Here is a 54,305-nt window from a genome sequence, read left to right as displayed (position 1 = left end):
GTGATAAAATATCCAAGTGGCATTAAAAGTAAATAAAAAATAAGAAAACATGACAAGTAGCATGTTACATCATAAAAATATACAGTTATATGCCAATATGTGTGATTATGAGTTAAAAATAGTAAATCTTTAAATTACAAGGGTAAAGCAAAAAAAAAATTACAGGAGGTAAAAGCAAAACTCGTCCAAATGATAGGAGGCAAAACACATATTAAGTAAACAATTATTTCGTTCCTTTCAAATAATTGCAGTCCTTGATGCATAGCCTTTCGAAACATAAAAGGAGCACCAAACTGAGCAGCAAGAGAGGTTATAGAGTTTGAGATAGCATCAGAAACTCCTAACCAATTGAACACCCTATACAAAGTAATGCCAAAAACTTTACATAGTAAAAACAAATGATTACCACTTTCATGGGCCCCACACCCTCCCGGACATAAAGAGAGATCCGAAGAAAGAACATCTCGCCGAACTAAGTTGTCCTTCATCGGTAACCTATTGTTGAGAAGCCGTCAAAGAAAAACAGAGACCTTTAGAAGAAAAAGAAAGCATACGTCATTTTATAGAATAACCTTCAAAAGGATCAAACTCTCTTCTCCACTTGTCTTTCTTAGTAACCTGCAAATTAAAACGCTGTTAGTCAAAAGCCCACGACAACCCTCGACATCCTCCTCCTCCTACCAAGCTAACAACCATATATGCCATCGCCATCCTCCCCCACTCATCCATCCCAACCTACTCATCTCCGCTACCGAAATATCTTTATCTACCACAAGATCAAACAAACTCTGAAATCTAAATTTTAGCGCTCCTCTTGACAACCATTTATCTTTCCAAAATAAAGAGTTTTCGCCATCGCCCACCTCCATACGTACTAACATTATTATCAAACCAACGATCGACCTCTTCTCCACCTCCCTCACGAACACTCCAAAGATCCTTCCACCATACCGAAGCTAACCCACCGCCATTCTTATAGCCCGTACCTAGCTACTAATGTCTTATACCACAACCCCACTCTGTCCATAAGCGACCTCAACCATCATTTCCCTAGCAAAAAAAACATTAAACTTCTTCACCCTCCTGAACCCCAAACCACCTCTATCACGATCAAGATACACTCTATTCGGGGTAAGCAACAAAGAAAAATTGAGTAGCGTTGTTACAATAACATCTTAATCAAGATTTTAATTTAAAATTCAAATTTAAACGTGCAACAACATTAAAAACCGGCTTATATAGCCTAAAAATAAGCATAAATTAGGTAAAAAATTATCATAGGCATTTTAGTTTTTAACCATGAGAAATCTATTTCTACCACTAGTTGGGAGGAGAATATAACTTGTGTGTGTCCAACACGATGAAAAATTAAGATAAAATATTCACATAAGTTGAAGCACCATTGTTCTCTCTTCAATCTCAATTATACACAAATATTTATTTTTGATTTATTGAATAGTTGTGGTCTATATTAAAGATGTTGTTCAATAATTTTTTTTAGTTAAATAGTCTAGTAATTAAAAGTTTATATTTTAAAATGAATAAATGAGAAATTTTAAAATTTAACTTTAACCTATACACATATAGTATATTTATTGCATGGGCCTGTTATTTAAGCAAAATGTGATTTTGGATTGTGGTGGGAATAATGTGTATGTAAACGTCACCTGCACATGGCTCATAAAAGCTGTCATATAATATGGAAAATGCTTTGATTAAATTTCAAGGTTAAAAAAATCACTCCCATATTCATGTGCTGATGACCTTTTATTTCAATTGATTAAGTATACTTCCAGCAATGTATTCAGATTCCAGAGCATAATGCTCCATAACATCCAATTGCTTGATGTTGTGTACCAATGTACCTCTACAATATTATAATTTAATCAAAATGTTACTTCTAATAATCTCTCTAATCTAAAATACGTAAAGTTTTGCTTTTTATTTTGACTAAATACATTAAAGTTTTGCTAAGAAGTATATTAACAGTTCCTTAGAGAAAAGAAGGACGTTATTGTTGTTGCTTCTACTTTTTTATTGCAAAATTAAAAGTATTTGCCAAGAAACTAAAAGCTAAAGAATATCAATGAAAATATAATGTTGATAACTTTAAGTTTTTTTTTTTTTATAAGCAAATTTGAATTATAAAGGAGTATAAGGGGTACTCAATCCCTTAGAATTCAATATGAAACGTTTATATACTTTGTAAACATGCAATAGGATTAGAACATGCACCAATCCGAAAAGGAATAGATGGACTTGTGCCCTGCTCTTCCACTGAACCATATCCATGATATCGCCGTAATATTATCAACCAACTTAGGAACACCCGCCACCTCCCCTCAAAATATAATATTGTTCCTTAATTTCCATATGCACCAAGTAGTAGTCAACCAAATCAAATGTCAAAATCGCTCACCTTTGTTTGACTTGATAAAGTCACCAAACTTAAAGAAATGGTTCAGCCCTTCCTCACCAACAGGGACACCACACCCCATCCATATAAAAATTGCATTCCACACCATTTGAGTGAAATTGCAACTATAGAAAAGGTGAGAGCAATTCTCTACAAACCGAAAACAAAACACGCATGTAAATTCATGACGATTTGTAATAATACCTTAAAAGCTAAAGCAGCCCGTGTTGGTAATTTCTCCAATAATAATCTCCATCCAAAGACACTCACTTTCGAGGGCACATTATTATTCCACACCATTTGAATGCCCTCTAGCAGCCTTGGATTAATTGTTTCAGCCGACCCAATTTGTGCGACAAAATTATAACAAGAATTGACCGAAAACAACTCTGCGTGGCCAACAATCCACCGCCATCTATCAGCACATAAAGGATTAAGAGAAACATCCATAAGCAGCTCCTTTAACGAAAACAAATCTTGTTCTTCCGACTGTGTTAAGACATCACGCCATTCCCATCACCAATTCAGTCCCTCCCTGCCACTGAGCAACATGTCTGCAACCATAGAATGCTGCTACAATTCTTTTGCATAAAGATTAGGAAATAAATCTCCAAACGGAATATCACCACACCACTTTACATTCCAGAAACTGATTTCAGTACCATTACCTACTACACAGCTAATATTTGAGCGAAACCAACCAGGCATGATGGTCTCTCCCACACTTATCACATCCCTCCACCATGACGAGTCCCTTGGACCATGAGAAATTGATTCTCTGCTCAATAAAACAGAAGACAAAGAGCCGTATCTATGATGCAATAAATCAGACCAAATTGCCTCTTTTTCGTTGATACCCCTCCATTTCCACTTGCTCAGTAGCGCTATGTTGAAAAGTCCCAAGTTTTTTACCCCTAAACCACCTTGCTCGGTAACTTTAAGTGCTTTAAAACTTGCTGTTATTAAAAAGTGCTTTAAAACTTTAATTGTAATTTAATTTTTTTTGGTGAAAGTAATTTAATTTTTATTTCTTAAATTAAATACTTTTCAAAACACATTACACACTTTATCATAATAAATATTACATACATGCATATCACGTGTTTGGAAAATGATTGCATGCCACACATATGCATATTGAATATTAATTGCTGAATAGATTTTATTATATTTTTAGGCAAATTTTAGCTTGATCACTTGATTACTGTATATCATGGCCGATACATCAAAATTATTTGAAACTCTAATCATAATTAGATATATGTCTCTTTCTTACCACATGATTGAGGCCTTCACTTCATTGATGTTGGTTCGATAAAAATAATAAGGTTTAATTATGTGTTAATATTTATGTCTTTAAAATAAGCCATTATTTATGAATATCTATAAATATCCGCGGATAAATTAAAATTTGTGGATAACTAGCTTAGCGGATATCTGCACGTACGGACATGATAGAAACGGACAAAGATATCATATATTTATCTAACAGATTGAACACCAATATCATATTATCCGTCCCCATGAATATCCATTTACATCTTTGTCATCCGAAACATGAGTTTGTACCTAATTTGACTTTAATGCTAGCGCATTAAGTGAAATTATGAAAGTTCTCCCACTTAAAATACAAGATACAATCTAATGTAAAAATCTCAACAAATGTGATAAGCTATACTGTATAATACAATCCAAGAATGATACACGCTACTATTTTTATAGAATATTGCATGATTATATAGTATATTTAAGAAATATATTTGACTAATTGACAAACATTGTCCACCAAAAATCATTTTAATATAAAAAACCTCCTCTACCTGACTTTTGATTAAGAAGCCATCACTAAAACAATGTGCGGAGGTACAAGATCCAGCTAGGTGATGTCAAACCATAAGAAAATGAGCATTTATGACTACGACCTTATGATACTTGGAATATGCCATACCTTTTATTGACCTTGAATGAATATAAAGTGGAGCAATCATATAATATTCATGCCAATTTATGTGGAGATCTTTCTTAATATTTTTGTTTTGTTTGTTTATTGTTTACACATTATTGATACGAAGTTTCCACCACCGTTAGCGATGATTAATCTTCGTTGGGGAACCTGTGGAGTACACAAGGTGAGTTCTCCAATTCCAATCAAATTTTCTCCATACATATGAGTCAAGAATCAAACCTCTAACCACATGTTTAAGGGTACCAAAACCCTTATCATTTTGACCAATTCATTGTTATTACACGACCTTAGTTTTATCACACACTAAATATGGAGAAACAATGAATTGAAAATTCATATGCATGACCATTTAAACTCTTTGCAGAAGGTTTACATCCTATATTGTTAGAAATGTTTAGCAGCGCAATTTATTGTCAGTCCATTTTTTGTTCATGAGTAATTATCTTATATAATAAAAGTCTTGATATATATAGTTCATATCATATCAAATATGTCTTTCATTTTTTGTTATCTGGGTTGTATTTATAAGACCATCATCATCTGTTATTTTTATTTTTTTTGTCAAGTAGTCAGTGTAGTGTTTTTATAATAATTATATTATTAATAATGAACTTATGTGGGTCGTTGGCTTCAGCAACAAATTGGAATGGAACTACTTTATATAAGAAAAAAAGTTTAATAACACATTATATTGATAAGGAAAGATCAAATGATGGCCTACAATAGCCTAGTTGAAGCCATGAACCGTATAAAGATGGAAAAGTACCAGAAAATACAGATCTTAAAGCATTTTCCCTTACAATTTAATTGACTGTTAGGTCCGGCCTTTCTTTCATGGATTGTTTCCTACTTGTCATGTTTCATTTAGTTTGTATTAGAATGCAAAGAGTGATTAACACATATATACTCAAATAAATAAACACGAAAGAGGGAAGTGTGAAAACCTGAGATTGAACGCAGACACCCACATCCACATCACATGTATAGACTGTAACAATAGCTAGGAACTGTGTGTGTGTGTAATGAGCAAAAAATAATATAATTGGATGTGTTTATTATTATATATAAAGTTTTATCAAGTAGCAAAATAATATACCAATGACACCGAGTCTATGGAAGGAGTTGACGTGCAGAATTAATACTTGAATTCTGATTGATAGAACTATTCATATTTAATGTTTCACATGTTTCAAATAAAATTATCTCTAATAGAATATTGAACCTGTGAAGGAAAAACAAATTATCCAAGGTTGCCAAATTCAGGAAATATATCATAATATTTATTAGGCATAATTAATAAAATGGTCCCTTAAAGACATTTTTGGTTTTAGATTGGTCCCTTAAAGAAAAAAAAGTCCAAATAGGTCCCTTAAAGAAAAAAAAAGTCTGAATAGGTCCCTTAAAGACATCTCCGTTAATCAGTTTGGTCCCTAAAAAGAGGTCTAAATAAGATCAAACTGATTAACGGATATGTCTTTAAGGGACCTATTCAGACCTTTTTTTCTTTAAGGGACCTATTTAGACCTTTTTTTCTTTAAGGGACCAATATGAAACCAAAAATGTCTTTAAGGGACCATTTTATTAATTAAGCCTATTTATTAAATAAATTAATAACCGATAAAATTGCTTATAAAAAAAGTGATAAAATAATATCATTATTCCGAAGAAAAAAAAATAATGTCATTATCGTTAACCAAGAATGAGATACTACAAAAACTATATATAATTGTATATATATGTAAGAAAATTAAGACATTTTTGATCGAGCTAAAATGATTAATTAGCTCCCCATACATACGAATTGTTGGAAAGAATCTATCTTCCATTTTTAAAAAGATTTTTTTGGTAAATTTTATTTATCTCCCGGTCAAATTCTACTTGATCAAGACATCTTCCCCTAAAAACTAAAGGGTTAACCCAAAAAATTGAAGACACACAAATTATAATCATTTTCTACTAATTTTAATATTTTTAAAGGGATGCTGGAATTTTTTCTATATTTTTAACACTAAAGTATATGTGTGTAAGCTAGATAGTCATTTAAATTATAATATTGAAATGCAATATTTTATTTGAATTTGATTGTTCACAAAAAATTATAGGCAAAAACTCTTAACTTAGTCTGACGTTATATTTAATGTGGGGGCAAAGAAGATTTTTTATGTGAAAAACTACAAAGTTAAAGTATCAAATTATAAGTAAAACAAATTATTTGTAAGAGAAGAGTGGGGGCAGCTGCACCAAATTACTTTATCCGTGCCTGGCCAAATTTAACCTTTGTTTAAAATGATACTATTTTTTGTTGGATATTTCAAAAGTAATTTATTATAAAAACAATTCAAGGATTTATGCAGAGACCGATTATTACTTTCAATTTGATTTCCCGATCTCTGTTCGTGTGCAGAGACCGATTATTATTAATAATATCTTTTCCGATTATTATTAATATATATATTAGCCATATATTGCTGCATATCATGTTATTAGGTTTTCCTTAAACACAATTTAATAAAAAGTTCTGCCTATTTAACAAGTTTAAGATATGGTTCACAAGTTTAAGATGAGGTTCACAAGTTTAACAAAATTCGTCCTCTATTTTATAAGGTTCATATTTTAATTATAATGTAAACTGTCGTCGTATTCTAAGAAGTGAACTATTTTTTTTTTCTTCAGGTTTGTGCCCCTTGAGCTCGCTACTTAAGTAGTGAGGGAGTATTTTTAAAATTTATGGGGGCGAATGAAGACTTCAAAAAAACGCGAGAAGTAAATCCCACTTCCAAAAAGAGGTCAGAAGAAAAAAACAAGATAGGCTTATGCAGTCCATATATATCTTTAGGCCCAATAAATGAAATTTAGTCCAAGTTGAAAACATAACTTTTTTTTGTTAGACTCACATTTTTAAACATGAAGAAGAGTGAATCCTTGTTAATTAGAACCCGATTCATTGTATATTAGCATCACTGAGCTTATCAATTGAGTTAAACTTATAGAATACAAAATTCTTGATATTATAGTTGAATGTTTGAATTTAATTCTATGAATGCAGTTGAAAAATATAATCAAAAACAAAATTATTTTGAGATTGAATTCAATAATCAACTGATTGAACTTGCATCTTAGGACAGAAAAAGAGAGTAGAGAAAACAACATAATTGAATTGTGGGCTTTAAGGACATAGCCCAAGATATTCTTCTCCGATGATTTCTTTTAAATGAATTCTAACATCATCGTTAATGTGGTTACTTCACGTCATACTAGATTTAACAAAGAAAAAGAATCTCATATACCTATCTCTTTTGTAACAACTTTTTTATTTTTTAAAAACTAACTACACATATAAATTGTGAGAAAAAAGTTCTAGCTTTATGTCACTCTAGCTTTACTAATGAGGCAAAAACCATGGCCATAAGGTTGACTAATCATATATACCACGTCAGCATATATCATGTGAGTTACTGTCAACGTGTGCATTAACTTGGTCAAAATCAGCAAGGAATCCGCCTTTTCCAAAATAGGTTGAAGTCAATGCACCGAAATCGTAAATTTGTGAAAATTAAAGGATAAAAGTGCAATTTAGTCTTTAAAATATTTCTAGGTGTAAACAAATACACATGCACAACAAAACATATACTATGAATCACTCACCCAAGTCACCAAATGCGTGAGAGAAGGTACACCAACCCATTCATGTGATACCTCTCAATTCATGCCAATAGAGCCTTGCATCAACTTATAATATTAACACTCTAAATATATATATACTTAATTATCTCTCCTTCAAAGCATTGAATACAACAATTTATTTTTGAAGTAACAACATATATAATTAAGTAGTAATATTCCTAAAAAGTTATGGAGAGTCCTAAACAAAGTAATGTTAGCTTCTTTCAGATGCCTCTTCACTATCCAAGATACACAGAGAAAGACTACCAAGAAATGCCTGAATGGAAGCTTGATGGACTCCTTAAGGAATATGGGTTGCCTACAAATGGTGATTTGGCTTACAAAAGAGAGTTTGCTATGGGTGCTTTTCTTTGGCCTAAGTTCCCTATTAACTCAAAATCTTCAGCCTAATTATTTTACCAGCTATATATAATGCAATAAAATGTATGAATTCAATACTTATGCAAAAACAAGAACAATATTAGTGTATGTATGAATCCAACAGGAACTGCTCAAACACAGGGAAAAAAAACGATTTTACGTTAAAAATTATATTCAATTTAGGAAACTTTCTTATATTTTGTTTAATTCATTTAAATATTTTTTAATTTACTATATAAATAATATATAAATAAACCAGGGGTGTCTCCGGGTTTTAGGAGACCCTGCGCAAAATATAAAAGTGGTCCCTTAATAGAATTTTATTTTTTATAAAAAAAAATTGTCGATTTAAATTGCGTATAATATAAAAAAATCATTTTTATTCTTGTAAACATATAGATTATCAATATTAAACCAATTGCATCAAATCAAATGGGATAAGAAATACAAAATAATTATTTTTGTATATAACGTCAAAAAGGAACCTCCTAATATAAGTTTAAATTTTATGGAAAGATTAAAATGGACTAAAACAATATTTCCGAGTATAGATAACTAATCTATTGATACTCATATGATATTATATGAACATTAACAATATATAACTATTAGTTTAGGGCCTAAAAATTAATCTATTAATATACATCTGATATTTTATAGGTATAAATAATATATAAGTAATATTATAGGACCTCAAAATTTTGAACCGAGGCCCTCAAATTTTTGAGGCCCGATACCGTCGCACACCTTGCAGGTATGTGCAAGCCGCCACTGAAATAAACATAAGTTTAGTTGAGAGAAATTGATTCTGAAATAGGTTGATGTGTCACTTAAGTATTGGGCTGAGCGATGCGGGACGACAAATTTTGTAACTTAGGCAAAAAAAAAAAATACAATAAATCTTTTTTTTTCACCCCACCAACTTCTATAGCGCCCTTCTAATTTTCTATTTTACTATTCCGTTACTTAAATAGTGGACGTTATGAAAATTTGAAATTTGAAGGAAAAAACATTCTCTACCATGAAAATGTAAGATTTTACACTTCACTACTTGAGTTGTTGAGTAGTAGTAAACATGACTTGTATTTTTGTAATTTTGTAGAGCCCGTAGACGTGTAAATAAATTCAATACGAGTAGATTTAGTATTTATAAATTATAAGTCATTTTATGATTCAATAACCATTTTGTCTCCGTGAGTTTAGTTCAGTTGGTAGGAACATCGTACTATATGTGCAGAGCCGGGATTCGAACCGGGACACTCCACTTATTCACCTTTAGGGTCCGTTTGGTTCCATGGAAAGAAAGTGGGAGGAAAGAAAATTACGGAAACTAATGCATGAACTTGGACTAAAGTTAGTCTAAATTCATTCATCGATTTCCGTAATTTTCTTTGTTCCCTCTTTTTTTCCAGTCATCCAAACGGATCATTAAGGTGGATTTTTTATCCACTAGACTACTTGAAAAATAAATAATCATTCTCTTTTCTCTATATTTTGAAATAGAGAGGCAAAATCGTAACTTTCTGAAACTTTTTTTTTTGACACGTAACTTTCTGAAACTTAGAGGGCAAAAACTGTAATTTAGAAAAAGAAAAAAAAGAAAAAAAAAAAGAAGCATAACTGTTTAAGTTAGTTATTAAATTCTGTTATTATTAATCACCCACTGACTCACTCACTCACTCAGTTCTTCTTCTTCTTCTTCATTCCCATAATCCAACCGCCATGATACCCTCCATCAACGGCGATTCTTTCGCAACCACCGTTATAATCAAGATCGCCGCACTCTTCACCGTCGCCATCACTTTCTTCTGCCTCGGTAAAAACTGGTCCATCAACAATCAACAACTCATCTTCTTCACCGCCACCACAACAACAATATCCGATCAAGTCACCACATCCCCTAATTTCAACAAATTCTCCAACATCTCCGCCATAATCAATCATAACCAAACCCTAAAAACACCAGAAGAACCACTGAAAATCAAGAAATTAGGAGTCCTCAATGAGGACGGAACAATGTCGAATGAATTCGAGATTGGGGAATTTGATCCGGATTTTGTGGATGATTCGGTTAACACGACACGAGTTGATGATTCAAATGATGAATTGAAATTTACGGTGAAGAAGTTTACGTTGTGTTCAAGTAACATGAGTGATTATATACCGTGTTTGGATAATGTAGAGGCGATTGGGAAGCTGAAATCGGTGGAGAAAGGGGAAAGGTTTGAGAGGCATTGTCCTGTTGCTGAGAAACGGTTTAATTGCTTGGTTCCGCCACCTAAAGGTTACCGTTCTCCGATTCCATGGCCCAAAAGCCGCGACTTGGTACATTGTTAATTCACTCATACTAGTTATATAGTTATTATGCTAGGATTTAATTGATGTGCATTAACGCAGAAAATATGATTTTACACTGTCAATCAATCATAATCGTATTGTTGTATGCTAAAATTATTTTACTTAAATGGTTTCTACGTTAAACGAGTCATACAAACAGTGGCGGAACCAGAAAAAATAGTTTAGGGGGGCCACAATTTTTTTTAATATACAAATTAAATACGAAAAATATATTACATATAATAATATACGGTGTAAGAATATATGTTGGTCAAATTGTGTTCAAATAAGATTTTTTTTTTAGCAAATAAGATGTTCTGTTGATATTTATTTATGTTAGTTCAGTTAATTTTTTTAATTTTACTCAATATTATAAATTCAATTAGGTATACGTTATTTTTGGACGAACAAAGTCAAAGTTCATTAATATAAAATTAAACTATATAACTTAAAATAATACTCTACGTACATATACAGAGTGAAATGAAATCATCAATAATAGAATATAAACTAATATTTGCACTAATACTTGAACTAATATATATTATGAGTTTCTTATAATTATTAAAAATAAACTCTAAACAAATATTTACATTAATATTTGTACAAATACGTGTACAGAATTTCTTAAAATCATCAATAATATATTTGAATTAATATTATACCTATAAAAAAAATTATTTTTTTGGGGTGGGGAGGGCCGTGGCCACCCTCAGCCCCACCCTGGTACCGCCGCTGCATACAAATGATGAATTGTGATCGGATGACAGTATAAAAGTGTATCAAAATTATCTCTTTTTATCATACTTATATGTTATATAGTTATGCAATATAATTATACTCTTATATATGAATTTTCTTTGGTGAATAATTGAAAATGCTATGTGAGAAACTCTAGCAACATACTACCATGCTGTTTCAATACTCGATTTATGTTGGTTTTATTCCCTATATTGGGCTGGACTTATTCTCAAAAGTGGTGAGGTTCATGTGAATTTTATGAGTCCTATAGAATTAAAAGAGTGTTACTTAATGTTTGGCTAGCATTTCCCAAGTTTTTTTTATATATAAAATTTCGGTCCCTGTGGTTGTTAACTTCCTAATAAGTTTCTACATTTGGAGAAAATTTGCATTGGCAGAAGCTATAAAAGTAAAACTAACATTTTTTTTTCTAGAGACTAAATTGTACTAGTATAGGGTAAATTTCATTCTCCTCTCGTGTGATAAGCTTAGAGTACACTTTGGTTTCATCTTATTTTAAAATCTACACCCCTTATTGTATCCTATTTTAACTTAAATGAACCTTTTAATGATGGTGAACGAGTCTGAATGAATCTTCCAGCAACATTTTTCCTTTCTCCACAACTTTCAGTATCAGTGTCAATTAATTTTGCACATTTTATTATTGATTTTAGGATTTGAGAAGAAAAAAAATGAAGTTTTAATATTCACATATCAGTTTTGGAATTGGAACTTTGTCCAGAATATTTGTTTTTGTCTTTCATTATCTTATAATCGATAACGGGGGGGATCCAGAACTATATGTCAATGATGCTGAAAATCACAGATGGATAAAAAAATGTCTTGTTAGAGGTTGTAATTTAAGTTTCTCTGTGAAGTGATTATAATTTTCTCAATAGTATATTCACTCAAGTTTCTATTTCTGTGGGGTGGAGGTAGCTGTTCATTGGTTTTTTAATGTAATATTATGTTTTTTATTCTTGTAGGTGTGGTATAATAATGTTCCCCACAATCGTCTTGTGGAAGATAAAGGAGGTCAAAATTGGATTACCAGAGACCAGGATAAGTTCAAGTTTCCAGGAGGTGGCACCCAATTCATACATGGAGCAGATCAATACTTGGACCATATTTCTAAGGTCATTATGTACTTTGGTTTAACATTTTAAGACAGTATATGTGCATCTGTGATCATTCTGATGTTTATCATCCACATGTTGTAGATGGTTCCTAACATCACATTTGGTCAGAATATAAGAGTTGCACTTGATGTTGGCTGTGGTGTAGCTAGTTTTGGGGCATACTTATTGTCAAGAAATGTCATAACCATGTCCGTTGCTCCCAAGGATGTTCATGAGAATCAGATCCAATTTGCTCTTGAGCGTGGTGTCCCAGCAATGGTGGCAGCGTTTGCAACTAGACGTTTATTATATCCAAGTCAAGCTTTTGATTTGATACATTGTTCGCGCTGCAGAATTAATTGGACTCGAGATGGTATGAGTTTTCTTTTATCATGTGCATGGTTCTTAACAGCCAATTGACCATAGTTGCATGTTGTAATTGCAAGTTTCTCTAACTAGTCACAGTTTTATGTAAATGTCAATATTAGCATTTCAATTCATATCCACTCTCATGTTTAAGCTAGTTTTTATGGTATGAATGTATTTAGATGTCGTAAATTTCAACATATGTACTTTTTTATTCTTGAAAATCAATACAGATCCCTTGGTTTCCATTTTCTATTTAAACCTCTCTTCTTTGATCCTGATTTTTTCCCTATGAGATTCTTCATTTCTTCTTCTTGGGAAAATTAATACAACTGTAAAACTAAAAGAAGAGAGCTATTTCAACGTGCCCTTCACGTCTTTGTTTCAGTTGCTCGCTTTGAGTTTCGTCCAACACCACATTTTAACTTGTGATGCAGATGGTATTTTGCTGCTTGAAATTAATAGGATGCTAAGGGCAGGAGGGTACTTTGTCTGGGCTGCCCAACCAGTTTATAAACACGAGCAAAATTTAGAAGAACAATGGCAAGGTATGATTCAAATTGGTTACCATTTAGATTTAGTTATTGAAGCTTTTCAGCTATAGATTATGGCATTTGTGTGGATTGCTTAATTTTGTACCTTTATATTAATATTAGCATTTTCTGATATGATGTATTCACCAATTCTTACCATGTTTCCTTTTTAATGAAATTGTTCACTAATTCCAAAACAAAAGTTTAACTATTTAAACCTTCTTACTATGTTTCTATATTTATATGATATTACTTGCATGATGTTGAAGGAAAAATTTCTGAATACTATATGTCGTGAAATACCTGCTCAACTGCTCCAATTTTTGTACTTCTTCTATATTTACTACTCTAGTTGAATATTTAGTAATCTATTAGGGTTGGTCCAAATCTGTATTCCTAATATTGCAGCCTGCATCCGTTGTGAGTGTAACATTGGATTTTGTTATCTTCAGAGATGCTTAATCTTACTACCCGTCTTTGCTGGAAGTTTTTGAAAAAAGATGGCTATGTTGCAATATGGCAGAAACCCTCCGACAATAGCTGCTATCTAAACCGTGAGGCAAAAACTAACCCTCCACTCTGTGACCCAAGTGATGATCCAGACAATATCTGGTATAGTGTTCTTCCCTTCCTGATAATTTTTGCCACAAACAATATGTAAATTTACTATCATTGTCTTACGTGATAGAGCTTTTGAGAATAGAATCAAGGTCTAAGAAATAGGTCCATTTTACTAATATGTAGGTTGAAACGGTCGGGAAATGTAGAATTAAATAGTTCCTTCATTGATATTAAATGCTAGACTACTATATTTTTCATCCAAGGAAAAGCAAGGGAAACTAAATAGTTCTTCATCTAACCTTCCTGGAAGAAAAAAAAGAAACAAAATAAGATAAATAATTTGGAAGCTAAATGATGAGTATTTAAGACTGCGGAAGCAGTATATGTGAAATAACCTGGTTAGTGGTTATACACATTTGTATAGGGTTTCTACCTGCAGTCTTATAGAATTTTATATTTAGAAATAACCTTGACCCTATGCAGCCATGGGGAAAAACCTGATAAGTTTACCCTTTTTGGTAATTAAACAATCTGAGTAAAGTGTTTTTTGGTGTAAACCAGGTATCCTCCATGCACAACTGCAGAGACTAATCTGATTAAAGCTTTATAATAGGTTTTCATGCTATGTTTTATTACATTTTACAGGCCTTTAATTGGGTATTTAATTATTTTATTTATCAATTTAGGTATGTTAATTTAAAAGCATGCATCTCCCCATTGCCTGAGAATGGATATGGAGCAAATCTTACCAAATGGCCTGCACGTTTGCAAACTTCACCTGACAGGCTTCAAAGCATAAAACTCGATGCTTTCAAATCCAGAAACGAGCTTTTTAAGGCCGAATCAAAATATTGGAATGAGATAATAGAATATTATGTACGTTGTTTACATTGGAAGACAACGAGATTAAGAAACGTTATGGACATGAGAGCTGGTTTTGGAGGGTATTGTTTTATCCTATTTCCTTTGTTGTGTAAAATGCTAAAATATGACAGGATTTTTTTTAGTATGTACAATAATTTTGAGTATTTTGCAGATTTGCAGCTGCATTGATTAATCAAAATCTTGACAGCTGGGTTATGAATGTTGTTCCTGTTAGTGGCCCAAACACCTTGCCTGTGATATATGACCGAGGCCTGATTGGAGTTATGCATGACTGGTACTTTGTTGATCTTATTTAATGTTATATTAAAAACATACTAAAAGCTTGTACCAATATTTTGTGAACTTCTCAGCATGTAGTAATATTTCTCTATTTATGATTTCTATTTCAGGTGTGAGCCATTTGATACTTATCCAAGAACCTACGATCTTCTGCATGCTTCAAACCTGCTTTCTGTTGAGAAGAAAAGGTACTCTTTTTGTTGAGAGTTAAAAACTGAGTATTGTATTGAAAATATGTCAGGTTGTCCTTAAATGTGGGATAGACAAAATAAGTTTGTATATTCTCTCCTTAGGAATTTATATTTCAATATTTGTCCATCTTGGAATAAATTATATTGTAATTTTCATTTTAAATTGTCCATTTTGGGAGAACATATCTGTGTCCATCTTGTACCAATATTTTGTATAGGTTTACTGTATTTTTATTTGCGTTTGTTGGGAGTTCTTCTGCAGTGGTTCTTTACTCTGTTGCATTTCTCTCTTATCAGATGCAATGTCTCATCAATCATGCTTGAGATGGATCGGATACTTAGACCTGGTGGAGTAGTATACATCGATGATACTCTTTCTATCATGGATGAGCTTGTGAAGATTGCCAAAGCTCTCGGCTGGCGAGCTGCATTGCGAGAAACAATTGAGGGTCCACATACAAGTTACAGACTCTTGGTTTGTAACAAGGACCTACCACATGGTTGATCAGTCAGGGTTATAAAACTCATACTCTTAATTTTTACTGCAGCTGCAATGGGGAATTCAACACTCGACACAAGTTTAGGACGATGCAAGTGTAAATATCTCACTTCCTTCCTTGTAACTGTCTAGATTTTAGAGGCAATGAATGCTATTGATTCTTAACACCAGATTGCAAAAGCTGATTAGGTATAGATTCATTTGACTTTTGTAAAATTTAATGTGTATTACAAAGTTTAAGCGGGCATCTATTAATGTCTAGATTCATTGTAGAATTGATGTATCTAGACTATAATATAGTCTAGATACATAAATTCTACGATGAATCGAAAAAGTAATCTTTTTCTTATATATAGAACCGGAGGTTGTATTTTTTAGATTCATTGTAAAATTGATGTATCTAGACTATAATATAGTCTAGATACATAAATTCTACAATGAATCGAAAAAATAATCTTTTTCTTATATATAGGACCAGAGGTAGTATTTGATACTCCAACTGCACAGTTCTTAGATCAAAATTTTCTCGTCCATTCACTTCAGATCAAAATTTCCTGATGAAATTTTCTCATCTTCATTATTGCTTTGTACAACATCATTGTCTTCATCTCTCACTTTGCATTTTCCGATCCAAAATTTTCGCACGCTTTCCTTTTTCACCGACCTTCCGCATATCATCACTCTTGATCGAACGCTTTTGAAATCAATTTGTCTGAAGTTCGATGATGTCGTTGGTTTCAGCACCTTCTACCTTCTTTTCCACGACCTCTAATTGTTCTCCACCATATGGAACCTTGCATTTCCAATTGACGCTATAATTCTCTCGCCGATACAATCAATTTTCTATCATGTATCTCTTCATTAAGAACCGTAATCTTTTTACGCTCACTCTCTATTACCTCCATTTAATCTTCTAAATAACTTTATATGTATCCCTATAACCTAGCTTATAGTCAAATTAATTTTTTTTCTTCTTTTCAATTTGCTTTTATGATATGTTTATTTGAAATTATCAAAGCATTGTAGTCAATTTGCTTTTGATGATCTCTTAGCCTATACTTGCAAATCTATTTGTGAGGCACGACCAAGGCAGCAGGTTTTAACAGAGAAAGGTCAAAACTAGAAGAAGATTAAAGAGGGGTTTTAGTTCTGGCAATCGACACGGTGAAGATCGAGTTGAGTGGAGTTGGAGGAAATCATCACATTCTAATGATGGTTGTTTAGAAAGGTTTGTATTCAATCAGATTTTTATGATTTTCATCATATACTCAGAATTTTCATGATATACATTCAACCATTGTTGATATTGAGTTCTATATATACATGTTCATTTTTTATTTCAATTTTCTTTTTATTTTGAGAACAGAAGAAAAAAAAAGTGAACATAAATAACAAGCTTAAACAAAACTAGAACTTTGACCCATGCGGTGCATGGGTCTAATTAGGTGTAATATGTAACAATAAAAAATAAAATACAAAAATTCTAAGAGCATTTTCAATAAGAGTAGTATAGGAAATTTCATGGACTAATTATTCTATATTTGTTTATGTGCTTATTTTATATTTTATATATTTTTAAATAATTTTGGAACCCTTGTTTACTTATTAAAAAAAATTTGCTGATAACTAAAGGTTAAAAAATTGATAATAATTAAAGGTTAAAAAAAAATTAAAGACATAATCAAGAACATAAACTTAAGTAGACATCCATAAATAAATAAAAATTGTGATTAATTCCGCCGTTCAAATTTATTGAAAATCGGGTTAACATATTAGGATTCCTAAATTTTTTCATAATTGAAGCACATGTTTTAGCGGTTGAAAGGTTTTATTGTAAGTAAGGGATGCAGGTTCGATGACAATCTGTATTTTTTTAATATAAAGCTGCAATAAAAAGAAAGAGAAAATGAGAGGGGAAAAAATTTGGTTTAGGGTTAGCTTATGTTGGCAAGCTTATAATATAAGAGATTATCGGTTTTTAATTATTTAAATTGTGCAATGAAAATTGATGGTGCTTAATTGTCGTATGAAATCTTTCATATGAAAGTTGATGGAGCTTAACACTTTGTGGACATAATTTAAATCACAATTGGTCTGCTAGTGCATATTGTATCAATTGATCATCAGTTAATATTAAATCTACAATGTTAAAATCAAAATAATGAATGTGATTAGTGACATGACTATGGTTGTGTTTGGTTGTATTGCAAAAAAAAAAATGATTTAGCAGAATTGAGTTTGATAATAACTTTCTAAATTACACGTGATAATAACTTTCCAAATCTCACATGATAATTATTCTTTAAATTTATGATCCGGTAGAAAAAAAATATTGATCAGGAAAGACATAAAAATATTTCGTGATGAATAATATAGTCAACAATAATTTTGATATGATATACTTTTAAAATTGATGGTGCTTATCAATTATTGCACATAATTTTAATCACAATTATATATTTGCCATAATGGTTGGAAATATTGTCTTGCACTGAAGGGTTGCGGGTTCGAATAAACAAATAAGGGTTTAGAATTTGTTTGTGTATACAAACTTATAATATAAAAGATGAGACAACTGATACTCTTTTATTGCAACTAAACCGAAAAATTTCATAGGTTTCTATGTCTATAAGAAATATAATGGAGCAAGATATTTGAGAACTGTTTAATTTTACAATCGAAAAAGGAAGTTATTGAAAGTAAATGTTCTTTGGTTTACAAAATTATTTATTGGAGTTCAACACATTAGTTAATGTGTATCCTGCTTTATATTACTTATCACATGAAGCATTTTTATTATATTAATATAAGAATAAATATCACAAATTAATTGATATTCATTATATATTGTGACCTTATTATTTATTTATATATTATAAAATACTTACGATATGTTACACTTATTAAAAAGTATTAGTGTTAAGAAGTCTCACATCGGTTGAGAGATGGCCTGACTAAGTGTTTATAAACTAGAGGCAATCCTCACCTTACAAGCCGGTTTTGTAAGGATGAGTTAGGCCCAATACTCAATTCTAATATGGTATCAGAGCCTCTCCAAGATCCGTTGGGCCACCCGATATCGGGCCACCTACCATTTATATCCGCGTACCAAGCCCAATAGCGCTGGACGCGAGGGGGTGTGTTAAGAAGTCCCACATCGGTTGAGAGATGGCATGACTAAGTGTTTATAAACTAGAGGCAATCCTCACCTTACAAGCCGGTTTTGTAAGGATGAGTTAGGCCCAATACTCAATTCTAATAAGGGTAATGTTAACTTGTGCCCTAAGGGTATATGTTAAGCTACCTAAAAATAGAAATATAGCATTTAATGATACAAAGAATTTAATGTTTAGATAATTGAATACACCACAAGTACAATAAATTTTTTCCATATTTATCTTCTTAACATGTGCCCTTAAGGGCACAAGTTAACATTCTCCTTCTAATAATTAGCTTGTCCATTAACATATGTTTAGATGCAGATTGGGTATGATGAATTTAGAACTGAATATTTAGACCTAAGTGAGGTTAAGGAATATAAGGCCAACAAGGAGAATATTGAGGAAGCTCGACGAGAATATCAACTAAGGTATGATAAAAATATTTTAAATAAAATTTGTGACAATCTATCGTAACATGTTCATTGTAAAAATCCAATTATGATTGATGTTAATAGTATTCTTAAAGGGTATAATTTTAATAAAAGGATATAAAAGGATACAATTGTTAACTTGTGGTTTGGAAAGCAAGGAAAAATGAGTATTGACCGTTTAGTTAACAATTGTATCCTTTTAATAAAATTGGTATACACTTTAATAATACTATTGACATCAATCACATTTGGGTTTTTAATGCGAACACGTTAGAGTAAATTATCACAATTTTTATTTAAAATATATTTTTATCATACCTTAGTTGATACTCTCGTCGAGCCTTCTCAATATCCTCCTTGCTAGCCTTATATTTCCTAACCTCACTTAGGTCTAAATATTCAGTTCTATAATCATCATACTCAACCTGTATCTAAACATATTTTTAATAAACAAGCTAATATTCTCTAATAAGTGTAACACATCGTAAGTATTTTATAATATATTAATAAATAATACGATCACAATTTATAATGAATATTGATTAATTTGTGATATTTATTCTTATATTAATATAATAAAAATGCTTCATGTGATAAGTAATAAGTTGATAAAGAAATATAAAGCAGATACACATTAACTAATGTGTTGAACTCCAATAAATAATTGTGTAAACTAAAGAACAATTACTTTTAATATCTTCTTTTTTTTTATGGTAAAATTGAACAGTTACTAAATATCTTGCTCATCCATTATTTTTCTTAAAGAAATAGAAACTTATGAAATCTTTTGGCTTAATTGGAACAAAAGAGTATGAGTTGTCTCTTTTTGTTTAAGCTTGTTATTTTTGTTCACTTTTTTTCTTCTCTTCACTTCACTTCACTTCATGTGTTTATACTAAAATTAATTTTATGGATTAATAGATCGATACTGATGGAGAGTGAAAAAATGAGGATGAAGAATCTGGAGTCTGGAGCATAGCTGCTATCTATTCGATTTAATTAGTCGACTCAAAACATATTATACAATTATCATATGTCACGTTAGTTCAATTTACATGGTCAACAATACCACATCATCTTACATTGACCACATTTGCTTAAAAGTTACTTCAGAGATTTGTTTAAAACTTTTATAATTTTGTAGAAATATAAATCAAAATTTTATTTTATAATCACTAAAATTAAAACGAACCATATTTACGAGAACCAAAATTATAATTAAACCAAAAGTTGCATCACTTCTTTTAATCTATAATTTATATCTATAATACTCTCTTCGTCCTAAAATAAATGACATATTTTGACTTTGTGTACTATCCATATGATGTACTTTGACCTTATTTTTCTACTAATATATAAATGCATTTATTAGCATATGAGATGTTTAATTTGTCTCGATGAGTATTGTCGAAATATATAATTTTTAATAAAATATAATTTAAGATATTAACGATTAAAGTTGTATATTGGCAAACATGACAGTGGTCAACTAGGTCATTTATTTTGGGACGGAGGGAGTACTAATAAATATGATGCTAACTATGTTGCATGGGTACTCCATTTTAGACCGAGTATCGGTATCGGGTACGTACCGGGTACCGGTACACGTATGGTACTCCCCGGTACGCACCGACGCCATACCTATTTTTTTTTTTATTTTTTTTGCAATGGGTACACACGTGGTACACATGTGGTACGCGCGTGGTACACCAATCCAAAAAAACATGATTTTTTATTTCTCTTTTTTCTTTTATTATTATTATTATTTTTATAGGAAGATTTACGTTATAAAAGTAGCAACTATTGCTAAAAAACAATAACAAAATAGCCGCCAGAATTATTCACTCATTCATTGAAAAGGAATAGACTCAATTCAAAGAGAGATGAAGATCTAGTTTTTATTCATACCAATCTTCGTCTTCTCTCAAGAAAGAGAAATATTAATACTTATAATTATAGTACAACAAAAATGTGGGATATTCGTAGAGATGAATGAGATTTATTTAATATATAGTTGATATTTTTGAAATTGCTAGTCTTTCTCATGGTGAACCTAACTAAAGGTAACTTTTTTTAGTGATGATGAAGAGATAAATAATTGACTCTTTTTGAGCTAATTGATTTTAATTGCATATTTTGATGTTTCGAACAATTTAAATTACATTTAAAGTGTGGTGTGATATTTTTTATGTTTAATTATTTGTTTTAAGAATATAACTCTATTATTTGATATATATAATTATATTTTTTTAAAAAAATTTATAAGAACGTACCCGTACGTTAATTTTTCTAAAAATAACGTACCTCGTACCGGTACCGTACCCGGGAAACATAGCTAATAACTAATGTCATTGAGATATTAATTAAGAAAATATAAAAAGTTAATTATATTAAAAATAATCTTTTTTATACTTTAAGCTTAACCGTGGTGTGACGCATTAGTTACCATTTTTGTATTTTTTTTTTACAAACATTACCATTTTTTCTACTTAAAATGGATATATTTGTATTTTTTTAGTTAGTACGATGTTTCCACCATCGTTAACGATGACTAATCTCTTTCGAAAAATTTGTGCGACACATAAAGTAAATTTTTCCTTCGCAATCAAATCACCAGCTTCCTTGACCACATACTCCTCTTAGAACCAAACTTTTACCACTTAACCAATTTTTTTTTTTTTTTTGACACAAACCAATTAATTAAATGTTAGAACATTTGTAATTTTTTTATTTGTTTGGGGATAAACCTCCATCAAATCGAATATAAGAAAAACAAAAGGCTGCCGCTACCCTTTTCCCTCCTAGTATCACAGACAAGCTCCAGTCTCCTTCAATTCAACTAACTGCCCGGAGATACCAGCCGGAGTCCGTCGTCAGCCGCCACCAACAGTAAGAACTTCGCCAAAAGTTTCTTTCTTTTTATTTTTTTATTCTTTTAAATTATTTGGTTCCAATTTTTTTTTTTCATTTTTTATTATATTGGTTCATTTTGGCTTATTTTTTCTGTTTCACAATTATCTAACGATTCTTTGTTACTTAAATTTTTGATTATTTTCTCTGTTTGGTTCCAAATTTTTTTTTCAATTTTTATTATAATAAAAAACTGAGTTTGTGATTTTTGTTTTGTTTGGAAGGTTGTGTTTGTTTGGGTTTATATTTGAAGACCTAATGCTGGTGAATGCTTTGTGTTGAGATGGATTCAACCCATTTTACAACTGAATTCTTGCCTAGAACATTGAACCCTTTTTCACCTTACAACAAATTTTCATTTCTTAAACCTTTCAATAAACCCCCAAACCTAAAACTTAAACCCCACAAAGGATTTCGAGTTGTTTCGTTTTCGCAAAATCCGAAACCGAGTAGTGAATTGGCAATTTCTGGAAATAATGATAATGTGTGTAGCATAAGAGATGTTCGATCTTATGCGGGTCGTAGTAAGAAGATTGGTGGTGCATCGTCTTCTGGTGGTCGACTTGAAGGCAATGCTGAGTTTCGGAGACGGGTGAAGCGTAATGCTAGAACGAAAAGTAAGAAGCTTGCTGAGTCTTTATTCTATAGGTTGAAAAACCCTAGAGGGCGTGGGAATTATCCGGATAATTTCTCTGAGGATTTGTTACAGCAAATTGGTCTTGGATATGATCGGCTGGTTCGGTTCATGGCGAAGGATGATCCGAATTTGCGGCATCCTTATGATTGGTATAAATATGGTGAGTATGGACCGTATTCTTGGCGTGGAATTGTTGTTGGTGAGCCGGTTAGTGGTGGGATTACGGATGAGTGTGTGACGATAATTAATGAAGTTAAGGATCATGAAGAGTGGGAGGAGATTGAGAAGTCGGATATGGCTGCAGATTATGGGAAAAAAGTGAAGCAGTTGGATCAAACTAAATTAAGGTATTTTTGGGTTTTCATTAGGCACCCAAAGTGGAGAGTTTCAGAACTTCCTTGGCAGCAATGGACATTAGTTAGTGAAGTAGTGCTTGAAGCTGGTAAGCAGAGATTAGATAAGTGGACTTTGATGGGTAGACTTGGGAACAAGGCGAGGTCGTTGGTAGCGCAATGTGCAGCATGGATGAGACCTGATATTGTGTATGTCAAGAAGCCAGTGTTCCAGTGTAGGTTTGAGCCACAAGATAACTTTTTTAATGCGATAATTCCGTTTCTTGATCCTAGGACTGAAAATGATTACCTTTGTGAGTTGCAAAATGATGATGGAACTGTTGAGACGTGTACTTATTATGGTGGATTGTGTAAGATCGTGAAGGTGAATCAAAAGGCTTTTGTTGATGATGTTGTTAATGCATATCAGAAATTAAGTGACGAAAAAAAGTCAAAATGTTTGGAGTTTCTTTTGGGCCATCATCCGGTGGAAATTCTACATCCGTATACTAAAGAGTGGAAGGTTAAGTTAGAAGAGATGGAGCTTGGCTGTGACGCTCCTGATGAAGAAGATGAGGATATTGTTGGTGATAATGATACTGAGATTTTAGATTGGATTGAGGATGAAGGTAGTGATGGAGATGGTGATGATGAAGAAGAGGAAGAGGAAGAGACTGACAATTTTGATGTTAATGAAGACCAAGATCTAGTTACGGACATGGAAGAAACTGAAGATGGTAAATTTCATGCCTTGGAAGAAGATGTAAAGGGCTGGAATGAGTTTCGAAAAGCAACAAATAGTGCAGAGGCAATGGAAAATATGGTAAGGAAGAGTGTTGAACTTTCTACAAAATTATATAAGAAGCAAATGATGACAGCGGAGGAAACGGAGGAAGCAGAGGAAAAAAGGATGCATTCAGCAGATGGAGACGAAACTGTCTTGAGAGGAAAGAGAGCAAAGGTTAGTCCTGAAGAGTGGAAGTACATTGGGCTCGGTCCATGGAGAAAAAAGATTAAGAAGAGCAAACTTCCTCCAGACCTATTTCTGCGAGCGGCTGTTCGACCGTTCACTTACAGAAATCTTGTTAAAGAGATTGTTTTAACTAGGCATGCAATTTTGGATGGTGATATTGGTAGGAAAGAATAAGGATATAGTTGTGTAGGAGTGATGTCGAAAAATCTTCATGTGGCTCAGCAGCTTTCATTGCTCATCATGTAAGTTGAGAGTAGAAATGTAGAATGAATTATTTGCATTGCTTTGTAAAGACTTTTTCATGGTTACCTAGTTTCTGAAAAAGATTATGACAGCTTGGGAAATCAATTTAATCATACTTGTTCTTCTTTGTCTTTTCAAATTTTTTGATGTAAAATTTCTTTCTGGAGCATGTTTGTTATTAAGGTAAGATGTAAGTAGAGATAGGTCCACATAAAAATTATAAAAAAAATAGACATGCGAATTAATATATGAGTAGAGATATAGATCCACGCATAAATTATAAAAAATAGCCCTGCGTATTATTATATGAGATATTCCTACAAAAAATATTCAGACAATGTTAATTACTTATTCTATAGGGATAATAAATATATTTAACCCTTCTAATAAAGATGCTTGATTACCAACAATTAGTCCTCTTTGACGAGCAAATTATAAAATTAGTCGATGTATTGCAATCCGTTCTTAAATAGGTCTATGATTTTTTTAATATCTCAAATTAGTCTCTGTCAAATGTTTTTAGATGTTTTTAGATATGGTCCCTCTGTTCTCATCAATTCCTATAAAGTCAAACTTTACTTTTATTTGATCAAATTATTATGATGCTTTCCTTTTCTATTGAATCTCCTTAAAAAAGCATGAAACTTCAAATCTAACCATTTCCATGCAACGTTAACACACATACATATGATTATGAGGGAATCCTATGCATAAATACAAAGGAAACCAATCCGGATCATTTATATGAGAAGTAATTAACTACAATAACAAATGGTAATTAATTTCATGATAATTATTAATTATGAAAATTAAACTATATCAAAGAATTCTTATATGAAAACAATGTGTAATAGAGTATAATGATTATAATAATATTATTTTGTTATAATTTAGTATGAAAAGACAAAAATAACCATTAATTTAGTGATGTGGCAATATGTGAAAAAACAAGGCAAGGGTAATTTTGAAATTTAATTAGTATCTACTTTTATTAGATTTATATGAATGATTATAATAATATTATTTTGTTATAATTTAGTATGAAAAGACAAAAATAACCATTAATTTAGCGATGTGGCAATATGTGAAGAAGGCAAAGTAAGGGTAATTTTGGAATTTCATTAGTATCTTCTTTTCTTATATAGGATAGATAGGATTGGCAAAAGATATCTGTGAAATAATTTATGATGAAAGTATGAACCTATATATTCATTCGGAAGGTTCTATAGCCATGTATAATTTAGTGGTTCTATCTTATTTTTGATACATGTTAAAAAGAAATAAATTAAACATACACAACATAGCAAACCACAGTTGTATGAAATTCATTCGTTAAGATTAACTCCTGGATCCTACTTGGTCTTCAATGTGTGGAACCAATGGCAGCAAAACTTTTTGGTTTAGTTCTTTGGAATTTATGGGGTGCTATAGAAATAAGTGTCTTTGAAAATAAACAAGCAGACCCCATATAAGTTATGTATGGGATATCTCCCACGTCAGGTGCAAGTTGCTCACTGTAACAATGTTGTTCAATTTCAATGAAACGTAGCGTTTACCATAAAAAAATTGAGGTTGTTAATAAATTTCTGGTCTAACAGAAAATATTACTCTATACTCTTCAAATTTACTCAAAATTTGCCTATGACATTTTCTCAAAATTTGACTTTGTAGGAACCAATTCCTATTCCGGCAAATTCGAAGTTTGAGTTTGTTGAAACAAATTTGTGTTCGGTTTGTGTTCCGACAAAGTTAAAGCTTAGTTTCTCATTTCTATTTTGACAAACTCAATTTGTCTCAATCGAAATACAAATTCAAAGCTTGAGTTTGTCGGAACACAATGTGTTGTTGATGCATTGTGAATATGGTGCTTGGCCAGTTTTGGCTTTTATGTTGGCTGCATTGTTGATTTATCGGAAGGTTTATACTTGGGAGGATAGGACTTTTAGATATGGTTTATCCCTTCACAATTGAGGTATCTGCAGTATATTTCCCGGAGGAATGTGGCCTTAGATTGGCCTCCGCTTGCCAGGGCATTCACGTTAGACTGTATCATTCACTCTCGTCATAAGAAACAAGATTTTACCCTCTTTTTTTCGATTTGGAAATAGATAAATATCCATCTCTTTTCTTCATAAAAGGAGTATTTGTCTATTTCCAAAGTTCAGGGAGATATTTGACATATTCACTTTCTATTTGATGCAGAAAACTGAACCATTTTTTTATTATAGTTTACTATCATGAATTACTACCTACTACTATTTTGCATTGTCAAAAAGAGGAATGATGTAATGGTATAGAAAAAAAAAGTGGAATAATAAATAAATAAAAAACATGTGTAAATATATCCTTTGCTAATTACTGAAACCACACCATAATAAAAAAAATAATTTAAGGACCACACCATAATAATTATAATTAATTAATCACAACCATCAATTAAGGCTAAAATTTGAAGTAAGTATATCCTTATTTATATATAACATAATACCTATAATAAAGGCAAAACATTGTACTATATAGAAAATAAGTTCTTTGATATTGATTTATTACAAAACTAACTCCCACAGACAATGTGTTGCCAATATTGCTTGCTCTGCGTACGCAAAAAGAACAAATGGATGCTATCTTCATTACCTTCGTCACAACTAGCACAATTAATCAGACACTTTGCACACTGCGATTAGCTAGCCTTAATCGCAATGGCAAGCAGTTCTGACCAATACGCCATATAAGCTTTTTAACTTTAGGAGGGATTTTCGCACGCCAGAGAATGCTCCAATTTCTTTCAACGCTGTGTCGGTTTGTTGTACCTGCAACATCCACACACAACCTGTACACCATGCGTACTGAAAAAATAACACCGCACTCTAATTTCTATTAAATAGCATCATCTTGGACAGAATTAAAAAGAGGAGTTTGCATGATGTGTCTTGCACTTCTGCTATCAAACAGTTCGTGAATTATGTCTTAGTTCCAACATTTATCATTTGCAACATGAGATCCTTGACCTTTAAATTAGCATGCATAGGTTGTAAGTTATGAGGTTTAAGAATGGAAACACTTCCCCTAAGTTAGCAACTGTCTCATTCATCAATACATTCTCTGGAGCCAATGTTCCATTTGCATCTTTCTTTGACAACGAACTTTGCACTCCAAATACTCCGCCAGACATAACTTGCTCTAGCATAAAAAAAAACTTAGGAAAATATTTAGCTTTGAGTAACGTAGTGATTAAACTGCCCGAATTTTGTAATAAATTCCAAGTTTGCTTTCCTAGCATGGCAAAGTTAAATGCCTGGAGGCTTTTGAAGCCTATTCCACCTTGATTTTTATGCAGAGTCTCTCCCAAGAAAGCCAATGTAATCCTTTAGAACTAAAATTACTATGAGTCATAAAAATTAGGAATATCTAATGTAAACAAGTCTGAAAAATTAAGCAAGCTAGGTATCAAGAAAATACTCGTCACATAGGACAAAATAGATTGAAGTACCGATCTAATCATAACCTCTCTATCAGCTTGAGAAAGGAGCCTACTACTCCAAGAATTTACTTTTTTTCCTATCCTTAATGAACTTAAAGGGGTTTCCTACTTCTACTTATCATTGAAGGTAAGCCTAGGTACTTACTTGTGCGAAATTCTTGTCGCACACCTTAGGTATTTGCAATAGAATCACACACCTCATATATGACATTTCTACTACAGAAGAATTCAGATTTTTGCATATTAAGAGCTTAACCTTGTTAAACCAAAATGGATTTTATGACAATACCTTTGAGGTTTTAATGATAACAATGTATAAGAAAACAGTTGGGTACTCTAACATATGTTCAAGTGTAGAGGACAGTAGATTAGAAACCTACTTTTGATAGTAGAAATATGCATCTGAAGGACATGAGGGACGCGCAACAAAAGTCAATTCTAAAAGGCAAAAGTCAAATCTAATTCTCCCAATTTTTAGCGTACGGAAATCAGTTCAGAAGTTGGCTTTATCGAAACCATAAGATCACTTTTAATTCTCCCAATTTTTTCGTTTTTTTAAAAAAAAAACTCCTAATTTTAAAAGGGTCATGCTAAACAGTGCCCCGGACATTTGTTAAGCATACTAAAAAAGGTAATTAAAGATAAAGTTAATGCTAGAAAGATAGTAATTGTTTATGCTTTTAATGTGTTAAACTAGTGTGTTTTGACACGGTTGCTCTTTTTTTATTTAAAAAAAAACAGAATTAGTTCATACAACCTTCGGTCAAATACATCTCAATCTTTCCTGCCTTCCCCTTCCTATGGTAAGTCTGGATAGAACATTTGGTTCCATCCAATTTGTGTTGAGTTCTAATGACAATACTCTCCCGGCCTCTGAGTACACCCGCAGCCATACGTGGCGGAACGTGCTAGCATATTATACCCATGACAAAATTAAACAATGTTTTAAAATAGAACAAACGCAAGAAAGAAAATTTAGGGAACTAACCAAAACTTATTGTTTTGAATCACTTGCATAAGCTTCGCTTACTATCATTTCCCAACCAAACACACAATCACTTTCAAATTGATGTAGGATATATGTATCATCGTGAGATACATCACCCACAGCAGCATTAACTGATTCATCCTCTACTTGCTCAGATGAAAGATCAATCATGTCTTCATCTTCATTATCACTTGAGAGATCAACAACAACTTTTTCTTTGATATTTTTAAATTTAAAACAGTTGTCATTGTCACTGAAATCATAGTTAACCATGACTTGAATTGGTTCTTTAAAACCATATAAAACTGATGCCACCTTTCCGGATGTCATGTAACAGTTACTTCCATCCAAGTGTAATTGAAGCATAGCCATATTTCCACTTGGATGTAGCAAGTATCCATAGGGTGATTCTCTAACTCACCGCTCCAATCAACTCTAAATTTCGGACAAATTTCGATTTTATCCTATAATCATATAGATATAAACTTAGCCTAAGTTACAATTCAAATATGACTTATCACATTATATATATCAAACATATAGAAATATGTCTACACGAATGATATTAATGAAATCTATAGACATATTTTAATAGAATTAACTCATGTGCTATTTTGATACAATTGAAATATGGTTGAATAAAAAAATAACTGTCATACCTTCTTGTGAACCTATAAAAATATCAGATAAAGATCAATTGGCCGAAATATACACAGTATTTGGGAATTATTCAACTGGTTTAAAGGAAACAATTGCATCTGAGAATATTAAGTAAGAAAGAAAAGTACTCAGGATCAAGAATATAAACACTAAAAATAGACATAAATGTCCAAATGAGTTATTTGCATTTTCCTGAGACTAAGGTTGGATGAAACATAAATAATAGCAAACCACACAATTCAACAATTTCCAATTGAAGTAGATACTGGTACATGCAATTACTTAAAAAGAATTAAATATAGTGCTAAAAATACCTCCTTGAAGATGAAGCCAATTGATGAATTGGAATTGGACAGTTTCTGATTTTGGAATTAGGGCTTTGTTAAACTACTGCAGCAAGAAATGATTGTTAGGAAATCAGATTGTTAAACGTTTTCAAGGCAAAGCGATGGAAACATGCAACAAAGTAAACCCATAAACAAACTGCCTGCAACTGCGATTCTAAACGCACATTGAAACATCGAACTAGTACTAAAATGTAAAAAGATACAAACAAACCTGTTCTTTGAAGAAGCCGATGAACGAAGTTGGCCGTGCTTCACTGAGATGTACACTCGAGGGTTTGTACGCAGAAACGACACCGCTACTTTTGACTTGATAAGAGAAATCGTTACTTTCCCTTTTCATTCATATAAATATCATTATTCATATAAATAACATCTTTTTACCAACCAGTGCCTCAAACTCAGCAGGGTATGACCCATCATCAGTGGCAGCCTATGGAATAAAAAGTATCGCAAAAAACTCAAGTACAAATTCATTGCCATTAATTGGAAAACTAAAAAACATGAAACAAACCTTTGATTTTCCAACGAAATGAGCACAGGAACAACAAAAAAGAATGACACCTGATACACTTGTCCTTCTTCAATTTTAGACTCAAACATGTAAATAACTGCTTCCTAATAGAAGCATGAATCTTTCCACCCTATTGTTAAAAAATAACAGTAATTAATAAAACGTAGATTACAACTTATCAATTGAGTTCTTGAGGCAGTAAATTAGGAAACACATAGAAGCACTAGCACTAACCTTTTCATCAACCAAAACCATCTCAATGGAATTGGTTTCAGAAGGATTGTGGAACGAAGAGACCTTCCAGAGACGAAGAACACCCACCTTGACTCGAACACCCACCAGCGACACTGTCAAACTTCTTACAAACTTTGGCCATTTCAACCATTCTCTCCACAAAACCAGAGTATATTTGAGGTGAGATTGAGATTTTGATACAATGTAGTCTACACAAATCCAATATTTATACCCAAACAATGGCCAGGTTTGAAATTCAAAAACCTCACGAAAAATCTCGTGGAGAAAATAATTGAACTCATCAATAATTGAAGTGAAAAATCGAAGCCTCCCGCCCACCAAAAACGCACATACGACAACGATCAACTTACCTTTCCCGGTTAAACACTAACCTGAATTAGAATTTGGACGGCAGCAGAGTCTCTGACAGTGTCAGAGAATTTTTCCTCCACCTCAGCAACGAAAAAAACAACCAAATTCTGGAACAAACACTACCCACTATTTTCGCAATTCTACATTAGCAAATTTTCGTAACTTGTTGTCAAGATTATAGATGCACAAATTTCAAGATAAAACTTCTATAGTACTACTGCTATTATGCAAAATATTCTTCATCCAACTTATTCCTTAATGACAACTTGGGAATTTTCCATCTATGGTATGTGCATAAAGACGCAAAAAACCATCACCATTGACTTTTGACCGGTACAACACAAATACTAGTCAAAGATCAAAAAGTCCAAGACAGAAACAACCACTTATTTTCCAGACAGTTTCGAGGCCAATATCCTTTTGCCCACACCAAATTTAATTTATTATTATCCCACAATAATACATTCAATATTACAATCATTAGTACCACCACCATTCACCAAATATTATTAATATTTACAACAAATCACTACAACACAACACAACACAACAAAAATGGAGTATTTCAACAAATCAAAGGCCATAAAGCTACGAAGCCATTTAGGAAAGTATCTAGTAGCAGACGAAGAAAACACTAACCTCCGACAAAGCCGAAACGGAACAACAAAAAAATCACTATGGTTAATCGAAATCGACAAAACAAAACCAAACCTCGTACGTCTGAGATCACACCACGGCCGTTACTTAACCGCAACAGACACACCTTTCCTCCTCGGCATGACCGGAAATAAAGTGGTTCAAGCTGATTACGACGCAGGTTTAAGCTGGAAATATGAATGGGAACCAATAAAAGAAGGAATGAGCAGCGTGAAATTGAAGAGTTGGTGTGGGAAGTTTTTGAGAGGTAATGGTGGAACACCACCGTGGAGAAATTCTGTTACACATGATGATCCTAGCTCTGCTACATATAATTGGATTCTTTGGGGTGTCGAGTTTGTGGAGTTATCATTGCATAATAATCAGAATAATGAATTGTTCAATCAAACTAGTTTTGCTTCAAATTCTTCGTTTGATTCTTGTGAAGATATTCATGATTCTCAATCGGTTTCTACTACTTCTATCAACAAGACTTGGTCTTTGTCAAAGACTCGCCACAATTCTAAATTGCAGGTGCGTTTTAATCATGTTTATTAGTAGTATTACATTGTTTGGGGTTTTTTTTTATTTTCTATTTTACCATTAATAACATTTTTTGGTGCACTATCAACCAATCACAATTTTTTTTTATTTTATGAAATTTAAGATAAATATAATTATGATTTATTGACGGTGTAAAATTTACGCTCGATGCATATAAATTATAAATTAAAAAAGTGGTATGGTTTAAAAGTTTAATTGTTAAGCAATGTCAGTGTAAATTTTTTTTACACATTCATCCAATGATGCGTTGTCACATTATTTAATGAATGTGGTACATCATTTGTTTTTAAATATCATACATGATGTGTAGGTATATTATTAGATGTATGTGTAAAATAACTTTACACTGACGGTGCATATAAATTAAATTCATGGTTTAAATGCTATGTGAAAAATTATAGGTTCAACTCGTTAAGTTAAATTACTTGATTTTAAAGTCAATTTGTTTGTCAAAATTTCAAAATTTGATCTTTAATCGTTTAAACTATTTTTTTAAAAGAAATAACAAATATTAAATTAAAATAAAAGTCATCTCAAGTGTATAATGAAAAGAATTTTGAGAAAGAGAGAGTTTAAAGGAGTAAACTTGTTTTCTGGCCAAGGTAGAGTGGGTAATATCCGTACATGGGAACCGGAAAGTTCATTGAGTCAAACGATTCGAACTATATATAGTTTATGTTTAACTCATTTATTTAACGAACTTAATTTTTAACTCAAGTTCAGCTCATTTGATTGATGAATAAGTTCACGAGTCAATTATCAAATCGAGCTTTGAACTATTTACGAGTTGGCTCGGGTTATTGTCAGCCTATTATCTTTTTTTCTTTAATTTAATTTTCATAATAGCTTAATTAATAAGTTACTTTTATATTTATGAATTCTATAAAATCACAATGAAAATGATTTCGTTTTTTATTTATTTATAATAAAAAAAAAAGTGGTCAAACCTTTTTTTCTTCTTCTTTCTTTTCTTACATAAAAACTCGAAACATCATCAAAAGACAAAGTCACTTCAATTCATCTATGTTTCCGAACACACACCAATCAAAATCAAAATCAAAATTACCCACCCAGTCTCTTTGTTGAATCCAAACATTTACTAACTAACCTCAATCCAAAATCAAAATTAATCTCATCACTTTCACCATAAAGAAATCAGAAATCTGAACTGTGCAGAAAAGTTGGAACAAGAAGTCAACAGCTTCAGGTGATTCATCAATGGAACTTTTCCAAAGAGCAAAAGCAGTTAGACTGAGAAGCCACCACGACAAGTATCTACACGCAGAAGAAGACGAAGAATCAATCAACCAAGACAGAAACGGATCATCAAAAAACGCTAAATGGACAGTCGAACACATCCCTGAATACGATAACATCATCCGTCTTAAAAGTTGTTACGGAAAATACTTAACAGCATCAAATCAGCCTTTACTTCTCGGCGTCACTGGTCGAAAAGTCGTTCAAACTTTGCCAAGGAGACTTGATTCGTCTGTTGAATGGGAGCCTGTTAGAGATGGTGCTCAGGTTAAGCTGAAAACTAGATATGGTAATTTTCTTAGAGCTAATGGTGGATTACCACCTTGGAGAAATTCTGTTACTCATGATATTCCTCATAGAAGTTCCACTCAGGATTGGATTCTTTGGGATGTTGATGTTCTTGAGATTCATGTTGGAAATCCTCCTCCTCCTCCTATTCCTCATTCTGATTCTCTTGATTTTGGATCTTCTACTTCTTTCAAATCTGATCGCTTTGCTAGACAAGAGGTATATCTATCTATCTATCAATTTTGAGTCAAATTTTCATTTTTTTTTTATATTTTATTTTATTTAAATTTGTTTTTGAATGTGTTGTTTATTTAGATCTAATTAGGCTCTACTTGGTAAAAAATAGCGGATAGTTGATAAGCTAGCTTATAGCAGATTAGCTTATAGTGGATGAGCTTATAGCGGATAGCTTATAAGCTAGCTGATTGAATTTGTAGTGTTCGGTAAAATTAGGGGTTGAACTATGAAATGACATAAAAAAAATATGTTTAATTTATATTTAATTTATTCAAGTAAGATGATAGGGGTAAAATTGAAAGAAAATATGATAATAAGTTATAAGCTCAAAAGCTACTTGAAATAGCATTTGAAAAATAAGCTATAAGCTAGTAAAATAAGCTATAAGCTCTTTTTAAAAAAGTGTTACCAATCAGAGCTTATAAGCTATAAGCTCAATATTTGGCATTATCAAACAGAGCCTTAGACCCTTAAATATTTGACTCGAGGACTGATTTCACTTTCAAATTTTGACTTCACTTGATAACTAGTACAATTCAATTTGAGTCAAAATACTCATTTAGGATTACGACTTTGAACATGATTTTGATTGTTGAGGGATTTGGATTCTCTACTACTGCCAATTTTACTCTTTTAAAGCGAGTAAAGTGTAAAATGAGAAAATTAATGGTTGTTATTTCATCAAACTCATGATTTGTTAAGATATATTTGCAATATCCATCCACATTTGGTTAGTTAATCAATGGTCCATAATAGACACTGTACTTTCTAACGTGAATTTTTCATTTTAGAGGAGCTGAATCCGTCTATTGCTTTTGCAACTCTCCAATCACACTTTTTTAATCGGATAAATCTTATGATTGGGAGTTGTATATTGTCTCAGTTGTTAAATTAATCCGATGGCTGAAATGCGGCTAGAGCTGCAGAGACAGCCGAGGATCATATATGATTGACTTGATGTCTTTGAATTGACTGACTACTTGCTTTCTAAAGTTACTTTAAATTGATCGAAAATGACTCGTATAGTTATCAAGAAAATGAAACTGGCTGCATTGACTGATTGTTGTTTGTTGTGGACTAGTATGATTGTTTAATGACATTGGTTTGTGATGATTTTGCAGTCAACAGATAGTGTTGGTTCGCCGCCGAAGATGGAGGGGAGAACTATATACTACCATGTTGCTGAGGATAATGGAGATGTGGATGATGAGAACGTGCAGGGCTATTCCTTGGTCTTCAATGGGAATGATGTTGAGCAGTTGACTCGTAAGTTTTCGGAAGAGACGGGACTTGATGGAGTTATTGTGTGTAGTCGAAGTCCTTTGAATGGAAAACTTTACCCACTTCGTTTGCATCTTCCTCCAAACAATGTTACCATGCAGGTTGTTTTGGTCCTTCCCAACTCAAAAGGTGACTTTCCTTTTCCCTAGATTTGTGCCTTTTATGTCACATGTGGGATGTTTTAGAAAATTCTCTTATTAAATGAAACATGTGCAGTGCTTGTTTACCTAAAATACATTACATATTAACTTGTAAACCACATAGAGAAACATATATACTAGACACGACACTAACGTTGTCAAGAATAGAATCATATTAACTTACCAATTTGAGTTTGAATTACAATTATTCTCAACATTTATCATGTGCAAATTACAACCTGAAAAATAGAAAGAATATAGTGCAAGCATTGTATGGTACAAAATGACAGTAAAATACTACAAGCTATAACACTAAGACTCAAGAGATTCATGCTTCAAAAAAAAGCTCAAGAGATTTCCAACAGAATCAGGAATCTCTGATCCTATTGGAATGCAAGTCCAATTTGGTCAATGATGAAAGTCCTCCAATTGTGGAAGGTATAGCCAAAAATCCTATTCTCTGATAAACCAAGAGTGACCAAACTAGATAACTTTCCCAACGAATCAGGTAGCCAATCAACTTGCCCTGCAGCTTTAGATCACGAGTTCCCTTCTTTGCAGAAACCTCAATTATGCTAGCAAGTTTAATCAAACTCAATTTATCAGCCTGTCGACCCGTTAGGATAGAATGGGGACTTGGACTTACTCTTGCTCATAACTATCATCTCTTGTGAACAATTCAGAAGCCTTAGCAGAAACATCTTTATCTACATGAACCAAACTTGAAGAAGCAGCAATTGAAACAGAAAAGTGAAATGCGTGTACACGGTGGAGCACGGTGATATCGATGTACATGAGAGTTCCGCCGGGATCAAACGTCTTCCTCCCTCTATCCCAAGGCATCCACCGGAGACGAAACAAAGTTTTGCAAAGGACTCTGCAGATCACGTAACCAAGAATCACAAATGTTGCTCCGCCGGGATCAAAGACAGTTTCGACAGCGAGAACGGCGATGCTGTATTTATTGTTGGGGATTAATCAAACCAATATTTATCGCGGCGAGGATCATACATTATATGCGTTGATTCTGGAAAAGGTTCCTTCAATTTCATGATTGCTTCGGAATGGTGAATTTTGAGCGCAGAAATGAGATGTTGAATGTCCAGATCTTGCGTTTTCCCTTTGCACGCCGATTCAGTTTCATAGACCGAAAGAAAACAATCGAGTTCTCTGATTTTGACAGATCCTCCTCCTTCAACTAAAGGCTTGATGGTGATCTCTGAAGTTGTTAACAAAGATGATGATGCAGAATCAAGATTCTTCGATTTCATGTGTTCTTCCGAAGCGGCAAACTCAGATTCCTGGAACGCAGATTCCTCGACAATGCTGCAACATGAATCCACAAGAATACATGTTATCTCGCCAATCTTGATGGTGAAACCATCAATTGTTGGCTTGATTGGAGTGATCAAAGGAAATTGAATGGTACTAAGATTTGAATTCCCGAAATTGCCGAAATGAATGTGATTGCAGAGGCTTGAAGAATGAACCTCTGGTGCAGAAATCGCCGTGTCTTCATCATGAGAAAGATCTTCATCTTCAGCAATGGCTGAATTAGAATAAGCAGCGGAATCTTCAACGGAAGCGTAGGCATCCTCATCTCTAGGGTATCGCTCTGATACCATGTCAAGAATCATAGGATCATAGTGCCATAGATCATACACATAGGATAGAAAGAGAGCATAGTCATGCTCATGAGGTAAAAGTTCATTAGAGTTCATATTTGATTGATAAAAGATGGTAAAATGTGTACATTAGTGTTCTATTTATAGGACTCAATTAACTAACTAATTGAGTAACCAACTATAACTAATTTCTAACTAATTAACTAACACCAACAAACTCTAACTATCTTAACAAACGTAGATATCAATAATAATTTTGAAAATTACAAGGGATTTAATATAACCACATATGTTGGTGACTTGGTGTCGTGTTGGTGTTTAACACTATTGACATGTGTTAGACACTGGACACATTCAATTCAACGTGTTAGTGCTACATACTAGTGTGTTATAATATATGAAATTCAAAAATATAATTGGTTGAACTACAGTTCTAGTTAAGCTGGTTTTTTCTACTACAAAACATACTAATTTAGCTATGGTTCCTTAAATGTGATGAAAATCAACGAATATTGGTAATTCTTGTTTTTCTATTAACAATTCATGGTTAAGAAATATGCAAAATTCTAAGAAAAAATTATCAAAATCTGGTGATGCTGGTTTGGTTGCTTAGATTGCACACAAGACTTTAAATACTTTCGCTCCCTTATCATTCTTCTTTCTCTCACTTTCAACCGGTATATATATCTTGTGCATTATTCTAACATTTGCTTTCGGTTCTGGTGTTTCAGCTGCAAAAGAATTTGAAGAACAAGGTTTACTGTGACAAGCTAGATCAAGTGCAAGGCAAATGTACATTGTGACCCAACTGGGTTTGAAATTCTATTTTATAACATTTAATTTAAAATTATGCTGCAAAACTGTTCTTTACTCGAGCGAGTCTATTGTAGATGGTAGTCTTTGTTATTGGCGACCTCTATATTGTTAATGCTAGCCTTTGATTCAGGTACTTTGTTGATACTATATTCTTTTGTTGTAACTTGTAACTTCATGTAATTCATTGTATTTTTTTAGATGTATCTCTTGTATGAAGATCTTTTATCAGAAGCTACATTCATGTATTTTTTCAGGCAGATATAAATGTCAGAAATTAGAAACATTTTTTTTATCCGATATAATTTCCGCTTTATTTGTCAATTTTTTCTGTTTATTTGGAATAAATTATGATTCAAAAGGAGGAAGAGGGTGTGCTAGGAACACTCTTAGAAACATTTTGAGAGCCAGTCCAGTTTGCACCTATTTGTTCATTAAATGGTAGAAAAAACATTATATTTGATATAATAAGTTTCATGTTATTATCTGTTAATAAATGATCCAGTGAACATTATGCAAGAAAGGGCACTTTGAGATAGGAATCAAGATCAGGACAGTTTTCTTTTCCTGCACTTTCTTGAAACAAGTTTGGAATAAAATCTCCAATTGGCTAGGCATTCAGTTAGATTATGAGGATGAAGGTTGGAAACATTTTCTTTCATTTGGTAACTTAATTCATTCGAATAAGGGTCCTAAGGTAAGATATTTGATTTGGTTAGCTACAACTTGGTGTATTTGTAGGCTAAGGAATACTATTGTTTTTAGGGGGGAAGTACCTAATGTTGATTAGTTAATTGACCAAATCAAATTCATTTATTGGTTTTAGTTTATAGGTCGCTCGAGTAGATATAGTGACTTTGTATTTATAGATTGGCCCACACAACCTTTATATCGTCTCACAAACCAATTGGTTTGTCTCTGCCTTGTTGTCCCATATCTTGATATTTCTCTGCTTCCAAATACTCCAAAGCATTATACTTAAAAAGTTCTAATTGAGGAGCATCAAAATGTTGGCACTATAGAAAGTAAGTTCTAATTCCCACAATAGAAACTAATTCTATGATATTTTCGATTTCTTTAAAAAAAGTTATGGATGATCTATATTTTCGATTTCTTTAAAAATTATCGATTTCTTTAAAATAACATTTGATGGTGCAAGACCTAAGTCACTTGTGCACATTAGAATAGGTGCCTTCTCTAATTTTCTTCTAAAGATAACATTGAAAATGGTAAAGAAGATTGTGCCCCATTAAAATTCATTCAAATGAAATGTTTTAAAGTATTCTCAATTATCTTAGTATTAACCATTTGGTTTTCAATAAAATGAGTCCCGTTAATCTAAAGCTTAATTGGAAGATATATAAAATCACGTTAAAGATTGTTCTAGTTAGGATTCGAAATCGAATTCCCCCAATTCATCCTTAATTATAATTTATTAATCACTTAAACTCAGTCACTTAATTAAAGTACAATCAACTAAAGATAAACTTATAAAAGATAATATAAAAAAAAAATATTCGTGTTCTTTTATGATAAAATACTTAGATTAAGGGTTGTGCACTATATATAATGGAGAAAATGTAGAAAGATGATGCAAATTAACCAACCTCAACAAAAGTGTTTAGGACGAAGTTTACGTATAAATTATATATAGTGAACTTTGAAATTCTATCTAAATTACAACTAGTATGATTCAATCAAATGTGTCAATATCTCATTGATCAATACTCATTTAATAACTATAGGCTCTGGATGATTACATATGTCTCATTCTCTCTCCCGGCAAGAAACAAGATTTCACCCTCTTTTCTCCATCTTGGCCAGATGATTGTGACATTCTTCCACTAAGCTATTAAAGAAAATTAAAAGATTTATAAGTGATAAAATTATTATTACTAATATGTACTATATATCTTATCCAATTCTATATACATGCCAAAGGTAGAATTGAAAATTGAAATGTGGTTTATTCATCTCCTTATCTTAACTTGTATTGTTTCAACCTTATCCTCCATGCAACATACAATACCATCAAACAAATCATTGAGAAATGTACAAGAGTACAATTGTGCAAATCATTGGAAATTTGTTTTTTATAAGAACAAATAAGTCATACGGTTTAAAACATAATTAACCGAGTAGGATGACCCACACATATAGAGAGAACAAAGGAAAGGATCGACCACACATAAAAGAGACACGGATAAAAGAGTACATCACTTTTTAACCTAAACCTTAAACACCCCAACTCTTGATCACGGCAAGGTTTAACAAACATATTATAGCCATATCACAACTATACACTAAAAGCCTCTTAATCAAAGCCTCACAGGGCATTCCTAACAAAGTTCTTACTTTCGGTATTTTGCAAGAACATAGTGTTAGTTGTCGATGCTTTTATAAGTTATTATGTTGCATCCTCAATTTCAACCATGAAATAGAGCATATATAACTCCACAATATATAATGAAATGGCTACTATATGCAGTAGCGGAGCCAGGGGGTGGCCAGGCAGGGCCATGGCCCACCCCAAAATCACTAGAAATTACTAAAATACCCATGGTATGTTAATAAAATTACACATATGTACTAAATATATTATTGTAGCGAGCTATATGGGAAATCTTTTTGCAAACAGCGTCGCGGCTAGTGTGTGGCCATGGAATTGGAAGGATCCTGGTTCAACGCTTGCATACTGCTTTTTTTATTCCTTTTCCTGTGTATTTTTAAAAATTTGCTGTTTTTCTGTTTTAATTTTAAAAAAAACCAAATAATACATATACATGCCTTTAAAAACAGTTGTTTTTCATATATATATATATATATATATATATATATATATAGATTAAATGATTAAAAATTTAAATGTATCAATACACTTGATGTTTAAGGTATTTAATTAAATTTTTATATACAAAATAATTTTTATATTTAATTTATATAATATTTTAGTGGTTTCCTTCGAAAATACTAGTAAAAAATTTAGTGGCCCATCCGAGTTTTTTTTCCTGACTCCGCCACTGACTATATGGAAGGAAAAAATTCGCTACAACGTGGTGGGATGGAACCATAGTGATAGAGAGAAAATTAGAGAATTTTAAATATAAATATATATATATATATATATATATGGGGGTTGCTAACTTAGACCTAGTTGGGTCTAAGTTAGCAAGGTGCACCTTTTCAGTTGGACAAAAATACCCATTCTTTTTAATTAATTAACCAAATTACCATCAATGGACGCAGATCCAGTGTCGCGCGCGTACCGCAGGACCATGGTTACAAACCGTTGATTTCCATCAGACAACCAAGATCTGATCTCATCAAGACTGTCTGATCAATCAGACAGCTCAGATCATCCGAATCCATCAGATTCCAGCGCGTGCACCACACTGGATTACACCCTGGAGAGAGAAGAATCTACTTTTTAAAAGCAGGACACGTGTCGCTGTCTGATCGGCTGGGCGTGATTTTTTTCCATTTAATACTTTGAACTCAATTATTTCGTTGTAAATTAATTTTTTTTTTTTTTATACCAAAATTCATAATTTTTTTTCTCTACAAATAGAGATTTGGTTCGTTTGATTTGGACACAGAAAAAAAAAACTCAATTTTTCACTACCTTAATCTCCTTTTTCACTACCTTACATCAACTCACTGAAACCATTCTACCAGCAAAATGGTTTCAGATTACAACTCTCTGAAACCATTGTACCAGATAAATGATTTCAGAAGCAAACACAATTAATAAATTACTCACTGAAACCATTCTACCAGTAAAATGGTTTCAGAATACAACTATGTGCAACCATTCTACAAGCTAAATGGTTTCAGAAGCAAATAACTAATAATCAACTTACTGAAACCATTCTACCAGCAAAATGGTTTCAGATTACAACTCTCTGAAACCATTGTACCAGATAAATGGTTTCAGAAGCAAACACAATTAATAAATTACTCATTGAAACCATTCTACCAGTAAAATGGTTTCAGAATACAACTATGTGCAACCATTCTACCATTAAAATGGTTTCAAAAGCAAACACTAGTTTTTAATTACCGTTTTATCTCATTTAATTAACTAAAAATAGTTTCAGGTCTCCAAAAATTTCATAAAATATACCAAAAGTTCCAGAATATTATCTACTATTTTCCTGGTATAATGGTTTCAGTGAGTTGGTTGAGTGGTGCGTGTTAAATTACAACACACAAGTAACGTATTTAGTAGACAAAAAATGAGATTAAGGTAGTGAAAAATTGCATTTTTTTTTCGGTGTCCAAATCAAACGAACCAAGTCTCTATTTGTAGAAAAAAAAATTATGAATTTTGGTATATAAAAAATTAATTTACAATGAAATAATTGAGTTCAAAGTATTAAATGAACAAAAATCACGTCCAGCCAACCATTGTGTGACACGTGTCCTACTTTTAAAAAGCAAATTTTTCTCTCTCCAGGGTGTAATCCAGTGTGGCGCACGCGCTGGAATCTGATGGATCAGGATGATCTGGGCTGTCAGATTGATCAGACAGTCTTGATGAGATCAGATCTTGGCTGTCTGATGGAAATCAACGGTCTGTAACCATGGTCCTTCGGTACGCGCGCGACACTGGATCCGCGTCCATTGATGGGTATTTTGGTTAATTAATTAAAAAGAATGGGTATTTTAGTCCAATTGAAAAGGTGCACCTTGCTAACTTAGACCTAACTAGGGTCTAAGTTAGAAAACCCCTATATATATATATATATATATATATTTTACGATGATGTGCCAAAAGATAAAATATTTTTAGACATAGTGTAAATCAATTTTATATCGTCGTATTGTTGAATTAATATAAAGAGTTTAGTTTAATAACCACTAACCACACTTATATCCGCTTAATGTACGGATGTCGAGAATTAATTGGATATGAATCTCAGTTTTCATCTCTAGATGTCAACAATTTACACATTGACGTAGTCAATAAATTGATGTTTGTTAACTCTATCAAACAATTAAAATTTTAATATCTCTAAAATTAAAATATATATTAAAATTTAGCCGTCTAATTTCTATTCCACAACCATTTATGTAAATAATTTAAATTTGCTTTTAGCGAATTGAAATCCTCGATTATGGAAGAAAACTCACTAGTCTGATTAGAAAATAGATACATACATATAAATAAGTTATGTGAGTTAAAAAAAAAAAAAGAGAGAGAAATAGATATATAAAAAGTGGGGGAAAATAAAATTTGTTCCTAGCTAGTTCTATGGCTAAAGCATCAAATCTGAGGAAATCTAGTCCAGCTAAGAGATAGTGACACTAAAAATAATACCAATGCTACGTGTCGATATTTGATTATAAGAGTATACAAGTCACCCCCACCCCACATGTTTATTTATTGATCGAATTGTTTCAAGATTTATTTATGCCGCAGGAACCGAATGAGTACTCAATATTTATCCAATTATTTTCTTCATTTTTCATATATAAAGGAATAAAATGAAGATTTTTCAAAATGTTTGTATATCTAACTTTCGACTTTTTGTATTGCAAAAAAAAAAAAAAACTTTTGACTTTTTGTCTCTATATGAGTATCGAAGATTGTAACGTTTTTGGAGTTAAAATCCTTCAAGGAAAGATCAGATAGTGTGCTGATTGGCTACTGTTACTTCTTACGTATAAAAGTTAAGTTGATATGATGATATTATTAGAAAATTAAACTAAATTTTAGATTTAATACATTGTTATAGAAAAATAATTAAAATATCCTTTTTTAGTCTGAATCGTTGGTCGAACCCACACCTTTTAAGCGTCTAACCCTTATATGGCTCATGCTTAGGGGTTGTAGACCGCACTAAAATACTAGTTATACTAAGAACGAGTCCTGGTGAGTGAGTCCTTGAATGAGCCGAGCTTTTAGTCCATCTCAGCCCAATTGTTTAAACCAAGGCGTCAGAGGATTAGGTTTAGGAGTAACCTCGAGGAACAACATAGACCAAGCATGTGAAAGGCTAAAAAAACACTAATTAAGAAACCTGAAATTCTTGACTATAAACCATCATCGAACCTACTATCCTAGTTCACGGCCGGGACGAGTAGTATAAAGGGTGACGAACCAAAGAGAAATTAAAGTTATTCTTTAGACTTAACACACTACATACCCTAGATCTTAATTAAGCACGACATGTTGTCGGCTAAGGCCTGAAATATTCCATCTTTAAACAATTGATGTTCATTGTGGAACTACACTAACGTTTCTTAGCTAAACCCACATCGTAACATTTTTCTTCATGGTGGCTACTTGAAGCAAGCAACAAACTATGAGAATGCACCTTTCGTTGCCACTCAAACTACAATGAATGTGTTACGTTGCCAAAACAAATTGCCCGCATGAACAAGTGATTGCAATACAATGCAGACATGATCCAAAAATGATCTCATCGTTAATATAGAAAATCTCCAACCATTAGTGTTGGAGATCATAAATTAAAATGACAATCTCGCTACGATATTGGAAAATAACATGTCATAAGTACTTATATCGAATATCATAGTTAAGATATACCACCTGAGTTTTTTCTAGTCACTCATAGAAATTGGTAATCTCGCTTGCTTTCATACAGCGATATCTTTATAACATGAATCATCACTTATGAGTTTGCATAATTTGGTCCATTTTAATACGTGTTGAGAATTTTGCCCTTACAAACCTCATGTTTGTGGCCGTGAACTGTCCTAGCATCTCTACATTCTCGTGTCATTTTTCAGTCCCCCCCTTCTTAACCATCTTACCCTTATAAGTAGACATGGCGACCATCTTACCCTTATAAGTAGACATGGCGACGGGACAGTGGCAGATATGGTTTTTGCCCTTCCAAACCCAAACCCTTAGAATATGATTTAAGGGTTTATAATTTAAAATAGATAAACCATAATTTTAATATAAACAGAACATATTCAAGGTGAATATCAATATTATCCTCATTACCCGCCATACTTCCGTATTTTGAAATCGGATAAAACTAAAACTCAAATCCAATCAATTCAAGTTTATTCCGTCTAAACAAACATGATTCGGACAAATACCCGTAGGAGTTTTATTGCAATGCCTATAGAAAAGTCTTGCGAACGAATCCTCAAATGGGCCAAGTTTTGCAACTTCTTTACACAATACTAGTACTCCCTCCATCCCAAAATATAAGCAAAAGTGGGTCAAAGAAACTTGATGTATTTGGTTAAAGATTTGGAACAAATACATCCACTTTTGTTGACCAACTTTTGCTTATATTTTGGGACGGAGGGAGTATATCTTAGTCAACTTGCTCGAACCAAACTCAAAAGATTCGGCAGGACTTTGAGCAATTCCCAAGTATGTGGAGAGGCTAATGGAACCCTAGCCAAGATTTTTAAACATGGTTATCTGATGAAATTTATTAATTAACTTAACAACTCAGGCTGGACCAAATTGAATCAAATTATCTTTTCAAAAAAATCAAATGAATTTAATTATATTATATAGTTAACACTTAAAAATTTCAACATGGACAAAGGTAAGGTTAATCACAAATGACCAAAGCCAATATGCATAATTTTTCTTTAAATTTTACGGACAAATATATGTCATAGTCAAAAAAACCACTTGTTTCAACTAATCTAAAATCTAAAATTTCTTATATTTTTCTTTATCATTTCCCAAAAGATACAATTCTAAACCTCCCTTGATTTCATACACTAATTAAATTACTAAAAAATCACATGGAATCATCAGAAAAATCTTAAAGCTGGCCCCACCATTTTCCTCCCACCTTTGTCAATAAAAAATCCCAAGTATCCAATGTGTCCAAACACAATGTACCCATCATACATTTTGGTCGGTTAATCATCAATAATTTTTCTTCACATTCCATTAATTAATCCCTATAATTATCATTAATTGTTATTGTTGACGTTGATCTCTCCTCAAATCAACAACCACCACGCTAACATTGTCCGAACTATGCCTTGCCAAAGCCAACTTCGTCAACAAAATTGAAGCATCGGAACAAGCCTTATCTGACCCAACTCCCGTCACTACACTCCCTGGTGACCCCGGCGGCGACACCGTCTTCTCCGCCTTTAAACACATCTGCACTACCCTACACGCCGTATCATTTTCCACCACATCCCATAAACCATCACTCGCCAAAATCAAACACTCATCCTCGTCACTCCTCTCCGTTACCGTTACCTCTGGTTCCGAAATAACATACGGTTTCAAATAATTGTCCCCTACAAAACAAAAACCTTAAAATTTCAGAACAACTTTATCAAATAGTCTAATAGCTAAATTGACACTCTTAATTTAAATTCCGACCCTTCAATAATATTTCCGATAGTTAGTTACACTTAATAATCCATATATACTAGTATAATTCTGACCCCTTCAATAATATTCCTAGTAGTTAGTTAGTTGCACTTAAAAAACCATATACTATAATAATGCGCATAAAGTATTAATTAGTTAATTAAATTAAAAACAAAAATTTAATAAATAATAAAAGTTTGTTATCGTGGACAGACACTATGAATCACTCACCAATGGCTCTAGACATGGCCAACACTCCAAGCACTCTTGCACCATCCCAATAGATCACGCGTCCTCCGGCGGAGTTGATCCGATCCAACTCATCGGGTCGATCCGGCTACACATAAAACGGATCCGGGTCAATTATGTCTCATTAGTACAAAAAATTGTTCAATAACTAAAAATTATTTCAAAAAAAATTATAAAACTAACCTTGTGATCGGAGGAAAGGGGAATGGCGACACCGTTCCGGCAAAGAACAGCACGAGAATCACCACAATTGGAAACAACAATTTTCTCCGGCGTGACAACGGCAACAACAGCGGTGGAACCAACAGCGTCACAATGAGGAGTTTGAAGCTCACACTTACAAGTGAAACTCTGTTTTGTCTTGGTGGAATTCAAAACCTCTTTATCCATGCGAATGAAACTCTTCTCCATCGTTGACTTCCAGTCAACGCTCTCTTTCTCTCTGTTTTTGGTTATTTCATCATCAACAATTTCATGTAACCTTTGTTTACACATAGTTGCAACCTATAAAAACAAAACAAAAAAATTATTAAAATAAAAAAACAGATCCAATTTTAGAAAATAACAAAAACGGTTACGCTAGTTTTGAGCATTTACATGTGAACAACCATGGCCATCGAAAACACCGAAGAAATGAAACGGGTTCTGATTTTGTTCACTTTTTTCTTCACAAAACGATGGATGCACCGAAACAGAATCTTCCATTTCTCTTCTTCTTCCACAAACTGATGTTATTCCATACTTGGGACAATCTTCAACAACAACAACCTCGTTTTCTGCCTCAGAAACATTCGAACAATTCGCAACCAAGACAACTTCGTTTTTCGTAGATTTTTCATTCGTACTGGATTCGGAACTGACAACTCCTTTTTTCGTAGATGGATCTAGCTTCTGACGTTTCCGGCTAATATTTTCCGACGGAATTGCCATGTCAGCTATGTATTTCAACGGAAGAAAATCCAAACTCCGGCGAACGGAGTTTCGTGAATTTGGTTCGATAGTTGGAGTCGGAGTTTCTCCGGCTCCAACAACACCACAACAAATCTCAGCCATTAATTAAATCGCTTAAAATGAAATTTAACAAACAAAAAATTGATTAAAACTTAAAATTCAGTTTAATTAATTGTAATTGAATTGCGAGAAGCATAAGCAAAGAAAACAAAGATATGAAACACAATCAATTGAAATGGTGTTGGAGGAGAAGCTTTTAACTTGGTTAGGTGGGGTCCACGTTAATTCACGGGTAGACTGCCCGTCACCGTCACGGGCAACACTCGACATTTTATAGTTGGTATGACGTTGAACGATTTAACTCCAGCATGAAATCTTAACCGTTGATTGAATGAGTATCGTTTCATGATTGAACCACGTGGTAATATTTTTGTGAGTAGTATACGTGGTCCAATGAGAAGTTTCCACGGTAGGTTGAAAGTTGTTCCTTTCTGACACGCATGAGTAACACCAAAACCTTTTTCGTCTCTCTTTCTTTTCATTATTTTTCTTTTTAGAGTAACCACGTGGCGACATCGTAGAATACGAGATTCTTTGTTCGTTTCTATTCTCCACGTCCGATCCCTAATTAACTGCACATAGCCACGATCTGTTCTAAACAACATTTTGGTAAACCGAGTTTTTTATTTTCTTTTAGATATGTGAGATTTAACACAATAAGATTCTTTATAAAAAAAAAAAAATTTATTATTATTCGTGACTATATTCATCTATTGTCTTTTTTTTTATCTACAAAAATGTCTTTTGATAGTGATTTTAGTACTTGATATCAGATAATTAGAATTAGTGGTTGATATTAAACATAGAATCGTTAATGTTTTTTTTATGAAGAAAATCGTTAATGTTAAAGTTTGTGGGAGTATCTACAAACAATTTATACCTAAAGTTAATATGAAGATGTGAATAGAGATATTTTACAGGTTTGACTCAAAGTCTTTAGATGATTACATATTCTTTCCAATGATTAGATTAAATTGATGTCATTGACGTTTTAATTGACTACAAGGAAATTACGGGAGGAGAAAATTCTAGCTGTGTGATTTGGGGAGTCATGGACTTCCAAATTAGGGATCCTTAAGTCTTTCGACTATGGGTATAATATATTACTGAGCATGGGACTTGACCCAATTTAAAACAAAATTAATGTGTGTTGGTTAGTCAACTAAGTCTATGAAAATTCTAAAATTATTAGGTCGAACAATATGATCGAAATTCAAAACTCGACACTTTTTCTAATATGTGAGTTTAAGATAAATTTGTCATTTTATCTATTTACAAAAAGAAAACTATGAAATTACAAACAATAATAGCGTGTGATTGTGCCAGGTTCCACCGAACTAAGTTTGAATTAGTAAAAAATCATCAAATTCTTTGTCTATGCCTAATGTTCTCCATCATGTATGCTTATATTTTTTTTTGACAAAACATCTATGCTTACATTTAATGGCCTTTTGAAAAACTATTATAGCAAATTTTTTTACTATATTTTGTATGACATGTAGAAGTGCAAACATATAAAAAATAAATTGATTGAACTGAAAATCCAAATCAAGTCAAAAAATAAAACTTATATTTTTTGGTCTGGTTTAAATGTCGAATTAAATCGATGAAAATCAAGGTTGTTTGATTTGGTTTGCAATTTCCATTTTTAAAAACCGAAAAATCAATGTATAATATTAACTTTAAATTGCCAATATTTGTGACATGTCATTAGTGATGCGTCCATCAACAATTCAAAATTTGGTTACATTATTAATTTGTATAAACAATTGTTAGGCAATCATCCAAACATTGGCATAAGTTTTGAATAGAGACAAGCAAATTTTGTTGTTCATTCTTTAATAAGAGCGTCAAAATCGCATGTTTGTTCTCGGACTTTTAACTATAGTTCATCTTGTATCACCATTACTTTGATAAATAAAATAATATGGATTTGTTTGTGTAAAAAAAAATACCAATAGTTAACCGGTCCAACTCAACATTTTACTTGAACATCTGTTTGTTGTCCAAGTTTAATCCAATGGTTTGTGTAGTGCAGCAGGGTTGTAGTAGTCATAGTTGCAGCCGAGGTTCCTTAATCCATTAACGGAGAGTTTATACGAGAGAATATGTGAAGCAAAAGCATAAAAAGATGAAAAAATGGTTTTTATGAATAGAAGGAAAATTTTGGTATTATGATTAAATTTTAATGAAAATTGGATGTAACTAGTTTTTTTTGGGTGTGACAAGAAATTTCTTAGAATAGTTGTTGTAAGCATGTGATTATTTAAAAAAAAAAAAAAACTTGTTTCTTTACGTATTTTAGAATATGGGTTACAAATGTTTTATAAGCTTGTTCTGTTTTTGTATGTAAATTAATTATATTAAGCTTAACATCCTTGTTTAACTAAATACTCTAACATCCTTATTAACCTTATTTTTGTATGTATTTTAGAATAATTGTTTTTGTAAGAGAAAAAGATGACAAGTAATTGTTCTTGTTCATTATTAAGCTTATTTACTCTATTAAACCAATCAATAGGACGAATCAAACCGAATCAAATAGTTTCACTTTTGAAAAATTATAAAAATTGAATCAAACCAAACCGATAGATATTTCTTGAAAAACTAAAAATCAAATCAAACAATCGATAGAGATTTCATCGGTTCAAATATTTTTTCAATTAAAATTGGTAAAAACAGAAGCGATTACACCTCATTGACATGCTACTTATCAGCTTATTTCATATTAACATATTTAAATAAATAATTTAACATATCCTCAAATATGATAACGAGTTAATATACCAATTAGATTAAATTACCTCATCTCATGTAGTAAACTTCCTCTCAGTCATGAATTTTAGGCAAAAATCAACTTTAGGATCCATAACTTTTGGTTATGAATTTGACTTCACATCAACCTTAAGTTTTTTGTTCTACTCCACATCAATCTTAGATTCTTTATATGTCTTCAAGTCAACCTTAGGTTGTTTGTTTGTCTTCACATCAATCTTAAGTTATTTATTTGAAAAAAAGTTGGTGAAATTGTGTAATAAAGACCATTCGCACTTTAGGATCCATAACCTTTGGTTATGAATTTGACTTCACATCAACCTTAAGTTCTTTGTTCTACTCCACATCAATCTTAGGTTCTTTATATGTCTTCAAGTCAACCTTAGGTTGTTTGTTTGTCTTCACATCAACCTTAAGTTATTTATTTGAAAAAATGTGGGTGAAATTGTGTAATAAAGACCATTCGCATTTTAGAATGTGAATGATTGGCATGTATTTGTAATATAAAGTGTGAATGTTTGCTTTATACGTCTTCTAATTTTGGATCGATCCTTATTGTTTATGGGTTTCCCTTCTTAATAAAAGTTCATTTTATTTATTAAAATTAAATACTAAATAAAGACAAGTCCAGTTCAACATTGTGTGGTTGTCCTGCTATGACATTTTTTACTATTACTAATTTAATTAAGTTTTTTTATTAATTTTTTTTAGCAAAAACCTAATTTATCCCGTAAAAAAGAAATTGAAGGAAAAAAATGTATTCACTCTCAAGCATAAATTTAAATGTATGCATCTTAAAGAACTCTAATTTTACAATGTTTGAAAGTACGCTTCAAATGATTTTTTTTTAATAATTTCAAATAATTTATATAGTCTAAAAATATGTTTTCAAAAACTAAAAGAGTTATTCAAACAAATAAATTTTTTAAAAGTGAAGAGGATGAATAGAAATTTCTAAAAAATAATGTACTTGATGGACCTTAGCCAAAAAAAAGAAGCCCATGATAAAATTATCTATAGCAGCAACATAGCCCAAATGAGTGTACATATTTTAATTTTGAATTTGCTCTTCTAACCTCTTATACTACTCTCTTGCGCTCCAAACGGACGAAATCACGTACCTCTGGAAAATTTGGAATCTAGGATCCAAAATGAGTTAATTTCAGAACGTAGATTCCGAAGTGATTTATTTTATTTTTTTTACATTTCGAATCCTAAAATCATAGAAAAACCAAACAAACCATCTATAAAAATTCTAGTAATAACCAAATGATCCATTTAGACTCCAAAAACAACAGGACACTAGTTCATAGTTCATACAGAGACAAGCACAAATACAAGTTGATGAGTTCATGAATTGTACATTTGTACATTTGTACATGACTACCAATGAAAAGGTCCTCTGCATTTCAATTCTCTTTTGTAAGTGATTTGATTGATCAGGAACATGTCATACCATATAACACTTTTCAGTATAGTCGGTCCTCTGCATTTTAATTCTCTTTTGTTACATTTCGGTTCATAGGATTTGAATTTAATTATTTTTTAATTTTAATTTTTTTACTTTTCGTTATAACATTGTTTCTGCGTGTAAGTTCTTGCGTTTTGTGTATAAACTAGCATTTTGAAACCTACGTTCCGAAATCTCTTTTTCGGATCCTAGGATATAAAGTGGAATTGCATTTTGGAATGCAAGAATCTAAGTCCAATTTGAGGGTATTTTGGAGTTTTTAGAGGGCCTAATAGCAACTCAGGGGGTCTAAAGAACACTTAAAGAATTCAAGATTTAAGCATCTATCCTTGCATATTATAATGTCATCTCTATCAATTGAACTATGTTCACGGGAAAAAAACATAATATATACATATTTAAATTTAATTCTCTTTCTCAGAAGAAAAAAAATGATTCTAAAAACAAATACAACTCTGAGGAATATTATTCAGGTACGATGGAAACCTTCTATTAGTGATCGGGTTGTGATTAATACGGACGGAACGCGAGAAACTTATCTTCGATGTGGTTGTGGTGGTCTCATTAGAGGTGGTAGTGCTGAATGACTTGGTGGTTTTGCTCATGATCTAGGGGAGTGTAGTGCCTTGGTGGCGGAGTTTTGGGGAGTGTGTGAAGGTTTGCAACATGCATGGAGATTGGGCTTTCGTCGCTTGGAACTTCAAGTAGATTTCATGAGGGTTGTTAATATGCTTCATGATACGGAAGGGTTGTGCTTGGTAGGGTGGAGTATATTCCGAAAGGTTAAGAGACTTTTGCAATTGGAGTGGGATGTCCATATTTGTCATATTTATCGTGAAGCGAATATGTGTGCAGATGCTCCGGCACATATATGTTGTGATTTGGGATCTTATGTGATGTTTTATGAGTCGTGTCCGACTCAAGTTAGTTCTTTACTTAATGTTGATGCTAATGGGACTAGTGTTCCTAGACTAGTTAGTTTGTAATTTTTCTTCCTTTGGGCTCCGGCCCTCCATTTTATAAAAAAAAAAAAAGAATAATAATTTTTGCGATTTTTGTATTAGTTATTTATGTATTTTTTTCGATAGTATTATTTATGTGTTTTTTTTAACTATGTATATGGAAGAAACTTTATTTAGCAGTATAGCAAAGATCTAGGAGTCGTGGGCTACGTTCAAAGAGATATTTTTTCTTGGCACGCCTTCAAGATAGGGTGCCTTCAGGCGGAGGGTTTTAGTGGGGTCTAGCAACTCTTCTTTTGTGTTTTGTGGGGCGTGTAGTGAGTTTGTTGATAATTTTTTTGTTACTTGTAACCAGATCTCCTCAGTTTGGTATCATATTTTTAGGTGGTTAGGCGGAGAGTTTGTCTCCGCTCAAGGGATTCTTCGGTTATTTCAGTCATTCCTTGGGTTGGGGGTGGGGCGTCATGTGCGTCTCGAGCTGATTTTAGTGTGACATGCTGTTGTGTGAGTTATATGGACCTCCCAAAATGAGTGTATCTTTGTCGTAGGGTCTTCTTCGAATGAGATATTGGTGGATAAGGTAAAACTGACCTCATGAAAATGGTTTCTAGGTAAAAACCCTACAAGCTCTTGTTCTTTTCAAGAGTGGAATTGCATCATCCCCTGTATTTGGTCCAATAAGATGGTTGGGCTGTTTTATCCTGTTCTTTTGGGGGCCAGGTGAGAGGTCTCTGTTGGAGTGCTTTTTATCATCGTTCACAGATTCTCTCTTATCCTTCACGGTATTGTGTGTGAATTTTTGTGTTGACTCGGTGGCAGTGTGGTGCTGTATTTTTCTGGTTCTCTCTCTTTACTAAAATCTTGTTTTTCTTCTTTTATATATATATATCTATTAGCTATTTAAAAAAAAAAAAATGCTTCACAGCATGATAGAATTAGACATTTCTTTTCACTTCTCACTTCTATTATATCATCACATTCATTTTGTATATTTTAAAAAACATGAATTTCTACTATAACCTCAAAGTAGTACAAAATTAAATAAGACTTTATGTATGACAGATTACTTGCTGTAATGGTACAATTATTAAATGTGGTATATACTTCATGCACATGCACAAAGTAGATATATACTGCATTTACCATAGGAAAAACTAGTGTCATACTAACATAAGTCAACACTATTACCATAAAAATAAGGTTGATAGAACCTTCAAAAATCCATCCAGTTTTGCAGTATTTCTTTATTCTTACTATCATAACCGTTATTTTCTTCATCCGTGTGAACCAAATCTGATACAAGACAGTTTCTTAAAAGGGACCCCACTACACATTTTGTATCTTACCAAGCAAAGTTCATAAAACAAATAGTAACTAGTTTCATTATTGTACAAAAGCCAAAGATAAATAGACACAAAACTAATTAATTATAAACAACTTTCGATGTA

General features: G+C 32.4%; 4 protein-coding genes and 1 long non-coding RNA gene across 5 annotated transcripts; 3 read left to right on the top strand and 2 right to left on the bottom strand.

Annotated features, from left to right (window-relative positions):
- Positions 1 to 10,071: 10,071 nt before the first annotated feature.
- Positions 10,072 to 17,279, top strand: LOC123882171 (probable methyltransferase PMT11). Its single transcript, XM_045930981.1, has 9 exons — positions 10,072 to 10,751; positions 12,491 to 12,640; positions 12,725 to 12,995; positions 13,426 to 13,536; positions 13,974 to 14,133; positions 14,769 to 15,026; positions 15,119 to 15,241; positions 15,357 to 15,434; positions 15,735 to 17,279. Exons 1-9 carry the CDS (start codon positions 10,149 to 10,151, stop codon positions 15,940 to 15,942), a joined length of 1,962 nt encoding a protein of 653 aa, XP_045786937.1. The 5' UTR covers positions 10,072 to 10,148; the 3' UTR covers positions 15,943 to 17,279.
- A 4,941-nt stretch (positions 17,280 to 22,220) lies between these two features.
- On the top strand, positions 22,221 to 24,762 carry LOC123882170. Its single transcript, XM_045930980.1, has 2 exons — positions 22,221 to 22,417; positions 22,663 to 24,762. The coding sequence occupies exon 2, from the start codon at positions 22,707 to 22,709 to the stop codon at positions 24,552 to 24,554; it is 1,848 nt and encodes a 615-aa protein (XP_045786936.1). The 5' UTR covers positions 22,221 to 22,417; positions 22,663 to 22,706; the 3' UTR covers positions 24,555 to 24,762.
- A 2,266-nt stretch (positions 24,763 to 27,028) lies between these two features.
- LOC123882169 lies at positions 27,029 to 31,613 on the bottom strand. Its single transcript, XR_006799711.1, has 6 exons — positions 30,845 to 31,613; positions 30,611 to 30,740; positions 30,311 to 30,529; positions 30,067 to 30,142; positions 29,093 to 29,556; positions 27,029 to 29,012 (listed from the first exon to the last, which is right to left on the bottom strand). It is a non-coding gene; the product is annotated as an uncharacterized LOC123882169 (long non-coding RNA).
- A 147-nt stretch (positions 31,614 to 31,760) lies between these two features.
- LOC123882168 lies at positions 31,761 to 38,357 on the top strand. The gene is made up of 4 exons (XM_045930978.1): positions 31,761 to 32,386; positions 33,593 to 34,180; positions 35,320 to 35,608; positions 37,976 to 38,357. The coding sequence occupies exons 1-4, from the start codon at positions 31,772 to 31,774 to the stop codon at positions 38,008 to 38,010; spliced, it is 1,527 nt and encodes a 508-aa protein (XP_045786934.1). The 5' UTR covers positions 31,761 to 31,771; the 3' UTR covers positions 38,011 to 38,357.
- Positions 38,358 to 45,687: 7,330 nt separating this feature from the next.
- Positions 45,688 to 47,895, bottom strand: LOC123882167 (protein phosphatase 2C 37-like). Its single transcript, XM_045930977.1, has 4 exons — positions 47,236 to 47,895; positions 46,822 to 47,142; positions 46,621 to 46,726; positions 45,688 to 46,313 (listed from the first exon to the last, which is right to left on the bottom strand). Exons 1-4 carry the CDS (start codon positions 47,689 to 47,691, stop codon positions 45,982 to 45,984), a joined length of 1,215 nt encoding a protein of 404 aa, XP_045786933.1. The 5' UTR covers positions 47,692 to 47,895; the 3' UTR covers positions 45,688 to 45,981.
- Between the last annotated feature and the right edge of the window lie 6,410 nt (positions 47,896 to 54,305).

Source organism: Trifolium pratense, linkage group LG4 (assembly GCF_020283565.1).
Source record: "Trifolium pratense cultivar HEN17-A07 linkage group LG4, ARS_RC_1.1, whole genome shotgun sequence".
In the NCBI taxonomy this organism is placed as follows: Eukaryota; Viridiplantae; Streptophyta; class Magnoliopsida; order Fabales; family Fabaceae; genus Trifolium; species Trifolium pratense.
This window is presented reverse-complemented; position numbering and strand designations above follow the sequence as displayed.

Coding starts and splice junctions, on each gene's coding strand:
- LOC123882171 (XM_045930981.1), top strand. CDS start 10,149: ATGATACCCTCCATCAACGGCGATTCTTTCGCAACCACCGTTATAATC. Junction 14,134..14,768: donor GATGATCCAGACAATATCTG/GTATAGTGTTCT, acceptor TTATCAATTTAG/GTATGTTAATTTAAAAGCAT. Junction 15,027..15,118: donor ATGAGAGCTGGTTTTGGAGG/GTATTGTTTTAT, acceptor AGTATTTTGCAG/ATTTGCAGCTGCATTGATTA.
- LOC123882170 (XM_045930980.1), top strand. CDS start 22,707: ATGCTTTGTGTTGAGATGGATTCAACCCATTTTACAACTGAATTCTTG.
- LOC123882168 (XM_045930978.1), top strand. CDS start 31,772: ATGGAGTATTTCAACAAATCAAAGGCCATAAAGCTACGAAGCCATTTA. Junction 34,181..35,319: donor ATCGCTTTGCTAGACAAGAG/GTATATCTATCT, acceptor ATGATTTTGCAG/TCAACAGATAGTGTTGGTTC. Junction 35,609..37,975: donor GGTCCTTCCCAACTCAAAAG/GTGACTTTCCTT, acceptor CTGGTGTTTCAG/CTGCAAAAGAATTTGAAGAA.
- LOC123882167 (XM_045930977.1), bottom strand. CDS start 47,691: ATGGCTGAGATTTGTTGTGGTGTTGTTGGAGCCGGAGAAACTCCGACT. Junction 47,143..47,235: donor ATGGCCATGGTTGTTCACAT/GTAAATGCTCAA, acceptor TTGTTTTTATAG/GTTGCAACTATGTGTAAACA. Junction 46,727..46,821: donor CCCTTTCCTCCGATCACAAG/GTTAGTTTTATA, acceptor TTTTATGTGTAG/CCGGATCGACCCGATGAGTT.